Consider the following 72,089-nt stretch of genomic DNA (forward strand, 5'->3'; position numbering starts at 1 on the left):
AATGTTAAGGAACTGCCAAAGAAGAGGAGCACTGGTTATCTGACTGTGGTGTTCCTTATGGCATTAATCTTAGTGATGGTTGGTCCAGAAAAATACAAAGCAGTTTTATAATTAATACTAATAAAACATTGTCCATTATCTGTTTTGTTTCTAATGTTTTTTAATAGTGATTCAGCTCCTGTTAGGCCACATTTCATACCTTCACATCTAAAATCTGACTGGGTATCACACTAAGAATAGAGAATCAAATTCTAACAAATATTCTGTGTAAACTGATTTTCAACTGGGTAAACTCAGATACTCAAGTGCAAGTGAATGCAGCATGTAATGTACTTCTTGTTGCTCTATATGATGTTCTAACACTACTATGTTCTTGATCATAATACAGCATTTGTATCCCATCATCTTACCAACTGCTTACATGGGTGACAGTAATGTATCACCCATGACTTTTACATGGAAATGATGTACAAGTCCTAAAACCACCAGATGTCTGTGCAAAATTAAATGGCCAATAATGCTGAAGAAACACTGATAAAACTTGTTTGCCTTGTAGAAAGCTTTCCCCCATCAGTAAATTAAAAAAGTTTGTGCAGTAGTAATAAAAGCCACACAACACAGGATCATTCTAAATAAACAATTGTTAAGTAAAAGCATTTATTTGGTTAATTACTTCCAAAAATTTAGACTCTCTTTAAAAGGTCTCACTTACGTGTGCCACCCTTTTCACAGTCTTAAATGACTGTAAATAGGTCTAGATGTTTAAAAATATATTGTTGGATTTAAAAAATATAGACTGCTAAATTTTATACTCGTTTTTTCTGTTACATGATGTAATAATACAAATGTCTAAATAAAATATACCTTAAAACATTTAAGGGTGGATTTTGAAACTGTATTGTATATATGGAAAAACGTCCCTATTTTACATTTTCTAGTGAGATTGGGTTGCAATTGCAAGTATATGAAGTATATTCTTTACTGTAATCAGACCACAATTGAAATTATAATTGAAAACAGGAAAAAATACCAAAGTAAGTTGCATATATAGAACACCAGGATCAGACTTAGAAAAATTTAGAAACTGTATGGCAAAGATGTACACAACTGCTGTTTTTTTTCAGTATCAATTATGGGAATAATTAATAAGAGTAGAAAAAAAGCATGTAAAACAACCATCTATAAGCATTATGTACTGAGGATGCTATCAATGCATTAAAAATTACTTTATGCTGCAACACTGGGATATTGTCTATAGGGAAAAAGAAGTGGGCATGGCATACAACAAATTTATATATTTAAATGATCATATAATAAAAAATTACCCACTTGTTATCATCATTAAGTTATAGATATAAAAATTTCCCATGGCTAACCAAGGGACTACAAAATGCTTGTAAAAAGAAAAAAATATCTTTATAGAAAGTTTATTAGATTAAGAACTGAAGAATCTGAAAAGAGATATAAAAGATATAAAAACAAGTGAACTAACATAATAAGAACAAGTAAAAAATTATATTACAGAAAAAGCTGAATGAGACTAAGAATGACATAAAAGGTAACTGGGAAATATTAAATAAACTAAGAGGAAGTTGGATAAAAAAAATACATATGCAGAGTATTTTATTGATAGAATTAATCATATTTATGTATTTATTTTTCTTATTAATAATGTTGGACCAGAGTTGGCAGCAAATATTCCAGATCATGGAAAAGTCACTGTGAGTGGAACATTGATAGGAAATAATCCTCCCTCATCTTCCTCTCAGTGGAGGATGAGTTGGAGGTTAAATCTGGTGTTATGACCTGTAAAAACAAACTTTCTACTGATTGTGTAAAACTATTCTACAGTACCTATCTTAAGTAAATCAACATATAATATGTCAACATGAACCACTCTTAAAACACTACAATTACATGGATGGTTGGACAACTCTGGCCCCGCCCTCCAAGCGCAGACTCCTAGCAACGAGTTCGTCTGTCCTCCTCTCATTGGTCGATTTTTGGATTTCCGCCATATTCAAAAATAGTCACGAGCCAAATGTATTGTTAAAACCTTGTAACGTGGAATTTAAAACCCCCGTTCATGATAGTTCAAATGGGTGAAACCGGAGATGTCCAAACTCTCGTTTCGATCTTAGAGAAAAACGAAAAACAAACGATCTCTATTTACTTTAAAACGCCTAAAGCTGATGAGGAAGAGTCTCCGCTGCAGAACAACAGGAAGAGCCTGAGACGGTGAGTCATTTTCCCCTGTGTTTATATTAGGAGCCGAACTGTAATTCCATGTTAATAAAACTACTACTACTACTATTACTACTACTACTACTACTACTACTACTACTACTACTAATAATAATAATAATAATAATAATAATAATAATAAAAATAATAAACAAACGGAAATAAAACGTCAGAAGTACCGTCTGCGACAGTGCAGTGGTTGCACTCAACGCGGATGAATATTGCAAGTTATCTGATGAGCGTAATGAGAAAATATTTTAAAAATGTCTTTAATCGAACACTTAATTGCAAGTTTAAAAATACCTGAGCGATTTTATTTATCAACAAATGTAATACTTAAATCACAGACATTGCAATTATTCAAGTAGTTTTAAAACGCAGAGTATTTACAGCTGTGTCCTACCGCCACATGATGGCAGCAACGGGCCACTGTGGGAGCCCGGAATTATGTATTATGTCTTTCCATTTTTATACAGTTTTGGGGATTTTATATTTATTTGTTCATTTCTAGAGTTAAAATTTTTTGTCGTAACATTTTAAGTATTATTGGACTCTAATAATAAACCATCTAGTTAAGAATGGGCGGAAAACAGATTTTTTTTTTAATTTTTAGTTATTTATTTTTTAATTATATTTATTTAAATTCATCCTAAGTTTTCACTTTTCATGATTTTAAAGTATTTAAAAAAATACGTTTTCCTTTTTAAGCTGCTATAATCCCATATAAAGTATATATATATAATATATATCTATATATATATATATACTTTATATATTATATACTATATATATACTTGTTTATATTATATATATATAATATATATATATATATTTCACTCACTTAATTAATTAAGGAAATACCTTACATTGTTTTTTTCCTATCAAACCTTTAAGATTATATGTTTATTTTGTTTTAAGTATTCTATTCTACAGTCATTTAGCAGAAGCTTTTCTCCAAAGCGACTTGCATCAGAAGGTGGTTAGGCAGTAGCATTAAGGGTCTTACCTTAGGACCCCACTGGAAGATGTTAGTATTCGTCTCCTTTGGGACTTGAAATTGGGTATTCCACATGGGAGATAGATGCCCTGTTAACTTGAGCTATCCAGCCAGTTAACAGGGCAATTAGTAAATACATAGTAAATAATTAATAAGTACGTAAATAGTTAGTAAATAAGTATTAAAAATGAAATAGGGAAAAGTGTTAGTCTCACAAACACACACACACACACAAGTTTAACCAGATTAACAAATCTTAAACACACCCTTACAAGAACCTGCTCTTTGTTAGTATTAATCTATGTTGGCATGTTTTGGGATGCTAACTTTCTGGGAGTGTTTATGTTGTACTCTTTTGAAGGCCTTTCCATGTTGTGTGCCAGGATTTTTTTGAGCCTGCACAATGCCCTCCTCCATCTGCACACAAACATGGAAAAACATCACCCGATGTCTGACTTCACTAACAAAGTTTGTGGAAAAAAAATATATAAATGTTGAGTGAGAGAAAATAGAGTTTGATTTCCCAAGTGAGATAGGCACTGAATGTTTGCCTGGCGATGGCTGTTTTCTTTTTTCAACATTCCTGTTGCCAAGCTTGAGCAGAATTCAGTCAACATTGATGAAGTCTAGGTTAAAAGTTTGTGACCTCAACACTGAGGTAAAGTGCAACGTGTATTTGGGAGGAAATATATACCTCAGAAGCTGAAGAATTTCTTAAAACTGAAGCACAACCATTCGCCCTATACCTGCCTGGGTAATGAGAAAAACTGTGGAGTCACTGAAAAACATGGAAACTGGTAGGGTCAGCACAGGGTCAGTTTAGTTTCAGGGTTGAACAAACAAAGGCAGGGCTGATGCTAAGCCATTGACTCATGATCCGGGCGTCCCTTGAAACATGTGAGCAGGTAAAGGAAGTGAAAGAACTTTTGTCCCCTGGCTGGTGGCAGTGACAAATGTGATTTCAATCGCGTATCCACAACAAAGACACACACAAACAGCACTATCAGGTTTTTTTAAAAAAAAAAAGCTTTTCACAAGAAAACGTGATACTTGATAAATCTATGTCCTTTGAGTCACAATCTGTAGAGACTTTTTGAGACCTGGCATCTTGATAAAGATATTCACAAACAGTATGTTTATTTAAACCTCAGGTTCTCGTTGATTCACATGTTTAGTTTTTACTCATCTACCCACAGTTTCTTTCACAAAAACACCTTGGAAAGATGTAAAACTGGTGACGTACACAGTTAAACTTGACCTGCAGGATTATGAGATTATGTCACAAACAACTTGGCTCTGCAGTCACTTTCTAATCGTACAATCCTGTACTTCGTAAAGTACATATAATGCTGGACTTGAAGTACATTTTTACAAAAAAAAGGTGCACATGGCAAAAAAAAAAAAAAAAAAAAAATTACATGCACCAAAAAATAATTATAATAATTCACACCCAAAATAGTTAAATATTAACCTTAAATCTAATCTTACACAATCTTTTAAAATCTGATACTAGTTACTAGAGGGGTCTGAATACTACTAATATAGTAAGGATGCACCGATACCACCTTTTTAAAAACAAGTACAAGTACTTATATTGGAGTACTTGCCAATACCAAGTACCAATATGACTAATAAATCCTATTGCAGTTCACTAGTATGGTGTGGACCAGAATGTCAGATGCAAGGACTGAGAGGTTAATTATGTGGCATATCAAAGGGGTTTTCCGAGTACAAGTATACAGGTATGGGACCGATTGATACCCGACACTGGTATCAGTGCATATCTGTGATATAGCCAAAAAATTAGCTAAGTTGACAACACTGCAGATTACCGGCTTTTTCCATATTTGCACAGGTGCACATACGGTCACAAATTCGGTGCTCCCCTGCAATTTGACAAACACAAACAAGCACTACACTGAACACCAACCAAACATCGTGATAAACGTAAACTTCCTGCTTTTTAAAGTTGTAGAGTCCCAGGATGTTTTTCTAGCAGTTGGTCGACCTGAGGCCAGATGAAAACATATTTATGTCTGGAAGAATCCTAACTCATTAAATTCTTTAATATAGCGATCATTACCAGTTCAATAAGTTATGAAAAGCGCACTTCACTCTAAGGACCCTTTTAAAGTTAAGTTAAAAGCTCAGCTCCTCTTGTGGTCACAGAAACAGAAACAATAACTACAGAAATAATGCAACTGAGAAATTCTCTGGGTTATGCTTTACTTCTAAGAGTGAAGCAAGGTAACTGTCAGTGATGAGTACTTCATCATTCCTCTGGTATTACCAACATCTTTGTCTCCTTTTACAAGAATTGCTACCACTTGTTTAGATTGCATGGTGATGGGTTAATAGCTGCAGCACCTTTGATTCCCAGCAGTGCTTCTATTGCAATGTAAGAACTGGCCACCTCATTCGCTTTTTATTATGCAACTCTCACGGTGTGGCTGTCTGTGTGTGTCCAAACTTGGCACAGAAATTAATATTTGTCATTTTTCTTAAACATGTCATGTGTAGTACATCTTCTTTGGAAGCAGAGCCTCTGCTTTACCGTCAGAGAAAAGACACACAGTCCTTTTCTCTCAAACTTAATAAGCATCCATGCATATTTCTATGTGCCTGCCATGATTCACTTACAACTAATGTCTAAAGGCAACACCTGAATGACGTGCAGCAAATGGCCTGACACTGATGTTGTTCTCAAACCGGCTGCAGTGTTCAGCCTCGGTTTAGGACGAATGTGCTCTGTAAGGTGGTTCTTCCGATAATATTTTGATGAAGAAACAGTCATATTTCTCACATTTAAGACTTTTATTAATTCTTAATAAAGAATATCCTCATTGTAATTACATAAAAACGTATGTTTGTAAGCCGTTTGAAGTGGTTTACAGATTCATTTACTTAACATCTCCTTTTAAAGTGGTAGTTACATATAAACTACTCATTTATTTAGTCAGTTGTCAGCATTGAATTCCATGCAGGCTTCCTCAATAGCTATGTTTACATGGATGAATGTTCCTTCTATCCAACTGAAATCAATCTGTCGTGTGTTGACATGATGGAAACATTTAATCTGACCGTAATGCTTTTCACATGTGCAGTGTGTACTAATTTGTATAAAGAAGAAGACATAGACAGAGAAGATTTGATCCAATATCTGCATGAACAACTCGTTTCTAGCTTTTTGACCCTCGAGATGCTCAATAATCCTTAACTATAGTTTCCAACAAAACGTATCCACCACAGTCCTCTTCTGTTTTGCTGCTGCTATTTTTCCAAGTCTTTCCTGAAACTCTTTACATCACCTAATCTGCTGATCAGATTGTGAAAAGGTTTAAACCACCCCTCTCGATCGGATTGAGAAATGTTTGCTAGCTTTTAGAGCACTGACCCACAAAGAATTGCATGCTTTTCCAGGGCTCCTATACAACAACGAAATAACTTCCGATTAATGACCAGGATGTACAATTTATGCTTGGTCAAAAAGACATTGGTTTCCAGTAAAGAAGTAGGTAGGTTGTAGTACCGGGCTTAGACAATAAAGGGGAAACCAGACGATTGTAGTCACTGATATCTTTCATTCGAGACTGATACAGTACCACTGTGTGCTCACAATGCACCCATTCAGTTTGAATGGTATGCATGTGGGCAGGTGTTGTAATTGCTACAACATTTAAAAGACAAACCACATTGACGCTGACTGGTTCTCTCACATATTTCAAATACATCTCTACAGATCTCTACTGGATGGGCAGGCGGGCGGGCAGGTCTGCCCATCTCTGTTTCTGAGATCGATCGATTAATCGATCTCAGAAAAATCAAAAACCGTCTTCAGTTTGGAGTCAAAATCAGTCTCCACATCATCATGATAGCAGCAGATTAGTTAATCATTGATTGATCAATATTTGTGGTACTTTAATATTGATTTAATTGTGTCATTTAACATGTTTATTAGCTTAAAACATTAATGCAGTTTAAGGCACTTTATGCCACTGTACTTTAAGCTAAGTTAAACTGTTTTGGTAATTCAATTCTCAGCTCCTCATGAGGACACAGAAGCTGTTGTATGTGTTGTAAAACAGTGACTGTGGTTGGGAAGACAAACTTCTACACCTCAAACTGTCTTGGAGTTATCTGGGAACAGATTTGACAAGTAAAGTCAGAGCAACACTTGCAGCAACCTCTGACCCCACACTCACCACCCAGATAGCTTCTCATTTGCCTTCTTTCTGTAGCTATTGTTATTGCCCAGCACATGTTGTTTATCCAAAACACCTTACACTGCTCAACATGGGTGGCCCCAAAAGGAACTTTAGATGTAAACTTGTGCAAGTTGGAGTTCCACACAATCTTCTAGTATATATGCTGCTGCTTCTGTTATTATTCCTTCATTGTTTCATGTGTACAGTTCTAATTATCATTGATGTGACTTTTATTGACTTTACAACCAACAGCAGATGAATGTTACTCAGCTCTTGTGTGTAATTGTTGCCTTTTTTCTCAGTAGTAATTCACCAACTAGTAACTCCTTTTTATCCTAACTAAAGGTTTGCAAACCACTTTTCTGATGTTCTTTCATAAAATTGCAGAGATCACGGTTTTTAAGGCCGGTAATAGATCATATCTTCATTAGTCAGTGTCCCCCTGGAATGAATATTGATATTGAGAATAGAATAGAAATACTTTATTAATCCCTTCAGAGAGCCCTCAGGGAAAGAGTTAGTGGAGCTGCACTAACTACCACCAATCATTACTGTTTATCCACTAAATGTAAACCAGTTGCGTTCAGGAGTCAAACCTGCCTCTTCTGAATGATGGTTGAGATTAGGGCACAACTTTTATCAGCATCTGTCTGTAACATTTAGCAGGGACATATCCTTTTTCACCACAGTGAAATAATTTAAAATATAACCTGGTCTTTAAGAATTAAACAGATTGCTTCTCAGATGTTAAACCAACGTCATTAGCTGAAAGTGCTGCATGTCTTTTAAGGAGCTTAACTCAGGAGATGTGAAAGACCATAAAGTAGCGCTGCAGCTGCCAGCACTGCTGACTGTAGGACAGTTGGGGTGTGTGCAGCATGACTGGAATGACTCACTCTTATGAGAAGCACTCGTTGGACACACACACACATAGAACAAATGTTTCTGAGCAGCTTAGCATTTTCAGGATGCTGATGTCTTCTTCAGTCCCCCCCTAAAAGTCTTATTCTCCACATCATAAACTCTTCTGACTCCATTTATGATCATGCTAACGATCCATGATGGTGCAGCACAGTTAGTTTTGATTCACCACGTTGTCATTGATGTCTGATGATGCATTTTTAAACAGACTCCACGCTGTCTTAACATCCCAGTTTTAATAGTCACACTAAACTAATTTTAAAAGTATATTTTGTATGGGTTACCAATTTAAATATTTTATAGAAAACAATATTCCTTTTCATTATAATTTATATTTTTAAAGCAAAGCAGAGAACATCTACAGTCATCAGCAAAGCTGAATAAAACAATTACTTCTAAGTTGTTGGGCCTTGTTGTGCCTCTGCTAAAAGCTTCTTGCAAAGCTGTCCTTTACTTTTTGAGAAAGCCTGCAAAAAAATAAACAAACCAAATGATACACAAAGAATATTAAATCTATGGAGATTATTTAAAAAATGGAGGAATAGTCTGACCTGTCTGGGTTCAGTTTGTAAAGATCTGAACTGTGTTATGCTGTTAAAGTTCCACAGTTGTAGGATGATTACCCTTCTTTTGTTTTTCTCTGTTTTCCTGCTCTGGTCAGCTTCAATCTGGCTGATGGTTCTGTTTCCTTGTGCTCCAATCAGCTTTGTCAGTGAGCAGACATGCAAGACTGATTTAATTCTATGAGGTTTTTTTTGTAATAGCTCTGTACCACAAATGTTTTTGTGGTGATCAAAGTATTTGTGAATTCACTTGGAAGAGTTAGTGCTGCTAAACATACATCCCAAAATCCCCTAAAAGTCGGGATGCTGTGTAAAATGTAAATTCAAAAAGGATATTTAATGATTTGCAAATGTGATGTGAGGTCCATAATTTTCAAAAAGAATTTTGTATTTTATTCAGTTTGTCCCAGAACAGCTTTCCATTTAAATTAGCTTTGGCCCAAAGAGGACAATTTAGTTTCGGGATCATTACATATGGCTTCTTCTTTGCATGGTAGAGCTTTCATTTACATCTGTGGATGACAAAGTGAACTGTGTTTGCAGGCAATTATCTCTGGAAGTCGTTATGGCTGATAAACTGACTATAACAAATCATTTCAGCCCTGTGTTTTTCTTTTTGTTTGTTGTTTTTTTTGTTTGTTTTGTTTTTATTTAGCAGATTGTTAAATTCCTGCTCATCTTTACTTCTGAGAGACTCTTCCTCCCTAAAGTGCTCTTTTTAGTCATGTTACTAACATTAACCCAGTTAGCTGCAGCATGTTTCTCCAGCTAATTCGTTTTGATACCAGGTACTTCTCTAGCCCTTTGGGACCTGTCCCGGTTTTTTATTTCCAGATTTACTGCTACCATTAAATTTAAAATGAGCCAATATTTTGCATTTAAATTATTTTATTTGGCATGGTAGAAACAACTAAAAAAATATATTAAGAAATTTAGAAACAGATCTAATAAACTAAATTTGTGCATTAGGTTCTCTGTCAGTAATGCTCATAAAAAGGTTGAAACTGCTATTTAATCAAAAGAAAACATCTAATAAAAAGTTCTACAACAGCATTGTGTTTGCTCTTTCTAAGGAAAGCAGCACAGTTTTTCTAATCCATTTAGTTGGTTTCATAAGTTGTGAGGTAACTTGGCCTTGTACAGCAGACTGAGTCACACAGCTCATACAAAGTATTCCAATGTGAAATAGTGTTTCAATAAAAATACAATTTATTATTGGTCCAGAACAGAGCTTAAGCTGAATGTTTGCTTTTCTTCTAGATGTGAAACCATCCATTAACTGAGCATGATGTGTTGCAATAATTCTTTAATAATCACAGGTTTAAGATGAGTTTTCTTTTTTCTTGTTTATTGTGGGGTCCCCAAATAGGGGAAAAAAAGCCACCCCTTGTCAGAAGGACCATTGAGTGCTCCGTTTTTTTCTTGTGAGAGTGTCATGTGTGAGATAAATGACTCCTCCTTCAAATGTCACAGCAGTCTTGGGTCTAAAGGCAGCCTTGTGGTTGAGGAGACTTCTTTGAAGAAGTGCACTGTGATCATGCTCTGTTCTCTGACTGAGTGGATCTCCATTTATCAGAGTCGGTCTGAGCTGCAGCTGCATCATAATGAGGCTGTGGTAGGTATCAACATGGAAATGTTTTCTCAGGTCACCAACATTCTGAGAAACAAAGCTCCATATCGCCTGATGAATGCTTTCAACTCTGCTTTACTCACTTTTTGGCTCAAACTGAAGGTCAGGGTGAACTCTGCTGGTGGTTTAAGTCTGTGTTTTCTGGAGTTTTGCCAGGGGAGTAAAGAGATCATAGCTAGAGCTGCACAGATGAGCCATGATGCATGAGTGTTTTTCTTGTCTGATCTTTTTTTTACATTTTTTTTGTCTCCCTCTTTTGTGATCATACAGGTCACTGCGAAGACGAAGCTCCTTCACCTTTCTCACCCCTGGACCTCAATGGGACTTCAGTTTGGTGAGTACGGTCTGAAATTACAGCCTAGTGATGCATGTGAAAGGAGTAAAAGTCAATTACAGCAAAACACAAAGAATGAAAAGTAGCAAATGGTATACCCTCTTAAATTAGTCTAAATATGTGTGCATACGGTTTGCATTACTCTATATTTTGTCACACGCTGACCCTGCACACATCTTCCAACACTGGCTTTTGGCTGACCTTTGCCATGTCGTGTAAACCTGGAGTCCAGTTGAGCACCACTTTCCATCATTACGATATGTTTTGACTTTCAAGCTGGGTTTTCAACAAGGTTTCGGAAACAGTAGCACTGCTCATTGTTACAGCAATGAAAGGCAGCTCCCCGCTGGACCGCAGCCAATAAACCAACATCAACCATCCACCAAGGGACTGTATTCTTCTAAATACAGCGAGCAATGAAAAATACAAGGCAAGCCAGCGTGTCCATGAGCACATTATTCATTATGGAATTACATCACTTCCAGTCTCTTTTTCTTTTATGCTTGCAGCTTTGTTTAGTTATGTGTCACTGAAGATAAAATTTGTAACTTCTTAACTTTCTCTTCCATCCCAGCGCAGCATTTACAGCAGCATTTCACTTTATGGCACTGTGTCACACACTAGCAACTGCACATCAACACACTGGTCGTTTTGAACAGGCACAGTAGCCGATTCAGCAAAGAAACCCAAGAGGAAAAAAAAGAGAAAAGGGCAAGAGATAAGACGAGAGTCAACATCAAACTAAATTTTGCTGGCTGAAGAGAGCTTGGAGAAGAAACCAAATGCAAGACAGATGCCAAATTAGCCGCCATTAGGGGGTACCTCACTGAGAAAATCTATCAAAGTTCTGTTGTGGGGCTTTAAAATGCATTGTTTTGCAAAACACTTGATATTTCTCCATTTTTATCAGTACCTCATTAAGTCATTTTGTCTTTTTTTATCTAAATATTTTGTGTCTTAAAGCCTGTTACACACATAACGATATTTGGGCTGTTTTTGTCCCGATTTTGCCTCTTCCCAAACTTGGACGGCAAACAATTAATTATCATTTGGTCTGTGGTGTGTTACGAGCCGATTTGTCCCGATAATCCGCTCCGAAACGGGTCGTAGCCAACAGTTGGACAACATTGAACATGTTTAATATTTCAGTGTTGATTTCTGAGGAACGCTGACGACTCATGCATTGTGACTGCGTTGGTGGTGATGTGGCACGAAATCAGAGAGCGAGCTGACTGGGGAGCAAGGAAGTAAATAAAGTCCATGCAGTTTTTCTGTCTGTAATGCTGTCTTGTTGTAGTGACTGATTCAGCCAATGTGCCTCCAGTTTTTATAAAAATAACAAACTATGACTTCATGGTCTTCATGTTGGATCTTCAGTGCAAACACCAGCCTAGATTCCCATGTCTTGGTCTTCAAGTACTAAGAGTGGAGTTGAATTTATCAAAGTTGCTTACATTCCAGGCCAGCTTTCACCTAAATTTGTCTCCATCATCATACTTCGCTGAAGGACTGTGAGGTCTGCCGTAATGCGGCTGCAGCTTGATTGAAGCTTGTACAGCCAGAGACAAAATGGCTGGATAAAAAGTCTTATCCCCCTATACTAAAGGAACATTACAGCCCACAGAACTTTGCCATCTCCGAAAAGACTGACCCACATGCGATTGACAGTCGGCTTCAAATGAAAATGGGATGATTAGAAACATAAAACAACAAGCAGATTAGATGGCAGGCAAAAGCAGTATGAAGGCATTCCAAGGTTTACATCTGCCTGAAACCCAATCCATCGCTCATCTGAAGGCGGAGGAGGAGAAATAAAAGCAGAGGGAGAGAAGGCCAGTGGCTCTTTATCTCATGCCAGCCTCATGCCTTTGATTTTTACAAACATGGCATACTTAGCTCATCTCCCAGACCATGTGGAACTTGTTAGCTCTCTTTCCATTTAATTCCCCTCTCCTCATTTTTTTTCTGTTATTTATAAATTTCACAAATAGTTGGCAAATCCTAGAAGTGTCTTTGTCTGAATGCCTCTTTTATCTCAACCCTAACATTTAAGCTTGATGGGTTTAAATAAAGTTTAGCCTGCTTTGAAGTGGTTGGGGCTATTTTTTCTTTACCTCTGGAAGGGGAAGGGTTGGGAATAGGTTAGTGTCTTTGCCACAGAGGCTTCCAGCAGGTGAGGCAAGCATTCCCGGAGTGCTTCCATTCTTCTCTCAGACTACATTAGACATGAGCCCTCCAGGGCTTTTTTCTTATGAAGAAAATATGAGTAAGGTTTCCAACCAAACACCTAGGTGAAGGAGATCAAACCAGGCTTTTGTTCAGTGGAATGCGGAGATAATTAACAATGGTGAGAATTAGACTATGGACATTTTGTCTTTTCATGGGACAAGTTCAGGCAGCCCGAGACGACCTGTCAAATAAGCAGCGTTCCAGCTTTGATATGATTTTTTTCTTGTTCCCAAATGAAACTGGTCTGGCAAACAATTATAATTATTACACATATATACATTGTCTTTAATAATATATCATAATATAAGCATTAGTTTTCAGTATTATCTATCATTATCAAATTGCAGCCTTATTAATGCTCTATGTACGTATGTAAATAGGTACATCCATTTTAGTTGTCAGACGTAACTGCCAGCATACTCTTATGCGTGAGTTATGTTGGCATGGTTGTTGGGCAATAAATCCACTTGAGGGCAGTGTAGAGTTACAACCTAAATTTAAGACAATATTGAAGAAACATGGCAATGGCCTCATAAAAAGACATAAAAAGAGGTCGTGCAGTAGACGGTGGTGGTCTATGCAACCATTAAATACACTGAAGCTTCTTTTTCTTTGTTCCTTTTGCTGGTCGCATGTGAGCTAAATGGTGCAACACTGCCCCCACTGTTTCTAGTGGTACTGTTCCATCGACTATGTCCAAATACACATCTGCAAACTCACCAAAATATGCACGTAAAGGACTCAGAAGATGAGTAGAAAGCTTAACGACAAGCATACATGAAGCATTACTGTTACTGTAGTTGCTTGCCTGCAACAGTATAAACTGCTCAGCTGGGAGCTGTAGGATACAATAAGATAAAGTTTGTTTAGTTAAACATTAAACAGTAGACTGAAAGGCTCTGTTCCGTCCTAGTCTTTTGTTGTGTATGGGGAACAGCTAACAAATTCTGAACCTCTAAACAAACACAGTGAGCAGCAGTGTATTATGTAACAATCTGAGACATAAACTGGCCATTTAGTGTTCTGTATGCTAATACAAGAATTTTAAAACAAATCCTAAAATGTATTGAGAGTCATTGTATAGAGTCTGAAATAGAACCGATGTTCACTCTCTCGCTAGAACATGTTAATAGTCTGGTTGCAGCATTTTGTATAGCTGGGAGAAGTAAAATGGGGGATTTTTTTTCGAAACATGGCATTACAAAAATCTAAATTTGATTACAAAAATGTATTAATATTTTTCCAGTTCAGCCAAGGAGACTATATATTTCAACTGCAAAATTTTAAATGCTGGACTTGAACAAAAAGAAGCCAGAGCCTGTTTTTTTATGTAGTTCAGGAGGCGCTTTAATCATTGTCTCAATCTTGTTGGTGTTTAAGACAAGATAATTGCTAAAAAAGCCAATCTCTAACCTGGGTTTGTTGACTAGGATGGGCAGTCTATCCACCCGATGAGACTAAAAATACATGTACAACTGAATGTCACCAGCATACAAAATCATAATAAATGTTCTTCAAACGATTGAATGATGCCAGCTTAAGGAAGCACATAGAAAGAAAATGATAATGGACCCAGGACTGAACCTTGTGGAACCCCACAGGTTAGGGAGACAGTGTTAGAGTTTGTTGTAATATAGAAAGTCCTGTAACAAAAGTGCTGGATAGGTGAGACATACACTAATTGCTGGGTTGGGAGTTTGGTCCACTGCATTGTAAAATACCTGAAGTTGGTCCTCATGGCACCAAAGCCACTAGCAGGTCAGCCCAGCCATCACTGGTGTCTAAATGGATAAACAGGAGAAACCTGAGTTTCCTTAAGCCTCTTGCACTGCTCTCATGACATCTGGCTTTTCATTGCATTAGGGTAGTGTTTAATTTGCTTTTAGTCCTGTGTCAAATGACTCTGCAGTAGTTGCTGGTGTTTATTGGCATTAATGAAAACCAAATGCTCATGTTCACACAAATTTTCAATAACAATGTTATAAGGAGAAGAGCAAGATGAAGTGAAGCTCACTTTTTCCTAACAGAAAGACACTTTTACCATCCACATTTCACACAGAAGATCTGTAACTTACAGCAATGACTTGTGGCATAATTAGACAAGATTTATAAACTACCCTTAAAAGACGATTTATGGGTATTAAACAGTGGCTATTAAACAGCTTCCAGCAACTTAACTGAAGCGGAAGTCATTATCATAGGCCCAGACATGTCATATTTCTTGAAAACTACCTTCATTCTGCAATAATATGACCTCCAGCTGTAGAAACCGTCACAAAAGGTTGACTGTTGAAAGGCATGCCCAGTCTTGCTTTATTCAGTTATGAAGAACCTGAAAATTGTCTGCCAAAAACCAAAAGATAGTTTGCTGTACATTGATTACATCAAGCCTTAAATTATTCAATTCATTTCACTTGCATTTTTATATTTCTTTTTCAGATTTTATTTCATTCAGTGTGTATCTGCCACAAACTGCAACAGAGGAGCACACTTGAGCGTGATTTTAGTTAACATCACTGGTTGCTGGTGTGTTTTCAGAGCTAATTTTATTAATCTAGTTATTTTAAAAGCAAGTTTGGGACGAATCCCTCAATAGGTGTCTAACTCCAAATGAACCTCAGTAGTCATATGGAGTTTCTTGACATTACACCAGTTTTAATGTGTTGTTTTTTTTTGTTTGTTTTTTTTTCATGCATGACTGAGAAGAATTACTGCAGTGAATTGGCTAAGAACACTGGCTAATCCAGTGTTTCTCAATTCCAGTCTTCAAGTATCCCAATCCTGCATGTTTTAGATGTTTTCCTACTCCAGCACATCTGATTCAGATTAATGAACCTTCTCATCGAGCTCTTTGTAAGTCTGTTAATGAGTCATTCTTTGCAGCCAGGTGTGTTAAAGTGTTGAAACATCTAAAAACATACAGGACAGTGGTACTTGAGGATTTGAGGAATTTTCTAGTTTATTGCCATGAAAACTCTACATTGTAAATGCGTTTCCTGACGGAGCAAATGGAGCAGTACCACTGGGAACTGCAGGGGCAGTGTTGAGCAATGTAGCTGATGTGCAAACCGCGAAAGGAACAAAGAAGAAGAAGCCACAATGGTTTTAATGGCGGCACAAACGACCACCATTTACTTGGCTGCTTTCTTTTATATCTTTAAATATGTACATTATCGTTATCTCTCTATTTTCAACAAATGTAATTCTGTTATGTTGAACATCAACATCTGCTACAGCTTTACTTTCTATCTTTGTTAATTTTCACCTCTCAACATCTCAAATAACACAGATGCTCTGCTGTAATCATGCTTAAGGCGGATTTATACTCGCGCGGCATCTGCGTGCGGTCGGTTATGGCGTAGCTGACGCTGATGAGTTTGCTGTTGTACTCGAGCGTAGGGGGTGCACGTTGTTTTGGTGTTGTGTTGCAGTTTCTCCTCCTAACCTGAAGGTGGCAGCAGGGGTGGTATCGGCCAGTAAACTCAGCAGGTCAAAGTTCTTTTGATAGTTCACTTAGGTTTGGTAGGTATTTTCTGTTTTAAAACTACAATGGCATTCAGTATGGTTCAGTGGTGTTGATTTTAAAAACGGTGGTTACCACACAAATTCAGCGAGAAGATTCAGATATCCAGCAACACGTGATCCCAAACAGACCAATCACAAGGGAGTATCTCCGCATAACCGTCTGCGTAGCAGGGGTGCACGTCAGGTATGGAAGAGGTGCGCGTCGAGCCTTTGCGGAGGTACGCCACGCCGACGGCACAGACGCAGGCGACACGGTGCATCAGTGAAAAAGGTCCCCCTTTAGTTTCTCACTGCACCACATTGCACATGTTCTTCAGGCTGTTTAAACCATTGTTGTGTATGAGACAAATTCATATGAATAACAACAATTTAACCAGTTTTTGGAAATGATGATGTCACCAGTAGTTTGCGTAATGACCAACATGTGACAAACATAATTGCAGATTTAGTCCTGCTGTGTGGGACAGACTTTCAAAAATAATAAACTAGTCATATTATCCCGTAAAGTAGTCTTTATTACAAACTACAAACTTCTCGGTGCTGTTACATCATTGCAGAGCAGTCAGACCTGCTGATTGAAGAGAGGTGTGTCCTTTGTCAGCAGGCCAACTCATAGTGTTACTGTCATTTACATAGCTTGCTGCAATGCCCCCACCCTTTTAAAAACATGCATCTTTCCCTCAGAGCTACAGAAAAGCCAAAGCTTTTGGCTATGATGGTTTTAGATTTCTATCTTTTTATGCCATTTTCTCACTGATTCTCTTCCTGTCTGTTCAGTAAATACTTAAATTCCTGTTCTCCGATCCTTTAGATTTTATGAGCTTTCATTGTTTGGCCAGATTGTTTCAAACTTAACCCACACTCGGGTCCGTGTGAGTAGTTTGTTAGGTTAGATGAATATGCTTTTCTGTTTAAACCTGTGAGGTAATGGTAACATTAGACTGTTGCGTTATTTGGAGCATGACAGTTAAAAAAAATAAATAAATAAAAAAATAATCTCCCAGAAGAGACACTCCTCGTTTTTTGTGTCTGAACCTGTTGAAATTTTTGGGTAGTATTAGCAGTTGTGCATTATGGCTGTTTCTTTGTTTTCTATGCACATTATTCTCTTTATGTAACTTACAAATCTGTCAGTCTTTCTGTTTGTCAGCATTAGAGTAACCTACACCAGTTTCCGATAAAAATGTACGTGATGAAAAGAGAGAGGGGGAGTTGTGTGTGTATCATTTACTTAGTATTTACTTTGAACCCAGCCCACCTTTTGAGCATGTTACTGCATGGACTGGAGTTTCTGATGCAAGCTGCTGACGGAGGGATTTGCAGGGGTGGCAGGAACAGTGTTACTAATTTTCTCCATTGCCGCCGCTGTGTCTGTTTTTGCACAGAGATTACTCTTGTCATTTTTATCTCATGTGTAAGACCTGAGCTTAAGCCAATATTTAACTTGGAAGAGGTTTTCATGCTTCACACACACAAAAACACCACGAACATGGAGCTGCTGATTTCAGCTGACTTCTGATCTGCACCCTAAGACCAATACAGAGTTGTTTTTTAGTCTTTAGCTAAACACAAACTTACAAGCACACACCACTGATCAGTAGTGTGTGTGAATAGTAGATGTCATACTTTTTGGTCACTCATGAAAATCTTATACTTAGAAGATGTTGGCAAGGTGTTGCATTTGCTGGATAAATCAAAGCAATCATTCTTATCTGGTTATTTTATCCATTAGAGTTTCACTAAATGTGAAGATAATGATTGTGTGTAATTATGTGACATTACTGTGCAAAACGTTTGGCAGTAATGGTAGTAATGTGGAAATATATTTATAATCAATTAACTTAAGCGTAAAGAAGTAAAACTGATTCCAATCCATCTTTGCTCTGTGTACCTTTTGTCTTAAAGAGAACAAGATCCTCTGTGTATTTTGTCTGTCACAGTCAGCACATTTACATAAAACTCTTTTAAAAAACAGAAAAGAAGAACTAATTATTGCACTAATCTGACCAATCCCAGACTTAAAATATGCATGTAAAAGTTTTAGTCTGACCAAAATCATATGATACCGAATCTCATAAAAATCAACACACCTTGCTAAAGTACTTGATGGTCAGCTTGTACACTCTCAACTAGGCTCAAATGGACCTGCACAAATTTCAGTGTCCTATATTTTTGCGTGTTGGTGTGTTTTTGTAAAACAGTAAGAGCCTTGGTGTGTATTTGCGTTTTTAAAACCAAAGGTTCCCCATTTTGGGGATTTTGAGAACAGCCATTTTGGAAACTTCACCTAAAGTGTTTGACCTAAAACCTTTTTTTTTTTTTATCTAAGTTGGCCTTTGCAGAGATAATGTTCACATATTATACTGGGATTTGATAAAGGTTTAGAGCAACAGTGACATCATTTCACATAGATTCATCCTGAAATTGTTTGTTTTAGGCAAGCCTGAAACTTTTTAAATTTGAGCCACCTTCATTTATTCTTCACTAGTAACACATACACTGATATGTGTTCCCTTTAATATGACTCCAAAAGTATTAAAATAGACCGTGTGGTTGTAGAGATACACTCATTTCATTATGGGTATGCAATTTTCAAGCAGAGGCCTAAAATATAGGCAAATTTTTAAAAAGGGCTAATACAGCTAAATTCCCAATAAAGCTGCTTCATTCACATCTTTTTTCTGAACTAACAAACTAAATGACATGAAATGAATGAAAAATACTTTATTTATCCCAGAGGGAAATTGCAATGTTGTAGTTGACTCCATGTAAATGGTTACATAAAACCTTTCCACCCTGTCGCTCTGATCTAATAAAATCCTGGTTTTATTACCACTGTATTGTTAACCAAGTCGCTATTAAAACAAGTTGAAGATGACGTCTGTGCAGTGAATTTGGCTAAGCCTATGCATACAATGATCTAATCTGAACAAAAAGCTAGAAGCAGCACTTTCCTTATGTTAATACCTTGATTCTCAGTTAAATGGCCGAATTTAACCCTAACTACTGATGACTGTTTCCACTCTTGTTTTTCCAGACTGACTCCATGCTGCTTAGATTATTGCTTTGTGTAGATAGTACACCTTCCACAACACTCCTTGTTACTCTCATAGCTGAAGATAAGGAAGGTGACACCTTAAGATAAAAACCAATTAAAGTGTCAAATATTTTCACACATGAACACCTACAATGTTTATGTGCTTCACTGCAGGGGATTCAACTTATGAGACACATTTCCACGTTCCAAGTAAATACCTATTGAGGGGAAAAATGTAAACCTGAACTAAGGCTGGTCAATAAGATTTTCAAATATATTGAGACTTTATTAGACAAAGCCAGGATATATGAGGGAATATCGTTGTATCAGCTGTATTTTTGTTATCGTCATTGAAAAGTATTTTTCATTAATTTTGTTTTAGGAGCATTTAATTTAACATAAAGCTACTTTAATTTCAGTCAACTGTTTTAATGCACGTGCTGCTGATCCTTAATGAAAGTGTATTTAGCACTGAAGTCTGTAAATTAGAACTGTCTCTTTGGTTACTTGACAAAAAAAATATATTGAGATATATATCGTATATCGTGATTCAGGTAAAAAATATTGAGATATAAAATTTGGCTCTTATCGCCCAGCCCTAAGCTGAACCCATTTATCTGGTCTTTGGATATATGTCTGTTGGATTTAGTGGATTTACATTTCCTAAATTTGATATTTATCAATATATAAGTTGATGACATGTGTTGGAGAAATAACTGTCACTCACAGCGATGAACTACATGTTTTCGTTCACCTCACGTCGTGGCTTTCAAGCCCCTTTAATGACGTTTGTGCTTTTCAAATAGCACATAGTGAAAAATGTAACAGCAACTAATTACCATCCCCTATGGTGATGTAGAAAATGTCAAAATCACAAATCAAAAAGTTTTTTTTTTTTGTGTGTTCACACCTCTGACAACCTCACCTGGCTCATCAATGCCAACTCAAATGCATACTGGCATAGTGAGGGCAGCCTAATCATTGATATTTCACCCTTCCAACCATGGCATCCCAGAGGCACACTGCATTTAGCCTCTGCTATTGTCAGAGTCTTCTCATTGCTTCTTGTTGTTCCCAATTAATGCTTGACTTTCTACCACCAGACAAGAGGTTCTGCAGCATCTGGACTGCAAGGCTCTGCTTCTTGCCCCAAACTGTCAGTCCTGACTTCCCTGGTGCTACGCAGCGTTAAGCATCATAATCACCCACACAGAACAGAAATGGACATCACAACTATAAGAACTGAAAATGTAATGCAAAAAGTCCTTTTAAACTTATGCTCTGACTTCTCCTTTATCCCACCTTCCAGTTTGAATTCATTTGCACCGTTTTATTTTGTGCTGTTTTATTTAATATGATTTATTGTTTCACTGTCCGTGCACTTTGGTCCATAGAAACAACACTTTGTTCCTGTGTGGTTTGTACACTATGTAGGAAATTAGTTAGTAATAGAGCATTTCTCTCCCTTAGAAGGCAAATTTCAGAGCTGATGTCTATTTGTTTAAATGTCGGGTGTCAACATGCAGCCATAACGGCTTCATTCTTCCAAGAGAGAGAAGACCATATTCGTTCAGATATTTTGATGGTAGCAGTGTCCAATATGTTGATCTAAACTCTTGCATAATACTTGCTTCGTAATTTCCATACTTGAACAAATCAACACTGTATTTCTGAGCTAATCTGAATATGTAGTTTATTAAGTGATTTGAATAAAGTCCTTCCAGTTGTGGTTGGATCACTCAGTTTTGGCCGGGGAACCCATGAAAAGCACCACAGTGCAGAGGGCCTGTTGGAATTGAAATAAAAATGGGATTAGGATCTGTTTCATTAGGCTCAGCAGTTCTTCGTTATCTTTTGCTCAGTCATTCCTGCTGCTTGTCTAAAGAAAATTGCTCATGGAAAATATGTAATTCATTCTTGCATAACAGAAACTTTATACACCTCATGTATTTGTTAATAACAAAGATCACGTCATCTCAGTTGGCCAGAATCTTTTGATAATAATCTTAAAGACATGTCTTGTTTTATTTTTGTCATTTAATATCTTGACAGCATAATTAGTTTGATCTAATTCCTGTTTTTATTTCGAGCTTCCAGTGAAAGTCCTCTGCTGTGTTCAGCTGCGGCTCAGAATGAAAGTCTGCTGACTAGAAATGAGTTACACAGTCTTTTGTTGTTTGCAGCTCTGTTCGCAGCCTCCCATTGAGATGCAACCAGCGCTGAACCAGCCTTAACATACATTGTTACGTTAAGCTAACTGACAACAATAACTGAAATGCATGTGGGGGGGGGGGGGGGGGGGGGGGGCATTGGAAGTGTTTAGTTGAAGCTGTTGACCAAATAGCACTTGCATTTTCAGGGATGTGGGAAAACAAACAGGTCAACCCCAGCAGGGAGGAAATCTCCCACACAACACCGCAACTCAGCTTCAACACACACATTGTCAAAGGCACAGCTCACTCACTGTCTATTATATGTCCATTTTGGTCCTCCTCACCTCGCTGGTCAATCAGGTCTTCATGTCCAGCCAGAAGCACTCAGGCCTCTGTGGTTAATGGAGCGCAGTAACAGAGCCCCAGGGGGTCCTACAGGCCACCAATGCTCCCTAATGCTTTTATAACAGCCTAGACTTCTGTTCTCACCTGCTAACTTATTCTTCCTCCCTGACTGACTGAGCTGCATGCAGGTGTTAAAGTGCCCTGCTGTCTAATTAACCCTTTCCTGTTCCTGGGTTGGTCCTCCAGCAGTCCATTGTAGCTTCACAAAGGAGCCACAGGGGCAATAAGCATGGCTGGTCTACAGTATCAACAACAATCTGAGTTGCTGTAAATTTCACATTTTTGCATTCAGACAGGGATGTAACCTCGGGTTCTAACTCCGTTTCAGCCTCTAACAATTTATGCTGTTAACTAAGAGGCCCAGAAGGTCACAATCTGGATTAAATGTAGGCTTAAAAAACCTGCTTATGTCTCCAGGCGTGTTGCTTTTGAATCCACAAAACGGATTTCATCTCTATACAGTCTTGTGTCAAAGAATTTTGCAATACTTATGTGTATTTATTGGCGCCGAATGGAATTAATAGAAACACTACACTCGAGTGGACATCCTAATTTTCAATAAAGGTGCTGCACTTAGTTCTGCATGAGTATCTGTCATCACATCATTAAAAGTAATGTTTAGTGAAAAAACTTCCAGTGTCTGTGATACATGCTGAACATTCCTGCTAATGTCTCGTCTGTCCATCTGTCCTCAGAAGCGGAAACAAAGAGAGAAGGATGAAAGTGACGCAGTCAGCCTCTGCAGCTTCGACTTTAAGGTAAAACTTATCATCAGACATCAGGAAGTTAACTCGTCCATGTTGGACGAAGTTAGTTCACACAATGAAGGAGAAAAAAAAGAAACAGTAATAGTGATTTTATTAGACAGAAGGAAGTCTAAACCTAAAACAGACCAACAAAAGACAAAAATTAAAAGCATCAACATGCTAGGTTAATTTCTAAAGATCCTAATCTGGTAAAAGCTTAAATGTTTTTTTTTAAGCATTATAACTTAATAACATGTGTTTAGGACCCCATTAAAAACTATTAATGAATAAAATTGCATTTTAAAACAATTATGCCGTATTTTTTTCCTACATTTAATTCTAGCGTTTTACTAATATGCACAAACTAATTGAACAAAACGAGGGGAAAATAATCACCAAATCCTCAACAGGTCTTAAAATGAGGTTAATACAACCTTAGATGAACAACAATACATGAAATATTACTCCCTGATTCACCACTAATAACTAAATAACTAAGAGATGCTGTAACCAGTTTATTATTTTAGTTTATTATTAGTTCATTTAAAACACTTTTTATAATAAAAGTACTATAAATCTTCATGTTTAAATGTGGAAACAAGACAGTATTTCATTAGATATGCACTGATCTGTGTTAAGTGGCAAAGTGCAGTAAAAACAAATTGTTTTTCTTCACCGTTGCATGATGTAATGAAAGAAAAATAGACCAAAACCCAAATTTACAGTGTAAAAAAATGGTTCCCTATAGGAAGCTTTGGCTCAAATGCAGCTACAGAACTCACAAAAAAGATGATTTCTCCTAAATTGTACTTGCACTTTAGAGTCAGTTCATTAATATCTTGTCAAAAATGAAATATAAATTTTGAATTTCTATCATATTGAATTTCTTACAACAAAAGCAAAATCATTGTTGTTGTTTTTTCCCATAAAAAGATCAATTTTAAGATTTTGTGTCATTTTGCTGCCATAAAGCAGCATCATAACCTTATAAGCATGAACTTACACTGACATTCACTGACAGGCTGAAAGCTGCAAACTGTGTCCATGTCACATTCCCAACAACCACGATTAAATGACTTTTGCTACGTTCAATTTGAAGGGGATAAAACCAAAGTAACTAGAAGATGCAGGAGAGAGACAACGCTATCAGAGGAACTAAGGAAAAGAGACAAAGTGTCCGAGCAAGACACATGACACGATAAAGATGAAATGATTAGCATGATGAAAACACTACGATCATTTCCTACTCCGGTCTGCATGCGTTGTAAATAAGAGGGAATTAAATGTGTTTATTCCTGTAATTAAACTAATTAAACAAATTAATTCAATTGAGACAATCTACTTCAGTGTTCAGGGCAAACAGGAAATACACATTACAACAGGAGCAGGAGATAAACACATTTAATAAGGAAAAAAATTCTCCAGTTTGCGCTCCTCTGCATCATTGTCATTAAATAGAAGTAGAAGTAGGAACGATGTGTAAACCGGATCCTTTATCGGACCCCTTCGATTATCTCAAACCTTCATATCTCATGTTTACTCGAAGCATACTATCAAAATGACGAAGGCTGTCACAGGAAGTCATCTAGATTGAAATCTTGTTTGTTTTGTGAAGAGCCTGGTTGAGTCTCCTGAGTTGCACCAAACCAGGTCTTTAACACATTTTGGCTTAAAGGTTGGTTCTCAGATGCTGACTGGGATTTTCTGGAAAACCGGTCATTAAAACCTCTAATTTTCCAGGTTCCGAAGAAAATAAATACAGGAAATATAAACCACCTGAGTGGTTAAAATGTTCATTTTTAAGTGATAGATTGTGCCTTTATGTTTATAAGCTTTCTTTTTTCTTTCTTTTTTTATAAAGATAAGAAGAAAATGATAGCACAACGTACATGCTGCATCATAGAAACACCCACATGTTGAATCAAAGCTGAGCTGGTTGGAACATATCCCTCATTTTCAGTGTAAAAAACAATGCACACCTACTCATATCCGCAGACATTTCAGTGGTACTAAAACTAAAAACTCTTTAGCTTCAGGCACATTCCCGTTCGCTACCCTAGTGGGGTTACCTGAATGGAAGTTTACAATATGTGCAGCTCTGGGTGTTATCTCTGAGATGAAACAATTCACTAAAGTGTTTACGATCTTCTCATTGTCTCGCCATTGTGTCTCCATACACCAACATGAGAGGGACGACCTGCACACCCTGAGCATCTGTAACCAGTCTGATGAGTTGATTTAGCGACAACAAAAGTGACAGTGTTCCTGAGAGACCCAGGGGCCACTCCTTGATTTAAAGCTTTATTTTCTGTTCAACACACTGGCATTTATAGGAGAAATCTTATTAACTTTTTCATGCAGTTTATAAAAGATATTACAAAGAAACTATCACCTCATATATGATGTGCTCTTGCAACATAAAATCAGTAGAAAAGACAAATCAGGACAATTTAGGACACTAACCTTGATCTGCTTGAGTGAGGACATTATTACCCCCATAACAGCATTTAATGTAACTGCAGGACGTTGTCCAGGTAGCTTGATCCACTTGAGTAAAGTGCGCCATTTCTGGGCATCCCTCAAACTATCCTGGTGTGAATGCGCTCTTAAACATGCATGCATGCATCTCATTTGGATGAAGAATGATGTGTTGGTTATCTCAGGTCAGATGCATCATGTTTACAGCATTTCATGCACAAGGTTGGGATCTTACTTTGCAACATCTGAGTTCCTTTTTTTAATCATTGTTTAGTATTTAAAAGGATCAATACCATGCAAATAGTTGTGATTAACAGCAATTTCATCGTTTAAAAAAAAAAGGTTATTTCTCTTTGCTTTTTATGTTTTATAAGCTAACTTTGTACGAGACTTACATCATACATGTGTTACGATGTATGATACAAATCTAGATGCAAAAGGAGTCTGATAACATGGAAAATAATAAGAGTTGTTGATTTATGTAGTCATGTTACCTAACTATGTTCACCTGTCTGATCATATTTCCAAGTATTTTACTGGTAGACATTGTGACAATAAGACTTTATTAAATGACACAGAGCAATGAGATTTTCCTAAAAATGCTCAGAAGCAAGCAAATTCAAGCCTTCCCAACTTTAATCACAGAAGAAAAATACTAACGCTGGTAGTTGGTGTTGGAAATATAGCTTCATAAAATGTGCCTCACCAAGCTCGTCCCTCTTTAACAAAGCGCTGGTTTGTCTATTGATGTTTATCAGTGCGTTGGTATGCTCTCTCTCTCTAAAGCGGAGGAGGCTTCCACATGAGTCTTGGTTACCTCTCCCATGTTTGCTAGCAACCAGGACTGCTCAGGGTGTGAGCATTAAGAAAACAAAACCAACCTGAAAATGGTTTCAGAGTTATGGTTTTTCTGGTTTTTACAGGCTTCTGACTTGATAAGATCACCGTCTGCATCCTGTCTAGAATTGAACCTGTCGCATTACTTTGAACAAGTCAAATTTTCCCACTGCTGTACACACGTCCGTCCATCCTAACAAGATTTCCATCTCAGAATATGACAGAAAAAGCACCAGGGTGGTAAATCAGACGGGTGGAAATGATAACGATCAATGTTTTCATTCAGTCGATGCTGCTGGATTCATTATCTTTTAATCAGAGCTAAAACTAACATGTTCCTTTGCCACCAGTTTAGTGGAAGGTACATGAGTGACACACAGAAAACCCCTGGTAATTTAACCACTTTGCTTTCCTGGTTTTTGAGAAGCAGTTTCATTTTATGCTTCTCTGTCTACCAAGTCTGTCGTCGTGATGCAGGCCAGACACTTTTAAGAGACTTTAGTGTTCTTACCAACATTGGCTACGTTTACATGAGAGTTTTACTTCTGATTTAATTTAATAAAACTTAAATCCTCTTTAAAATGACCTCATAAACACAGAATTCTCAATAAAAATGGCCATTCCGAATTAAACCTAAATCTGAAGTAAGTGGCTGGTTTATTCTGATTTTAAATCCGAATTGAATAATTACTCAGTTATGTTCATTCTGCTTTAAATTAATTCTGGTCGTTCTGCACATGCTCGTTCCCTTGTCCTGTCACGATGACGGTACGGTACTCTACCTCCCTCCTCCTCCTCAGCTGACCAAAGTAAAGTAGTATGCTAGTGTCGAGCTGCTGCTTCAAAACTATAATTAAACTCAAAAATGGTTCTTATTCAGTGGTCTTCCATGTTGTAGATGAGAAGAAAAGAACAGGAAGTAGTTTATTTACTTCTGGTAAAGACCAATCAGAACCCTTCCTAACACTCAGATCTTCAGCAAAATTGAATAAAGGCGCTTAAACGTGTTTTCCATGTAAATCTCAGTTCAGAATTACTATTTCCATGTAAACATGAAGAAGAATACTTAAATTCCAAATTATTTCATTCTCAATATGTAACTGTAGCCAGTCAGCCATATTCTCCTCTGTTCCCTGTTTTCGTGCAAGACTTTTTTTTTTTTTTACTTTTTTCTCTCAGGATTCCCGCTCCCATGTTTACCAATCCCATCCACTGCGTTCTTATCTATAGTTGAATCTTTACAGTCACTCAGTCAACACCTCCTCCCTCCCGATTCCTGCTGGAACAGGCTGGATATTTGGTCAGACTGGGACCTTTCTACAGGCTTCCCAAATTAGCAGCTTTGTCTGCATGAAAATCAGGCATTAAAGTGATTTGCAGTGATAATCTGGGGAAACTGGATTCAGCTGCTAAATAAATTTACCCCAGTTGTAGCCTGTGAAACAACAATCACCACTCTGTCCTGGTTTGGGTACATTTACAGACTAAAAAGTGTGGAAATGCTTTGCAAAGCATGGTGCAGACATGGTTCCTAATATAAATAATACTGATGGGTCTTTTTTAGATTTTAAAGCTAAAATGTTGTCTCTCTCTTCCTCCATCAGCAGAGGGCAGCAGCACGTCCACTGTTTTCTTCTGCTTCACCTCAGTTTACACTCAGCAGTGCTTCTTGCCGGGAGCTCTCTCCTTACAGCCTTCTCCAGAGCTGTAATTAAGCTCTGAAAGCATCCTGCAGTCACTGCTGCTGAAATAGATGTGAGCTCAGCCTCATCAGGCCTCGGGGCCTGGTCTGTACCTGGCACGACATGGGTTATACGGCGGTGAAGATCCACCTCACCTCTCGTTGTGTTACTCACTCTATGTGAGCACTTAGCATCAGACAGAACGTGTCCGCGTGCTCTGGGGAGGCGTAAATCACTACTGAGCTCCAGCTGCAGCTTCGTGTCACGAGAGGCGAAGAGGGCAGGCAGGCCTAGCCATGTTATGTTTAGTTTTTATAGCGTCGGGGCCAGACGTACAGCTGATTCAGCCCGAGGTCTCCCCATGCAGCGTGAGTAACGGCAGGACTGCACAAAGTGTCTTCTTCAGTCACTCAGACTACACACAGACATATTTATCCTTTACTAGATCCTGTCTAACTCCTCACTCTGCATATTTTTTCACTCTGCTGTCCTACTTCTCACACAAACCCAAACCGTTATCACTTTTTGTTTGGGAAAAGTGCAAAAAATCACATGATTCATGTTCTCATCCCATTCAAGACTTGTGGGCTGATACAGTCCAGACTCAGGTTCCTGTAGGTCTGCAAACAAATGACGGCTCCAGCAAGCCAAAGAACAAGGCGTTAACATCCATACACCTCAGTAAGCATCTGTTGAGTCACCATAGACATGCACATGTGTGGAGCAGCAGCAGGAAGACTGCATCTCATTTGGCACCTCCATGTTGACCCAGGAGGATGAGGTATAGCTCTGAACAGGCATGTCCATTTGCCCATAACACACATTTTGACACCCTGCCTTGCAGCACCTCTCCATCAGGTCAACACTTCACTCTTTATTGTGCATTTGTGCAGCAGCTGTTTGGGTGTGTAGGCCTCAGGTGTGGTTGTCCTTTAGCCATGTGTGCATTCTTTCTATTTCATTTTCTCCTTTGAGCACAAAAACAGAGCCAAAACTTTGATTTTCTCCTTCAGCTCAGCCCATTGTCCTGACTGAAACTGGTAAATATGTCAGTCTCCCACCTTCTGTTGGGTCAATCAACATATGTGCTCCCTCCCCCTCTAGTGGTACTCAATACACAGGTTTCAGTTTAAACACCTGGCTGAGTATGCTATAGTGCCCCTACTATTGATATTCTAATTTATAACCACCCCCAGTCAACTGATGACTCTTTTATAAGCTTTGTTTCAAACAATGAGCGAAATGCTTTGATTAACTAACTAATAATTCATAATTATTCTTTGTTCATTTTAAGTATATTAACAGCAATGAGTCATTAAACTAAATCTTTCTGGTAACTTGATTAACTTGATTTTTTATTTATGTATTGCAGTTTTGACTTTATCTGGTCAGAAACTTTAAAGCATCAAGAAAATGTGCTTTACTGCTCAGTAATAATCACAGAAATGTGGTCACAAAAAACCAGATGCTTCCCTTTTTTGTGGTTTAAATGATTTTATCTCACATGTTAGGCTGTCTTAAACTAAAAGGTCAATATCTAAAGGTCAATTATCTATGTCCTGATAGGTGTAGATGCATCACACATGATATAACTGTCTTAGGTTATGTGCATAAAGGTAGATTTTTACAGCGAAAAATAATATGGGCTGCATATTATCTTGGTTTTGAATACATGTCTGTGTAAACTGTTAATTTCTCTATTAATGATATGTTCGATGACCCATGAAATGTCAGGAAAAGCAAGAAACAAGTAAAAAATCCAACAAAACTGGAGCTGCCTGACATATGTATATATACATATATGTATATATATATATATATATATATATATATATAGAGAGAGAGAGAGAGAGAGAGAGAGATATTTATGTCAGGCAGCTCCAGTTTTCATGTGCCTGTATTCCTGTATTTACTGTTTTTATTCAGACCATGCTTAGCAGTAAGATCTGCTCTTGATCTTTAAAATTCTCACTACTGTTGTCACTAATGAGTGGATGGATCAGCAGAGGCTGTGGGCAGCTTCTCCTGCCTTCCGACAACTCTATCTTTCCTCATCTGTAGCCAGTAGAGCTGAGCGAGAGCCCGGCTCCTCCCCCCCCAGCCTGGACTACTAAATATAAAAGGCTTCCTCCCTCAGTCTGTCTCAGACCAAAGTTTAGAAAGTGTGTGTCAGGGCTGTTACAGAGAGCCCTGTCCTCAATAGGAAGATGATAGATAGGGGAGGAGAGGTTTATTTATTTATTTAGATATTTAGCTCTTAAACAACTCGTGATTACCATCTGGTTTTTATTTTTCTTCTTCTCGTGTGGATTACTTGGAGCTAACTCGCCAGGATTAAAAGGATACTGTGTTTTTACTGAAAGCTATGGTGGCTTACGATGAATTGGGTAGCTTGGTGCCTATCAAACGGACTCTGCAAGTGATAGACAACCAGAACCAAGCGAACAAAGAGTCAGAGGTGAGACACAAAAAACAAACATTAATGTTGAATATTGTAGACTCTTAGTAAATGTTTGACTGGAAGTCCTTCCAGTGAAGTCATATCTTAGTATCACGTGTCAGATTGTGAGTGAATCAGCACCTAACCCTGCTTTTATCACACTTGGGAACACATTGTTTCAGTTGAAACTTTAACCTTTGTGTTTGTACATTAAAAGTAATGCTTGATTTTCTGTCTGACATGGAAAAATTAATCACAGCTTTTTTTGAAGTTGTAAACTTTGTGTATTCTCAGTCTTTTTTTAAACATGCATCCCAGCAGGCAGCTCAGCCTCAGTGGGATATAGAGCAATAGGGAGAGTCTGCACACTCAAAAGACCCCAAACATAGAAACAGTGGGGGGTCAGTAACCCCTGCATCCAGAAGTAATTCTTAGCTTTTTCTGCCTTTTGACAATTGAAGGTAAAAGCATGTTATCTCTGCTGGAAATCTAGCTAAGCAACCTGAAAGCATTCCCCCCACCCATTTACAGGAACACAGGTGATGAAACCCTGGTCTTCCCTCAAAACTCGTTTCACTGACAGTAAACTGCTTTGCAAAGGGGAAGTTTAACAATTCAAGAAGTGAATCTTCTACTCCCAGAATTGCTCAAAAGTTTAATTTCAAAGATCCTCCCAGCTCCTTGAATTACGACATTAGTTCTGTTTTCCTGATGAAATCACAGGGACACATCTGGGATTTTAGCTCATAATGCAAAAAAAAAGCACAAGAACAGACTTTTTGGAAAGTTTGAAAAAAAAAATGCGGTTGTAATTGTAGGTAGGAAGTTTAAAAAGGGATGCATGAGCGCTTTGTCTGACTGGAGTGTCATTCTTCCACTGATAGTTAATCTGCGTGGCTTCCGGATCCAGTCCAACTCACTAAAACTCCAGAGTGAGACTGACAGGAATAGCAACTTCTCTCTGCCTATCTGCACTGTTTCACTTTACAGCTGATAAACAAAGAGCAGGACTAGTGACCCTTTGTTATTCTGGGGCCGCTCCCCAAAGCACAGGAAGGGCATAATGGCCTGTGTGCTTTTCCAATATTTACTTTAGGACACCCCTCCAGCCTTCCATCACTGTTTTTACTGTTTCTTTTTCTGGTATCCACTTTTTTATTTTATTTTATTTTATTTTTCTTTTTTTGTCAGATTTCAGAGTCTAGTCCTAACGGACAAAAAATAAATAAATAAAACTGTAATCAGATGTAGACCACAGCCAAAGCAGTTGACACATGGCGTCTCTCTGAGAGGGCTCGCTGAGTCCTCAAGGCTGTCTGTGGAGATCCTGACCGCAGTGGCCCGGGAATCAACCGCAGCCGGATCTGTTCCACAGCTGTGTCTGCACTGCCCGGAGTCTCAATGGCTGCACTGTTTCCCACATTCGCTGAGCCAGGGTGAAAAATCCCACTTGGCCTGAGTCAGGAGAAAAAACACAGCGGCTTGCAGCGGCGCTGTGCTCCATCAAACTCAGCGAGCCATCATAAATATCAAGTCCATAAGAAATGTGCTAATTGCACCTGCATTTTTCCGGTTTTGTCATGTTTTTTTGACTGCACATCTTCAGCTCTTTGATTCCTTCAGCCTGTTGATGTTGGAGCAGAGCCAGGCATTTTTTTTCTCTCAGCCTTAGGGCTGGGTGAGGAGGTGGAGGCTGGAGGTGTGGAGGAAGAGGGGGGGGGGGGGGGGGGGGGGGGTCACCTGGCCCAGATGTAGCGCTGCTCTCACGCGAGCCTTGTTGAAGAGCCTGTCTCATCTCGCAGCCATAAACTCAAGCGTGCACCCCCTGCAACACTGCACTGAGTAAACACTCGAGATAGAGTAGGTCCACTGTGTTTGCAACTGCTGCTCATTCTCGTGACCCCTCAGTGGTGGTCTGTTTCGCTGACACACTGCTGCTCTGTCCCATATTGGGAAGAACGGGGCCAATCAGGAAGCATTGATCTCGCTTTGAGTGATGTGACAGAGCCACTTTGGACTGGAGATGTAGCTGTTGTCGGGCTCAGATAGTAGAGTGTGAGCAGGGAGGGGCACTGAACAGCTGAGACCCATGGTCCTGAGCATTCCTGGCATTCCTCCAGACCCCCTTCCCCACCAGATCAGCAGTCAGAGAGAGTCTTTGTGCTTAGTGGGCTGGCTCAGATCAAGACTCCTCACATGATGGAGCCAACAGCTGCTGGAGCTGCTTCCTCTACAGTATCTATGTCCACTGTTCCGCCAGTCTGTCTGGCTGCAGTTCGACCTCAGCTCCAGCTACTTCTCGCTGGGAGTGGAGTACATTATGAAGAGTTATGGCTTGACTTGATGTGTTTTGTCACTAGGGAGTGCCTGGACTTACATAGGTCATACAGTTGGTTTTACTGATTGATTCATTCTGACCCGGTTCCCTGAATGAAATTAGTCTCGGCTTCGACTCGAGCTGTAAAACATTCCCTTTGTTTCCTTCTTTTTCAGGAACCCAGCAACAAGCGTGTCCGACCTCTCGGCAGGGTGACGTCGCTAGCAAACCTCATCTCTCCGGTTAAGAATGGGGCCGTCCGGCGCTTTGGCCAAACCATCCAGGTAAGCTTTCTGGACTTCCTACAAGGCGACAAGTAGCTGGGCAGTGGGATGTTTGGCTAAAAGTGTCTTTTTTCTGCATGCAGGCCTCTTTCCGGGGTGATGCCAAGTCGCCGGGCGTGCCCCAGAAGCCTTGCAGCAAGGCAGCGGCCCCAACACCGCCTAAAAGGAGGAACAGCACCCTGTGGTCGGAGACGTTAGACATCCACCAGAAGGGAACTTTCTCCACCAAAGAGATCAAGCGGCAAGAGGTGAGTTTCACCAGCCTGAACAGCAGCTGCCAAATGACTGTGTACAGAAATCCAGACAGTAAAGTTCATTCAGTATTTGTGTCAAACTGATTAAACTGGGCTAACCGCCATCCAGGGTTCGTTCCCTCGTCTATGTAAACTCACATAAATCTGACAAGCCAGCGAATGTATCCCTGCTTGCTCTGCATATGTTGGACAGCTCAGCCAGCTGTCTAAATCATTCAACTTTGAGAGGTTTAAAGCACAAAGAGCAAGCCAAAGGTCTCTAAGTTGACATCAGTCATTTGGTTCCTCTGCAGTTTTAGATTAAGTCTAACAGCTAATGCTGGCAATAATGTTAATGGCAACCATGATTTATATGTTTTTTCTAAAAAAAGCATCTTTCTGTCCTCCCTCCCCCCCCTTCTTCTTCAGGCCATATTTGAGCTGTCTCGTGGAGAACAGGACCTGATTGAGGACCTCCAGCTTGCACGCAAGGTTTGTACTTTTAAAAGCACTACAGCAGAGGGGAGTACTTCTAAAAGCAAACAGATTAAATCAAAGTCTGGCAGGCCTTCCCTGCAGCTCAGCCAATAGCTATAAAAAGACAGGAATTGTTCTTCTTTCTTTGGTACCCCTAAAGCACTTCATCGAGCTGTTTGTAGCAAGCCGGCACTCTCAGCCTTCCTGGGTGTTATTTGACCATTTGGGTTTTGCTCTCCTCCACAGGCGTACCACGACCCTATGCTGAAGCTTTCCATCATGTCTGAGGAGGAGCTCACCCACATCTTCGGCAACCTGGATGCTTACATCCCTCTGCATGAAGACCTGCTGGCCCAGCTCTCCAAAGCCACAGGACCAGATGGGACTGTGGGCCAGATAGGGCAGATTGTTGTAAGCTGGGTAAGTGTCCCCTAAATGTTGCAGAGGACTGGGGATATTTTTAAAAGCTATTATGTTTGATTAGAGAGTACAACAGGTTAAAGTATCTGCCCTTCTCCTACAGCTGCCCAGGCTTAATGCATACAAGGACTACTGCAGCAACCAGCTGGCAGCCAAGGCTTTGCTGGACCAGAAGAAGCAGGACAGGCGGGTGCAAGACTTCCTGCAGCGTTGCCTCGAATCCCCCTTCAGCCGCAAGCTGGACCTGTGGAGTTTCTTGGACATCCCACGCTCTCGGTTGGTCAAGTACCCACTGCTGCTCAAAGAGATCCTGAGACACACTCCGCCAGAGCATCCTGATGCTGGCAGCCTGGAGGAAGCGGTGAGTGCAGAACATAAACAGCGTCGTGTAACTGATCTGCTGTCATAGCGTCTTGTTAAAATGCTAATTAGCATGTTTGTGTGTTCAGATCACCATCATCCAAGGAGTTCTGTCTGACATCAATATGAAGAAGGGCGAGTCTGAGTGCCAGTACTACATCGAGAAGCTGGAGTATCTTGATGACAGGCAGAAGGACCCTCGATTCGAACAGTGCAAGAGCCTGCTGTGCCACGGGGAGCTTCGAAACAAGAGCGGCACGGTGCGCAAACGCTTCTTTTTTATCAGCACACGTCATTAATAAGGCAGTTGGATTAGAATTTATCTATATTATCAGTTTGAATGTTAATGAAACCAAACATCTTCCTCTGAACTCTTTTGATGGTTGAGTAAGATGGTTTTAATAATTTTCTTTTCATTTGCAGAAGCTGCATGTGTTCTTGTTCACCGAGCTGCTGGTCCTGACCCGCCCAGTCACCAGAAATGAGCGCCAGTGTTTCCAAGTTTACCGCCAGCCAATCCCAGTAGAGGATCTGGTGTTGGAGGACCTGCAGGATGGAGATGTCAGGATGGGCGGCTCCTTCAGAGGAGCCTTCAGCAACGCAGACAAAGGTGAGAATTGTGGTGCTTAGTTTTTAGCTGCAGGTTTTCGTTTATTATTATTTTCCTCTTCTCTAATTCCATTTTTCCTTCTTCATCTGCAGCCAAGAACATTTTCCGCGTTCGTTCCCAAGACCCGAGTCAGGCGCAGTCCCACACGCTGCAGGTCAATGACGTCTTCCACAAGCAGCAGTGGCTCAACTGCCTCCGCAGCGCCATTTCCGTCCACCGGCCTCTCAACGAGTCCTCCACCCCGAGCCCACCCACAAGCGACGCCTGCCATAAGCGCCGCCCCTCCTCCGCCTCCGCCATCATCCACCTGGAGGAACCAGACGAGAACTACCCACAACCGGCTTCCCAGTCCGCTCCCAGCTCACCGTGCAACAGCATGAGCCCGAGCCCCACCTCAGTGTCCCCTTCATCATCGTCGTCATCATCGTCGTCAACACTTTTCTCCCCAACGTCACACAAAACAAAAAAGGACAAGAAGTCTTTGTGTTCTCTAGGAAAGAGAAAAGAGACGATGGTGTGAAGGGATGGCTGGAGGAAACGGACTCCTAAATAGACTTAAAAAGAGAATTGTACATAAAAACCACCAGGAAACATGTGGGATTTGTATTTATATGTGTCTGCGTGAGTGCGAATTATTACAACAGTGTTCTGTATTACTGTCCTCTTCGGCAGCTATCCACCTAAAACCCTCCTCACTAGTGCATCCCACAGAGACGCAGCAGTCTGGAGAACGTGCACAACTTCCACGGGATCCATAAGGGACACACAGCGAGAATCACTTTGATTTCTCCCAGAATGAGGCAGTGCATCAAATCCTGTTTACTATTCATTTGATATTTAAACTTTTTTTTTTTCCTTTCTCAGACCTTTTTGGGAGCTAATGAAATTTTACATTTTTATATTCTAAATTTGTATTGTATTTTTTTTTTATTATTATAAAGCAGCACTGTTTAAGCTTTTAGGGCAAGTTTCTTATTTTATTAATTTTAGTTTAAAAAAAAAAAGTACCCCCCCCCCTTCCCAGATGGTGCGCTGAACCACACAAAGCTATTAATGAATCAGAGGACAGGTCTTATTTCCATACATTCCTTAAATGACAGATAATGAACCTGGACACTTGTATTTACTGCAAAGGCATTAATTTAAAACTCTGAACAGACGAGAAGTCATATTCTCACTGAAAACAATTCAGCAGATGTTAAAATCATATCAGACATAAGTTTTATTTTAAGACAAAATTTTGAACTGAGCCATGTTTGTTTTTTCTTTGTTTTTTTTCCAAAGCCGACTTTTCAGAATGAAATTGATCACTTTTCAGTGTATCGTCTTGCATGGAGCTTTAGTTGTGGACACTCCTCACAGCAGTAGAGGCAGCGTGATGTCTGCATTTGTCCTCTGGGACAGGACGGTGAAAATGTTTGAAGGACTGGTTTTTACCAAGAGAATGTCGTAGAATGATGAAGAGAAGAGAGATGATGGGTGAAGATGTGTTTTGGAACGGCGAACAGATCGTCAGGGTGAGATGCGCATCGGCTGGATAGGCTGATGGAAAATCTCACTCTAGGGTTAAAGATGTTAAAATGTTGGAACTGATGGAAGAAAGTAAGTAGGGAAAGGTAGAAGATGATGGTTTCTGTACGTGTATACAAAGATGTTGAGAAGGAAAAAAGGAAAGGAGCAACTTGGTTGCATTGAACTTTATGTAATTACAACAATAAAGATCTTTGTAAGATTTACAACTGAACTCTTGATGTGATGTTTTTATTTATTCTGATTTTCACACGTTAACCATTTAAAACCTGAGGTTGCCTAACTGGGTGAATAGATGATACCAAACTGAACTGTCACAAAGCACAGCTGTCTTTATTAAAGCCTCTTGAATTTTGTTTTAACCTCAGCAGAGAAAATGTTCACATACTGAGCTATGATTGGATGGAAGTTCAGAAGTACAGAGTCTAATGAAAGCCCACAACTTTTTTCATTTTTGTTATGTGCCATCTTCATTTATTCTTCACCAGTAACACATATAGGCCTACTTATATTTGCACATCTTAACAAATATCATGTGGTACCTTTACTATGACTTTAAAAGGTATTCAAATGGACCTTGTGGTTCCAGAGATAAACTCTTCATTACAGGTTTGCTGTCAAACAACAGATGACTAAAACAAGGCACAGGGTTCAAATGACTAAACTAGAGCATCAATTTTTGAGGACATTTTGCCAAGCTGAATATGAGGACAGATTCATGTTTATATGCTAAATGTCAACCAATGTCAGCAGCTTGTTAGCTTAGCATAGCTTAGCTTAGCTTAGCTTAGCTTAGCTTAGCTTAGCTTAGCTTAGCTTACAGGGAGATGTGAAGGAAGCAGGATTTGTTCTGCCTGAAGCAAATTCATTTACATATGTAGTCTACAGAAAATAGAGAAAAAAACCTCTACAAAACAAAGCAGTTAGTAAGTGAAGTGTCCACTTTCTGTAAGTTTTGCAGAGATAATGCTTAAATGGGCTGTTAGCTTTGACTTGAGCACTTCTAGCAGAACCAGGTCTCTCCATTTCCCATATCTGTAAAAAAAAAAAATAAACAAAGCAAATAAAAAAAAAAAAAAATACAAGACAATTTTGAAAAACTTGCAGCTAACTAGTTATGGGATATAGCTTTATGGCTACATAACTGTCATTGACCAAAGTTGCCTTTTTTTGAAAGCACAGCCAAAGTAAATAAAGGCTTACAATAAATTAAAAAAATGTTTTTGGTGAATTATGCTTCATGGAAAAAAAGAATCTTATACGCTTGGAAATCGCTGTTAATTTACCCTTTAAAAATGGGGGCCACATTTGTAAGGAATATGCATTTGTGGGATGAGAAGCAAAATTGAGTATGTGGGATTTGTTCATAAAAGAACTTGCTTCTCTTCCACTAACAACCTATTCTACTGTTGACCATTGTTTGGTATTGTTTACTGGATTAGATGATTGAAGTCTGAAGAAACAAGACATATTTGCAATTTAACAACTTCTTCATTCAGCAAACAGAGGCCTCAAGATCCTCCGGTCCTCGAGATCTACCATCCTGCAACTTTTAAATGCAACCCTTCTCCAACACACCTGAATCAAATGACTGGCTAGTTACCAGGCCTCTGCAGAGCTGAATGACATGCAGATGACATCTGATTCAAGTGTGCTGGAGAAGGGTTGCATCTAAAAGTTGCAGGATGGTAGATCTCGGGGACCGAACTTGGGCACCCCTGATGTAGGAGAAGCATTCACTTCCACAAAAGCCTGAAAACTCCTCATGCTGGTCACACATTGCTGTGGGATGGCTGTGGGGTTGTGTCGATTACTCTGGAGTGAACAGCATGCCCAAGCTGTTCCAGGTGTTCAGTAGGGTTGAGGTCAGGACTGCAGACAGGTCATTTATCTCTCCACTCCCAAATTATGGAGGTTGTTTCTTATAAACCATGATCTATGGGGGAGGAGTGTTGTCATCTTGAAGAATAGAGTTTGTTCTAGACCCGGGGTGTCCAAAGTCGGTCCTCGAGGGCCGCTGTCCTGCAGGTTTTCAGTGTTTCCTGCTTCAACACACCTGACTCAAATTAAAGAGATCCAACAGCCTATTAGGTTTTGCACAATGACTCAGTAATTTGAGTCAGGTGGTTTTGGAGCAGGGACACATCGAAAACCTGTAGGATTGTGGCCCTCGAGGACCGGAGCTGGACACCCCTGTTCTAGACTGTAGACATATGTGATTGCTACTGGTTGCAGAATCCCATCTCAATATCTCTCTGTATTGAGATTTCCTCCAGTGATGAAGAGCCTTTTCCAGTGAGGCAGATGCTGCCACACACCATCATACCACCTCCACCAAAAGCTGTTATGGCATCAGTGCAGCAATCAGTGTTGGTAGAAAAGATTTTTCATGGGTACAACCCGCATACTCTACTCTGCTGCTCATCCTACAAATGCATTTTCCTCACACATGTGGCACCACTTAAACAGGAAAAAATCAGGCTTTGCAGCAGCAGAAGATTCATTGCCAAGAAGTATTGTTACAAAGAAATAATCCACCAAAACAAATTTCCTGACTTTTTGTACATTTACAAACTAAAAGATTGAACTCTCACACCAAATTAAAAGCCAAGGAAAAACACCACAGGTTAAAATGAGACTTAAAACAAAGTGTTGAAGCTTGTAATACACAAACACATGAGCGTAAAGAGAAGTAAAAACCTTTTAAACCAGCCCCAAAACAAGTTTATCTGGGTCAGATACCATGTTTGCTTATGAGTATTTATAATCAATTTATGTCTCAACTAGACAAAAAAGAAAAGAGAAATTTTTTAAAAGTCTTAAACTATTTCCTTCAAAGAAATTGTAATCAGAAAGGAATTTATGTGACTGATGTAGAGGATATCCTCTTGTGTATGAAGATGCTTCACTCTTAAACACACAATCACTTCTATGTAGATGCCAAAAAACATTTCTGGTATAAAAAATAGATTTTTACACCAATATTCCTGCCTTCTGCATGAGAGGACTGACTTGTTTATGAGGAGTCTTTGGGGGAAACATCTCTCCATCAGGTCTGTAGTTTCCTCTTTTGAGAAATAAATGGTCCTGTAGATCTTCCTAAACATTTTAACAAAACCTCATTTTGGCCATCGCTGTACGATGCAGAAGTCTTTCTTGGAGTGAGAAGGTTTTCTTCTCTTTAATTTGTCTGCTTGGCAGAATCACCATTCTGTTCACATTTTTATTAAGTTATGGCCTCATGTCTGCCTCTCGCAGAGCATTCTCCAAACATTCGCTCATGCTCTCCACGCAGTCGGCCATTTACTTTAATGGAAGTTGAACACGTACCAACACTTAGTGAGTGAATTCTGGAGGCTGTTAAGTTTCTGGGCAGTGAGGAAGGTGAGTGCATGATGAAGACCAACAGCAGCAAGTAAGTAGTGAAGCTGTGAAAAAGTGCTAAAACATGTGTGCTGTATGCCATTTAATGACATGTTCAAATTTACATCACATATAAATGCTATATCCTCACCTTTGACTTTTCAACAAAGCCCATTTAACAAAAGGTTAAAATGCAAACAATAAACCAGAATTATCTTACAGGTCCAAATAAGTCTTGGAGGCAGAATTAATTTAATGTAATTAATCTTAATCTAACTATAATCTTTAAAACAATCAGTGGTAACTGTGTTAGTTTTCCTACACATTACTGTACAAAGTGTTCTGGTTTTTAACTTTAACTGGTTTTAAACTTTCCACTGAATTAATCCTACCTTATTATAAAGAAGAAAAACAGTTTATCCAAATGGAAAAATAAAATAGAAATACAAACACACACACACACACACACACACACACACACATATATATATATATATATATATATATATATATGAAAGAAAGAAATCCATCAATTAGGTCTGTCAGGAACATTTCAGTTTGTAGTTTACAGGTCTGTTTTTACCATCTACACTATACAACTTCCTACATCCTACCATGTGCTGTTGTTTAATAGGGATTATTTGCTCTGTGGGTGATTTGAATATTTTGACCCAACATCAAAAATAGGGCAAATTCTCTCCTTGTTTGTACACCGTATACCACATCTGTGGAGATGCATCCTGAACCACAACAAGCAAATAAAGTAGCTGAAGTTTAATTTGAGGTCAGGTTGGACATAGCAGACCTTTTATGGATGTTGGAGCAAGTAATAACCAGAACCATGACTCTCTCCTTCAATAACAAAATAAACAAGCTGGGAAGCAGCTGATTCAAATGCATCAGCTTCTTTCTCCATCGTAGCATAAGAGCATCTCTCAGCAGCTCATCGGTGCTACTGACACAACTGTGGTTCAGATTATGGACAGAAACAGACAGCTGATCCTCCTGTCAGTAATCTGTCACATCCCATCTTTTGACACTCCTCTCCCTCGACTAAAACAAACTCCCCTAAACACACCCTGACAAGCTACAAACAGCTTTCATCTTTATGAGCTGTCCAATGGTTCACAGCCAGGCTAAAGAGGCTCCCCACGAAGGATCAGATAAACTTGGAGGCAGAAACCTCCCTGAGTAGTCTGACTCAGATAAACCAGTTTTGACTTTTGCCACAAAGTGGAAGTGACGATCAAATTCTGGACAATTCTTTGAGCTTAGAAGAACATCTCTAACAAACAGAAGATGAACATGGTAAAATATGTTCTCATGGACAACAGGTTTTTGTTATTTTCTGGTCCTGTTTTGGTGCTACCTTGTTATTCTAAGTCCATGATTATGATCCACATTTCCTATGTTACACTTTGTTAAATCCATCAAGAGTTTTATGGTTAATTTGCTTTTTTTTGTCTCAAATCCTGTTTTCTACCAACATGTCCTTATTTTTTTCTTAGTTTATTTGTTTGTTCCCCACAAACCAGGTCCCAGTTTACCAGTTTAAGTACTGCACCTGTGTTATTAATTACGTCCCTCAATATTTCGGTCAGGGGTGGGCAAATTTGGTCCTCGAGAGACACACTACTTCTGCTTTTCACTGTTTCCCTGTTTCAACACACCTGATTCAAATGAATGAGTTATTGAACAGAACTTGATAACATGTTGGATCCATTTCATTTGAATCAGATGTGTTGAAACACACCGCTGATTAGCCCATGCCTTTTCATTCTTCTGCACATTTATATGCAAACATGTAAAAAGTCCTGCTAACAAGATTAGCTCCAACACAGTCACTGCATCATCTACATGTTGTAATAAAAGCTGCACAATCTTACACTGCAAGTCAAAAACGTTGACTATCCCGTCCACATATACAACAATCTGGACAGCAGGATTATCTAAAAACAAGAAAAGTTTTCCCAAAAGTTTATTTTTAGTGTCTAAAAACTACTTTGGCAAATGGACAAAAGGTGCAAACACACACAAAAAATGTGTATGAATTGTTGTTTTCTGAATCCTCTGCTTCTCCAGTATTTTTTTTTTTAGATATAAATTTACCAGTTTCTGTTACCTCCCTGGCTTTTACCAGGTTCTCATTCTGCAGCTGGGTCCTTATCTCCAACAGAAGTGATTATACATTAACTGTGCACTGATAAGATGAACATAAACAATTGTAATGTTGAGCTATTTTTCTGGATGTGTACTAATGCAGCAGTTTGCATACTTGCCATATTATATTTTAGCTAATTCGGTAAGAAGTATTTCAACTTGGAGAACATTAGCTGTTATGCAGAATCTGACATATTTTTATTGTTTTATAATAATGTGAGTAAAAACATTTATTCCCATTTTCCACAGGTATTTAAACTTTTTAAGGATGGGATTTAGCAAATATAATACATATGCATTTGGTTTTAATGCTAAAATAAGCTAAGAGAGCACCTGGTAGCTTCATATAAACATACAGACAAGATGGTGGAATCCATCTTTTTGGAAAGTTGACATTTATACGATATTCAGTATTAATCTGGTTTGTTTGAAAGGTCTGAAGCTTAAAAACATTTCAGTCTTGTTGCCTTGTCATAGAACTTTCAGTGCTTGGAGAAATTATTAAAGAGCTGATTTATCTGGGACAAAAGCCAGTCTAAACTTTTAGAGAATTTATGGCTTTGCCAGTAAAGGAAATTGTCGACTAACATCCAAATAGTTCTGTGACAAAAATAGTCTGGTTAAACAACAGAGGAGAGACTTGTTCATGATTGAAAGCCAACAAACCAAGCAACAACATGTTCCATGGAGCTCAACAAGGCTTGATGAAGGTCTGCTGTCAGTGCTGGTGGACCACGTGGGCGAGGAATTCATTTATTTGTGTTTCATGCATGGTAAAAAGGCCACACAATCCTACACAGTGGAAACAAAACAGAGCAACAGTGAGATTAAGATGCAGCCACACAACAACCTTCTGTATGTCTTCTTAGATCTCTGCATCATAAAAACACAGAATCTCTTTCAGAAATGTTTCAGAGGGGATTTCAGATCATTTCACCACAAACTCAGGACAAAATCTGATGGGCCTGAGGGCTGGCCTTGATAGACTGCAGGTCACAAGGGTTCATATCATCCCTCCATCAAAACCTAAACTCCATGTTTATGTCAAAATATACTCTGTTCAGCTTGTCCTGACAGACCAGGAGCTTGTTTAGTCATCACTCAAACGCTGCTGAAAGGAGCTGTCTGCTCAATGTGCTGCTGTCTTTGACAAATATCACCTTGTGTCAGGGATTTCCTGTCGCTTCAGGACAACACGAGAGAAGATGAGGAAGAAAAAGAACCTGGAGCAACAATTAATGGCTCATTAGACAAATCTGTTATTAGGCAAGAAATAAACCAACCACTGTCCCCTTTTATTAATCCACACATGCTAAAAGAGGAGGCTCAGAGCCACATCAGTGTGTGCTTTTATCAGCTGAGTGATGACAGGAGTGTTGGTTCAAACATTGCCTCTCTCACCTTCATTTTATTACAAGACCTCAACAGGAAACCAACAATACATAAAAACACATGTACCATTCAAACAGTCTAACCATATGGTGTAGTCGGTTTAACACCTTAAAATGAACGTCAGTGTCTGGGATTCATTGAAGAAACACTGACACTTTCCAAACGTTCCTTCCAAGTTTCCTCTGGAATGGGCATCCCCAGCTCCTGTTCCCACTTATTCTTAATTTTGCTTGTTGAAACTGGATCCATATCCAGCAATGCTAAATATAAAAATGACACCGCATGGCTAACGCCGCCAAACAGAAGTCTAAATTATCTGGCACAGATGAATCTTCACAAGAGCAAACAAGATTGTTTGCTTTTGAAACAGACGTAGAAAGTCAGAAGTGAGCTCTGCACTGCCCCCTAGTGGAAGTATAGCATAACAACAAAGCCAACATAAAGCATGTGTAAGGTGGTGTTTAGTAATGTTTGCGGTGGACGTACCTATTTGCTTACGTTAAGGAGGCATAAATGTTTTTAATGCACTTTTAATCAGCTTTCATCCAGTCCTCCATAAACCATTCATTAATTGGATATTAAATATGCTAATGCTATGATTCTTTCAGCAAAAACCTAAGAAAACGTAAACATCAGTTCCCCTGTAATTTAGCAGCTTCAAAAAGCTTCATGAAACAGTTTCATTATTACACACAGACCAAAAGCATCAACAGAAACAGCTTTAAAACAGACCTGATAAGATGATGTAAATTTAAAAAAAGCATGTGTCAGCTAACAGCCTCAGGACTTCGAGCTAACAAACTCACCTTTGTGTGAGCAGAATGGACCACTGTTCCCGTTGAAAGTAAATGTGGAACACATGTTTACAAGTGTGTGTGTGTGATGTTCAGTGAAATGGTATTTATCCTTCAAGATATTGCCTTTTGTGTCACAGGGAGAATCTAGCTATTTTAAATTTCCTTTAAAGAGGCCCAAGGCTTTAGAGATATGAGTTAACTGGAGTTCTACTTGAAGTCGGTAATGCCCAACTTTCCCTGGCTTTTTCATGTTCTGAGTCTGGGGGAGTGAGTAATCACTCTTTATACGCTGACGATGGCTGAGGTAAAGTGCAACGGACAGCAGAAATGCTTTGAAGTCACACGGCCTGCCAAAAGTGGTAGAATACCTTACAAACATGATGGTTATCAAACAACTTGACATGCTTTCTTTATATTGTTTTGAAAGAAAACAGAGTTATTTGGTAGGAATGTGTCTCCTGTTATTAAGCTTTCCCCTCGGTCACGAGAGCTGTCATCCAGAAATCCGTTCCAAATATCAGTAATTTACTGATTAGGCAAATCCAGAAATAACAGCTTGGCCAATTCCTTTATTTGCATCAACCTCCTGACTCCCTTCCTCAGGTATGAAAACTCCTTGGGTGTACGTTTGTTTTAAAAGCTGTCACTAGATTGTTTACTGAACTCTTTTCCTATCCAAGCTTCTGATCATTCAAAGGGATAATCAAAAACAATAGTTGGGTCTGAGGAAACATGAGAATGTCTGATCATTTCAGATTGTTGTAAGTTTCTTGTTATTCTGCTGCCAGTTTCTCACTGCTCCACTAGCCATAAATGGGCCTGCGATTTTCCATGTCTGCATCAGTTAATTTTCCATGAGAGACGCTTTGGCAACTTCCTGGCTCAGGACCTAGTACAGTATGAGCTCCATAAATGTGCTTTTAGGATTCTTCTGAGAATAAAGCAGCAACGTTCCCAGGTACCGGCTATGGAAATGAAGCTTTATGGACTGATTAAGTGTCAGAGATGTCAATGAGGTTTTTCTGCTGTGCTTATTTCTTTTTAAATCAAATTCAGTAAAGCCACTGGAAGATCAGTAACAGCATATCACCAACATGCTAACAAATAGAAAGAAAGAAAAGTAGCGATAGTTTATAGCAAAAAAGATCTGCTAAAGGGATTTACAGCTGGTAAAAGAAAACTAATCAAATTCCTACACAGCTGTGCCTTGAGCTACTGCTTGTGCTTTCTTTTGAATTTACTGTGATTTAAGATAGACTCAACAAGGTGTTAGAAACATTCCTAAGTGATTTTCCTCCATATTGACATGACAGCATCACAGTTGCTGCACATCCATGAAGAGAATCTCCTGTTCCACCACATGTCAAAGCTGCTCTATTAGATTGAGATCTGGTGACTGTGGAGGCCGTTGGAGTCCAGTGAACAAGAAACCAGTTTGAAATGGTTTGAGTTTTGTGACATGGTGCATTATCCTGCTGGACGTAGCCATCAGAAGATGCTACACTGTGGTTATAAATGGTTGGACCCGGTCAGGAATAATATTCAGGTAGGCTGTGGGGGTTAAATGATGCTCAGGTGGTTCTATATCCCCACTCTATTACACCACCGGGCAGTACCATTGATCCACGGCAGGATGGATCCATGCTGTAATGTTTCCACTAAATTCTGACCCTACCATCTGAATATGGAGTTGAAATGGAGACTCATCATACCAGGCAACATTTTTCCATCTTTTGTTGTTCATGTTTGGTGAACCTGTGTGAATTGTAGCCTCAGTTTCCAGTTCCTAGCCGACAGGAGTGAGAAACCTCAAATTTAGAGGTCAGAGTGGAGGATGGATAATGCTACACACCTGACTTCCAGGTAGAGGAACCTACATTCGGTGTAGTGCATTCAAGGAGTTTTACTTTGAGGTGTCATTTTTTAATTCAGTCTTTGGTTCTTTAAACTTTTACTCTGTTTTGTCACTATTTTAAACATCAAACTTCTTGGTTAAGAATAAGTATTAAAAATGAAATAGTTAAAGTTGGGAAAACATCCTCGGCTTAAACATAAGCACACAAAAACATCCTATGGGAATATAGGCTGGATGTCATAAAAAGAGATACAGTTATCTTCATTTGTGTGAATATAAACTTTTTGTTTCCTGACTGTTTTATATTTTATGTGACATTAGAAAAGAAAAGTGTTGTAATAAAGTCATGCCTGTTGGGTTAGGTAAACAGGTCTCTCTCTTTTTTAAATGAGACTGTTTGTCTCAATGGGACTACCTGCATAAATAAAGGTTAATAAAATAAAATTTACGTGTAAATAATGTCAGTCCAACTGTATTCATATTAAACTGTATTTTTCAATTTCTGACTTAATTACAGAAAATGAAGTTGAGAGCTGAATGACCCCTTTATGGATGCATTTGATGTCATTTAAAGTGGCCTGGTTTATGTGCTTCCGTCAACATAAGTTTGACTCAAAAACCACTGAAGATGAATTAGTAAGTATCCACAGTGCATAGCTTTGCATCTCTTTAGTAAGTTAAAGTAAAAATGTGGCACATGGAAGGAACAGCTGCATGCTGTCCAGTTCACCTCTTTAAATCGTACTAATTTGCCCAAAACTGTTTGTTTTTGTTTTTTTTAGTTGTTTTAGCAAAGCCCAAAACTAACAGGCTAGAAGAAGTATCTCCACCTTTATCCAAAAACTTTTAAAATAACCTTTCCCCTTTATGTAAGTTCAAATTTAGTGGCACTGGTAATAACCTGCCAAAGTTATGCATGCAAACACTTGGAAATGCTCAAAGGCATGGCATGCAACCACGACTCTGAATGTGAATTGACTGTTTGAACTTAACCCAATTATATTTGACCGATATTTTTCTATTACACAACTGAGTTGTTATAAAATCAAACTAATTACAGGTCTCAGTTTACAGCAGTTGTTGGGGCATCTTTGATAGAGCCTGCCAACTCTCAACACACCTTTTGCCACAGCCACAATATATTATGCAAGGATAACGCTGTGCGTGTGTATTCTTATGTCAGAAATCTGTGTTTATAAGAGAAGACAAATATGAGGATACTGCCTCATAAAAGATGGATTTGGAAAGTGATTTATGAGTGTTTTGACTGACAGTTACATCTGTATACAGAGAATCTTGGGTCTGAAACATTGTTTTGGCAGGGAGTTCTTATCTGATAAAACCAGGTCTCATCTTTCCTGAAGTTTACACCACTGTATGACTGTAATAAACTGACCCTACCTTGTATATCTTTTAATATTTTTAGATTTTTTCCACATGCTATTCTTTGCAAAACCAAATATAACATGTATCATAAGGTTTATGCTTCTATTTCAGGATATTAGCTGTTCTAACTTACACAGATTGCAGCTGCAGAAGAGTCCATTTATAGATCAAAACCTGTAAAAAGGACAAGTTTTGGACTGACAGCGCTCTAAGAAAAGAAAATTTGATGTTAGAGCTGTAAAATTAACTCAACATTCAGTCTAAAAGAGTTTGAGAGGGAAAAAGGAATTGTTTAAAATACTTTTACTGGAGAAAAAATATCCCATCTTTCCTAAATTCCACAGACAGAATAATAAGAAGTACCAGGAAATGAATTTTAAGATGTCTCAGGGCGTTTACTGTGTGTCTCTGTCAAGACCACACAGTTCAGCATCCAAGTGCTTTGACCCAGGAGCAAATCTGTGAGAGAAATGCTGGCTCCATGCTGTGTGGTCCTCCGAACAACCAGGTGCCAATGATCATAATTACAAGCACAGCTCAGGAATGATCCTTCACTCTGTGTTTTCCAGCATGGATAACTATAGTTTCAAATTCAGGTAACAGGGATGCAACACTGACTCCAGACAGATGTGATCCGTGTCGGCTAAATCCTGCCCTGCAGGGTTTATGCTGCCGTTTTAATACCTCTGTGGAATTTATGCATTTAGTTTTTAAAAAATAACAAAGAAGAAACACATCAGTGAGTAGACGTGTTTTGTTTTCATTCAGGCAGCTCTGCAAGAGTAGGACTGATTTTAGTGTATTTTACATTTTGTTTTACCGTTGAACAGCCATTCTAGGACCTAGCCACCTGCAAACCAAGATGAACATTGGAAGTTATTTCATGGACTGAGAACAGTAATAAAAGCCACTGCCAATAAACGATTCATCACTGTATCCTCAAATGCCAGTAAAAACTCAACCACAGGAGAAATTTATCCCATAATTCTCCAAGTTATTCCCTCTCATCTCGTCCTAAACCCCACTACAAGTGTGCGGTGGTGTATTTTCTCTGGAAAAAAAAAAACAATCTCTTAACCTCTGCTGGTATTTCTATTGTTTGTTAATTTTTTCAGTGTATTCAGGATGGTTTGGGGCTTTTGGAGAAGGATGTGTAGAAACAAGCCAATGACAGCGTAGGTGTGTTAAGCTTTTGCCTCATAGCAACATAAATCATCTAAAGTTATCTTTCATAACAGACTAACCTAACAATTCAGCAGTCAGGCAATAAAAACATTTAATTCAAATCTGCATCTCCTTTTTCTATCCTGTTTTCTCAAGCACACCAGGCATTTTCAGGCCTCATCGTTAAAGCTGGGACTTTCTTGGAAAAAATGATGATATTGCAGCGTCTAACAGGGTTGTGTGTAGGTATCCGAGTATGGGTGAGTTTATTTGAGTTTTAGAACATGGCAGCAGTAAACCAGGTGCTATTTCTATTTTATTTCTTTTCTTTCTGAGCACCACTGCTATTCTCCAAAGCAAAGAACAAGTTGCTAAGTTAAAATCCTGCTATCACATTAACCACTTGATATACTGCAATAAATGTCTCACAGCCACCAGAAGGCCTTTAAAGGCTTCATATCACCCTATAATGTAATTAATCTATAGGAATTACGCCTCAGATATGGATCTACATACAGGACCCTCTGACACGTTCCTGCAGTTGTGTTTTCCATGGGGGCAGTGTTGAATATATGGGAACAAATTACATACAAATTCAGGTACAACCAAGCTTGTTCGGGTAGGTGCTTCTTAAAACAGTCCATGTGGACAAGGTTGTGTATTGAACTCCTACTGGTCTTCTTTATATTTTTGTTCATCTGTGTCAAAAGATGCTCCATTTCTTCAATCTTCAGGCGCTAAGAGTTACACGTATGAGAGGAAATAAAACCCAACGTCAAACCATAGATGTTATAAGAGCTAGCAGCATTGTCAAATTAGCTAACTTGTGCATCCAATGGAATTCAAAAGGATAAAAAAACCATTCTTTATTACAATTAAATTGCAATATAGTTCTACCAAGAAATCGCAATCAAATGGTTAAAGCACATCAAAGTGAAAAATGCATACAGAAAAAAAAAACATCACTTTTGTCATCCATTAACAATGACCCCGTCAGAATCCACAGTAAAAACAAAAACATGGAGAGAGTGTGTTGGAGGTCCAGTCTCCCCACTCTCCCACTCCTCAGTAGTACATAACAGTGCACTTGTTAGACAAAACAGTGGAGCAGCAGTGGTGAACCAGGGGGACATTGTTGTGCAGCAGTCCTATACAACTCTGCTCTCCACCCACAATGTGTCTGCTCACACTGGTTCTCTCTGTACAGACTGGGAAACATATAAACATATATTATCCCTTTAATGTTCGCACTAAGAAAAATTTGTAATGGAAAATTTTGTTTGCATTTTTTCATTTCCCCGGGACAATAATAAGAATCCATGTTTTTTATTTAACAAATGAGACTGAGATAAAAGTTATTAATGTAGTAACAATAGTTAAAATCATCCAGACTTTGGCATTACATACCCAAACCAAATGGTAGAGCAGTTAAAGGGTTAAGACCAGATTCAATGTGCTGGACCACTGATAAGCGAAGTTTGGTTTATTTGTATGAGTCAAAGTAAAAGTATTTATTGTCAATTCTGCAGCATGTACAGGACAAATAGAGAGTTCATTATTGTGGTTCTCTCAAACCTGCATGGAATACAAGAATGTAAGCAAATAAACATAAACAAAACAGGTACTATCACTAAGTAAATAAAACATGATGATAAATAGACAAGACAAATTACAATCAGTGCACTAAATGTTTATGGTTATAGTGCAAGAAAAGAAGATTGAGTTAGCTTATGGTCTGATTAAAGTGATTACGTGGCTGTGTGCGTGTTCCTGAGGGTGTCAACCTGAGGGTGTAAAACACATTTCATGTATAAGACAATTCAAAGTACTTTAAACATTAAAAGCATTACAGTGGGCTACAGATGAAATCATTAAAATATAGATTATAAACAAACTTTAAAAATTAATTACTGAAAAAGCTAAAGTAAAAGATAAGATGCAAGAAATAAAAAGTTACAGTGTGAGGAATCAATTGTTTTGACTAAAGATGGCAAACAGAAAAGTTTTTTTTTCCAGTTCCAGGAAACCTGCAGTTGTGAGGAGCTGAAAACCTGAAGCTGCCTCTCCATAGCTGCGTTTCTACTACGCCAAGAATTCCGAAAAACCTAATTATTGCAATAAAATTGGTAATGGAAACATCTAAATGTGAAAAGCCTCTGAAATATCACAAAAAAAAAAAATTACACTCTCATGAGGTGGTTTTCAGATGTGTAGATATACAAGTATATTGCAAAAGTGTAATTTACATGTCACTGGGCATGACATAGGGAGTCACGTGACCAGTTCAATTCTAGTAAAGATGCCGTGGTATGTATGGACGGGGGAGGAGACGGAAATTTTACAAATTATTTTTATAAATAATTAGAGAGAAAAATAAAACCATCATCCTTGATAGCAAATGACAGTGAAATGCAGAGATTTAGGGGAAGAGATTTTCCAAGAATTCCAGCCAATCAGTGCCCAATTAGTTGTCAAAGTTTTAGAAGACTGTAATGGACCTACAGCTCATGTTAGGTTCTGAATCTGGAAACAGAAAGAAGACTTGACTCTGATGACTTAAGGGGTCTGGTTGGTTCATAAAGAACCTGAAGAGCCTGAATTTATCTTAAATTATTCACTGGTTGTTTTATTTTGTATCTCATGATTCAGTTCAGTTCAGTTCAGTTGGTGGAAGGTCTGAACTGCAGGCAGGTCAGTCCAGCACACAGACTTGTACAAAGCCATGGTGATGTAAGAGGTGAGGTTTAACACTGTCTCACTGAAACATGATGAAGTCTTTCCAGAAGTGCAAGTTGTCAGTTCCATACACTTTAATGCTACCCCGTACTATCGGAGATGCATCATTTCAAACCGAGAGCTGATAACAAGGTAGATTGTCCCTCTCCTCTTTAGCAGTGGTTCTCCAACTTTTTGACCCACAAGCTCCATCCAAGATAACATATGTTGGTGTTCTCTTCTGAGAGACTCTACCTCTCTAAGGTGCTCTTTTAATACCTAATTACTTACGGAAGTCCAACCATAACATTCAGAAATTTTCTATGATAAACATTTTACATGCAATTTAAGCTAAAAAGAGGACAAAAGAAAAGAAAAACTCTTAACTGATGCCGACTGCTTCTGTAAATCTGTAATTATAATTGCCAACAAGGTAAACTATTGCTTTTTCATGCATCTCTACACATCCAAGTTTCCATACCAAGTCCTACATAAAAGCAAAACAGCCTAAACAAAAACCATCTGGGATAAAAGTCAGAGAGGTATTTAAATCTATGTCAAACAACTGGCTGTCATCACCTCCTGCTTCAACCTCCGGTTTTATTTCTATTTAACATCCCTATAAAAAGTAAATTGAGGTAAGTGAGGCTTGCATAAAGTCTGTGATATGCTCTCAAACATTAAAGTGGCAAGTGTCTCACCAGACAATACGTCCAGCTCACTGATGACCACAGATCCTCCACTAAGCTTATAGGAGACAATGTCTTTGAAGGCGTCCCAGCGAGCTGAACTAATCCTCCATTTGTCTCTGTACTGTCTGGATGGGGCCTTCTTTTCTCGTCCAGACTATTTTGCTTTCATTATGGAAGATTTCCAAGCACAATTATGTTGTCCAGATCAGATAAGAGGAGGCCATGTCAAGGCCAAGAAGCAACAATGCTAATGCACATTTAGCATCTAGACATTTAAGAAATTTCCACATTTTTAAAAGTTAAAGTACAAATGGTGCAAAGAATTTAACTGAAATACAAACCACAGGTTGAGCTTGTGATTACCCCCCAACTACCAACTCTAACATATTGGCCACAACATTTTGGACTCATCATCTACATGCAAGTGCTGTTTCTGGACACCAAAACTACAACTTTTTCAATAAACAGTGAGAGTAACAGGGTTTTTGTGTTCAATAACAAACTGTGCACCGCTTTCTGGTTGGTTTGACATCACAACCTTGTTTCCATGTCAAAAACAAACTTAGCCATAGTGCTGGTGCTAACCTTGCTAACATAATTTTTTAAAATGTTTGTACATAAACACACAGCTACACACTTATCTGTTGAGGAACAAAAGTATAATAACAAGTTATACACACACAGAACCCAATTGTTTTAAATTAGACCTGTTTGGAGCTTGAATTCATGGGACGAGACACTGATGAACAGTGAGAGAATTTCCATATGTCCAACACATTGATGTTGTGCATTGTAGGGCAGGAAGTCATGAGATTAACTGTCAAATGAAATTACATGCTCATCGTGTCTGTGCACTTTCATGTGCAGGCAGATTTTCTTTGGCTTGAATGGACAGAATTTATTTATTTTGCAAAGGAAAGTGGGAAAAGCCACAATCTTTGAACATACCCATGTTTGTTTGTGTACATATCAGATTAAAACAGCAAAGACAAAGTCAACAAAAACATCAGGAAATATCAAAATGAGAAAACAGAAATCAAAACTCAGACCGTGACAGGTCCAAATTAGATTTCTGGAAAAATAGTTTTCCAAAAACACCGACTTTTGACTGGTACTAAATCAATGGGTAATATTGATTACCCTGAACCAAGTTAACCCAGCAGAACCAAAACCTTGTTGCATATCCTTTTGCTGCCACAGGCCAAGATACCTGAGACACAGAGTAGATATTTACACTTAACTAAAGTAAAAGGTGTTTCCCATGCAAACTTGTCATTGTAAAGTCAGATACACCTTAACTAGTAGTACACTGACAGCATTTCCAGGAGCGTGGGAAAACTGCTGTAACCAGTGTGCACATGCCTGAAATGCTGATGTAAAATACCACCTGTCCATCAGCAGCTTATGAAAGCACTGATCTAGAAGTGAGGCCTGTCCCACAAACCTGCCTCTCATGTCGGAGTGAAAACGCACCTGCAGAGGCAGTCGTAACTTATTCAGTCACTTAGAAGTGACTGAATTCACTTGCCAGGAGAGTGTTGAGTCTGTTTGCTCGCTTTCTACTAGAAGAGAAGCCTCAGCAAAGCGGCTTAAAACTGAAATCCATATTTCTTTTTTTTCTTTTTTTTTTGGGTGAAAACCAACCAATAACCAAGCAGATGTTAAATCACTCAGTAAGGAACCTAAAATCACCTGTGCTTGTAAAATCTGCCTGTTAGTGACACAGATGCCGTAAAGAGGTTTTTTACAAGGTTAGGCTGAGCTGCATCTGCAAAGGTCAGAGGTCAACAAGGGAGAATTTTGTGACTCTGCTTAAGGTACATTGAGCATACAGAAGGGCAGGTGCTAAACTTTTCCATTTGTTCACTTATCTGAGTGAAATTATTGATTTTAGGACAGTTTTGTCATGCCCTGCATGTTTTAGTTCTGTCCAACTCCAGCACACCTGATTCAGAATAACTGAACTGCTTGTCAAGTTCTTTGCTGCTAACGAGCCATCCATTTGAGTTAGGTGTGTTAAAGATGGACACCTCTAAAACATGCAGGGCAGTGGTCCCTGAGGACCAGGATTGAGAAATACTGTTTTAGAGGAATGCATTGGAGTAAGGGAAAATATCTGTCATATGCAGATGCATCATACCATGTTTACTGTTTTGTCCTCAGGTATCACCACATTTATTGCTTCATTCATGAAAATACCAGAACTGACAGCAATAGTTCTCCCATCTGTTGGATTATGGATAAGAACTACTGATAACAGAATCCAGACCATGACCCGCTCACCTTATTAAAATATGTGGTTGCATCTTCTGCTGTCATCATATGTCTGGATGACTGATTGGATGTGTGACTGTGGGGTGTGTGGAAAAACAAAAAGCATCAGTTATGTTGGTCAGCAGTTCGGTCTGTGGTTGAAAGGAGTAAGTGTGACGTCTGTGCTATGAGCACTCTGCATCCGTCACACCCACACCTTCATTTGCTTTGAGTAGAAAGACACAATATATGCTATGCCTGCTCTGCTTAAATGTTCTAATTTTCCAACAGTGAACACTTTGTAAAATGGTTCTTTGGAGTTTTTGTAGGTAGATTTATGAACCTGTTGTCTTTTCTCTGATTAGTTTGGAACATGTGGGCTTTTTTTGACACACTAGAAAATACATTGAAAATGGGAGGCCCAGACTTTCTTCAATGTGAAGTTTACACATACAGAGCATGCAAAGTCTCAAACCACCTCCAAATGTGTTATATGTTGCCATGAAAATAGGAAATGCAAGCAACAATTTGAGAAAACATGTAAGCATAGCAAGAAATACAGAATAAAAGACAAAAACAGAGTTTGTCCAGGTCTAAACAACCTTAAAGTCAATATTCAGCAGACAGCCTGAGCCTCTTAAACCTTGTTTATGCTCTCTTTATGTATGTAAATCAGTTTCAAATGTCAAGTGTCAATGCCCTCATACTCCAATGCCTCCTTTAAGTTGGTATGGTTGTTAAGCAATAAATCAAGTAAAAGGCAGAGTTCACTTCCGACATCAATTTCAGGCAGTTGCAAACACCGTGACGATGGAGGATATTGTGATAACAAAGATTCTCAGAAAGAGACATAAAAGAGGCAGTGAAGTAGACAGCAGTGGACTGTGCAACCATTAAATACTTCCCAGCTTTTTTGTTCCATTGGCTCGTCACATGTAAACCACACAGAAGATGAGCAGAAGGATCAGTCTGTATTTGTATTTAACAAAGAGCGTAAAAATGAGGCTTAAAACAAGCCGATTTCTTTAGTCTTTAGGAATAGTTTTCCAGGCTTCTTGAAGGACTTTCCAAAACTCTTCTTTGGATCTTGGCTGCTTATTGTTCCGTTCTCTGTAAAGATGATCCCACACCGTTTCACTAGGCTCTGCACTCTATTAGACCTGTTGCCACTGATTTTCAGTCCCATTCTTGTGTCATTTGGCAAAGTTTAGCCATTTCTTCATGTTTTGTTGCTCAAAAACAGCTTCTCAACGGCTACCCTTCCATGGAGACCATTTCAGATGAGACTTCAGTTAAGGTTCATCTGCATTTTCAATGTTAAGCACATGGCCTTCGCTGGATTTTTTTTTCCTATTTTTTAGGGACTTTACTGTCAGATACCTTCATCTACTACAGGTAGGTTTTTGTTTTTAGGCCTGAGACTTATTTTAATCCTGCATTTGTCCAGTTTTCTTGCATTTTTAATAGGACACACTGCACAACATTGAGAGAGATGTCACATTTTCAGCTCTTTAGGAATCACCTTGTTGGTACAAAATATTGTATTCCTGTCAAACTTGTCTTTGTTATCTTTCATATATTCAACTAAATAGGAACAATATTCCTGTAACAAAATGCCATTTATGCATTGCATCTTTAGTTATGTAAGCTTGTAAGAACTAGTGCAGTTTAGTGCCACAAAAGGCTCTAAATGCTATTTTTCTCAATCTGATAAACCAAACTAAGGGATAACTCTATCTGAGCATGTCTTGACATATCAGTGCCGTGATAGGAGGCAGTCATCTTCATTATCAGCGCGGTCACGACCGTCTCCATAACTCTGGCCCAACCTGAGTCGGACGCTTTCTTCCAGCCTGTTGCGTGTAAACTTTCTGCAAACCACCTGGATGTCCTCTACCTCCTCAGTATTTTTCAGACTATTATTCATACTGGATTACTCATACCTTCACTCCCTCGCTCTTATAACATACTCTAAAACATCTTTGTTTCAGACAAGCCTCACCATCACAACCACCCCCGGCATGGCAGCAGAAACAGATCCCTGCCTGTAAACACACCTTTCGCCTGGAGGGATGAGCATAAACAAAGCCAGACTCTCTCATCCCTTCAGTGACACAGACTGCACTTGAATGAAATGCATCAACAGCAATTCAACATGAAAACCAGTTATGTAACTCTAAAAAAGATAAGCCATGCAAAGAAACAAAAAGCGCTGCCACATCAAAATGTTAAGCCAAAAGCCAAGATATCAAATTCCCAAAAGCCTCACACACAGACTTGCTGATAATGACAGATAATAACAAGCATGTCTGTCAGATCTCTCAGGTTTCTCTGCATTTGACCTACATTATATAACCTGGAATGCTGTTTTTTTCTCCCTTAGATTGACATGCTGTCTCCCCTCAAAGGTTTTTTTGTCATTGCAATAAAAAGATTGGGCTATTATCTCTGTCACATTAATGATTTTATGCAACCAGATTGGACATGCAGGTATTTTCCCTTCACTGTGAGATGCAGTTGGCATGTCTGCTTCGTGTTTGTAACAACAAGTGTTGCATACTTTAGACACCCTGACACAGTGACATGAGTAGATCAAACATCAGGGGTCAGCCTGTGTCACTTTAACCTCTTCAATGATTCTCCTGACCCGTTGTCTTAAGTTTCTTTCAATTGACTGGAAGGTTCATAGTCTAGAACTGGAAGGAATCTACTTATGTCCAATATTTAGAGAACAAAATGTCCACTGCAGGGACAAAAACATCCAACTCAATATTTTCTACCTTATTTCACTGGACATCATCTTGTATCCTTCTCCTATACAATAATTGAACCGCCTGTGTCTACTTTAATTTTAAGCCTCTGCACAAAATTACAAACATAATGAAGATCTCTCTGCAACCACAAGGCTTGTTTGAATACTTTGAGTCATAGTAAAGGAGAAAAAAGGGAAGCAGAACAGGATTAGAAGAGTTTTCTTACAGACAGTTCAGGTTAGGTCTCAAAACTGGCCATTTTACTACTAAATGTTCAAAAAGTTGATGTTCCCGATTAGAAATTAGTACCACAGCAAACTACTAATGAAGTTTATGCATAAATTTAATAAGGAATATATCCCCCTTCAATTATTTTTAGTTTTGTCATCCCAATTCTGGTCAAATGTTTCTCTGGCCTCTTGTTTTTCCGAGACAATCACCGGTCAATCAACCTCAGAGTCTAATCACCAGGCAAAATTGTCTCAAAGTCTCACTTTTCAACTTTTGATCTGCTTTTGGATGGAAATGCTGCTGGTGGTCAGAAATCAAACTATGTCAGGTACACACAGAAAGAGCTAGAAACCAAATTCAAAGATGGTGCCGGTTCACCAGAACTTGGTTTGTAGCTTTGTGCACATGCCGAGCTTCTCACTCAACACATAACATTTATATTGTCATTATTTTTTTCCATCATTGCTAAGACCCCCTTAAGTTTAAAACAAAATGCATGAAGAACATGTTGGCGTTGTGTAGGCATAATGCTTTCTGCTAGCACACTTTGTATTGTTTGTCTCCATTTGTTGCTGTTGTTGAAGGCAGGCAGGAAAAAGCAAAAAGAACAGTTTCACAGATAATCAGTGTGGTGATAAATCTTGTTGTTGAGACAGATCCATAGCTGCAGGTTCATAGTGTGGATTGAAACTCAGATAAATCAATTTGTAACTGCTAGACTTTGGAACATCAGCTATGATTGTAAACAATTTCTTAAACTTAATTCTTGCCTATATAATTAAAATTAGGGAACGCCATGATGGGTTTAAATTAGGATGATAAAGCAGGTCAATGTTTGAATGTATATTAATGAAATACTAATGTATTGTTAAATTCACACTTTTCCTTTCTTTTTCCACCCCTCATATCTTCGATCCATCTGGTGCACCACATGATACCCAATTTCCTTTCAAGCTAATCTCCAGCTTTTCATCTTCCTCCTGGTACTTACCTCGTCACCTGCTCTGTCACTTCAGAGAGGTAAAAGGACCGGGTGAGCCTGAATGTAAGACAAAGGAGACTTTGTTGAAACTCGTCCCAGAAACATCCAGCGACACAAAAAGGGGCTTTCTGGCTGTCATCCAGGGAACATCAGATCTAAGATGCAACACAAGCCAGGTGTGGAGGTAGAGTAAGTGCAGGTTGGTGAGTTCATCTCACTCATGCTTTGAACTTCAGTGATGTCAGCCTCTGAAGCCCGAGAAGAAAATAAACAAAAAAAGGCTGCTTGGATTTAAACACATACCTCATATCTCTGTTGATGTTTTGCAGGGCAGATCATGTCTTTTTATAGGCTTAAGTGAACCACAGTAAAGGTTTCAGTTGTAAAAAGGTTTTATGTATAAGGACAAGAAAAAAGAAAAAGAAAAAGAACAAAACATCTGGTCTTAACATGATCTTTATCTTATTAGAAGCACTTGGCTGCTACTTACCCTGTTACTTCCTGTGCAGTGATAGTGGATTTTTTCCCCCCTTTGACAGATGTGTCACTTAAAACACATCTGATGTTATTTCCTTTATTTTAATTTATGCCCTGCAATGGACTGGCGACCTGTCCAGGGTGCACCCTGCCTCTCGACTGCTAATTGTTGGGATAAGCTCCAGCTTCCCCACGACCCTGCACTGGACTAAGTGGTAACGAAAATTATTGTATGAATGAATGAGTTATAAAACAATGCATTCAGCATCATAAGCCATGGTAAATTATTTCATTTATGCACATCACCACCAACGGCAACATCACTACCACATTTAAGTAATTCCTTAGGGTCACCATGCTTAAGTTATAAGTCACATCACCTCTCAGAGTTCGACTCTTGTCAAAACTGTATACTTAAAAACTGTATACTTGTATTTACTGATGTTGTCAGATATAGTAAGCAGGATGTGGACTATCGCAAAATCTCAGTATGCTAAAAATACCTGAATGATGCACTACTTTGGAAAAAAATTGGAAATCTTCTGTCTAATCTTTTGCTCTGTTTTTTCTCTCTTCTTCAGATAACGTCTTATGTTATTTCATTGAATCAGTCACAATGTGTGTTCATTTCGGCCGGTGTGTTTGTATCTGCCTGCTAGCGTGTGACAGAGTGTGTAAAGCAAAACTTGGCTGCGTCGTTACACGGCATCCCAGAAGAAAAGGTTGGCTTGGTGTTTGGACAACATATTAACTAGCATGTTAGTACTGAAATGCACATAGTGTAATAACAGAAAAGCTGTTATATTAGCAATGATGACTTAACAACTTGATACAGCTCATATCACTTAAACACTCGAAGTAGTAACTTAATGAATTCTCTGTGTAGTTCAAGACCTAACAGAGTTGTTCCATTGTTCAGCAACAAGCGAACCAGGATGTTGTTAATGAAATGCTGAACTAGCATGTTGCAATGTGATACACTATAAAAAAAAAAACGAGTTCCACTGTTTCTGCAACAGACAGCAGTGCCTTCCTTAAAGCCACACACTCTCACCATTTGGTAGCTCGTGGCTACTGCCTGCTGGCTTCTACCACTAGGCAAGAATCTAACCGTAACCGCTAGTTTCTTGTGTGTTGTTAATGGTGTGTTGTGGGTATTTTGGTGAACCTTATGCGGTACAACATAATAAGCCAGATCATCAAATCTACTTGTAGACATTCTGAAATAGGTGAAGTGCATCTCTTCATCCATATCTCAAAACGACTGGACAAGATTTGCATACTGCCGATCGGTGGATCTGTTTTCATTAAGCGGTCGCACGTACCATCTTCTACGTTTCCATCTTCTTCTCATTTGTTTGTGCTATGAAATATTTAACAGATAAATTATTTCTTTCTTTGCTTCCATGAGCTCGTGAAGACACAGCTCCACGTCAGCCGCCTGTGTTGTTCTAAAACAGGACATGCCTACCGGAACCATCGAAAGAACTCCCTCCTGTTGAGTTAACCAGCTGATAGCAGCCCTGCTGCCACCTTTAGGTTAGGAAGAGAGACTGCAACATGACGCTGTGGTCAGGCCCCTCAGTATATTGCTAACTTGCCATGTCCCTACTTTTCAGGCCGCACCCTTTGGTCTTCAGGCCAGAGCCTGCTGAAGGTCCGAAAGATCCATTTTAGAACCCGAGGAGGCCTGGCTTTTCAGGCTGTAGCCCCCAGACTCTGGAATGACTTGACCCTGTCCCTCCATGTGGTCGACTTCGCGGACTCTTTTAAAAAGCAGTTGAAAACAATTTTAATCAGAAAAGCTTTTGGTTGATGGTTGTCATTTATTTTATGAAATTATTATGTTTTATTGCACTCATTTTATGTACAGCACTTTGTGATCTGTTTCTGTGAAAAGCGCTTTATAAAAACACTTTACTTACTGCCATACCCGTCCACTGGAGCACATTTCACCAGTGTTGTAATGCCATAACCGACCTTACGTAGACGCTGCCTGAGTATAAATCCAACTTAACTGTGCCATTCGGGTCTATTGCCTCTACTATCGATGAAAACTCCTACAGAAACAGCTGGTAAACTTTCTGCCTCCACACTGAGGTCGGGAGGCGGAGCCGAGATTAAAACTCCTGGGTGAAGCTGCAGCTAGCTTTGGGGTTAACTCCCCTCACTTTTCCCAGCAGTGGTGAAGCAGACATGGAACTCTGCTGTAACTAGAAGAGCTGTGTGGAAGTTTCTCACAGCTAACTTTCTCTGCTCCGAGGTTCCCCCCTCCCCTACCCTTTCTACCCCCCCATGCTGTACGCAGTATATTGCATACTAGCTAGTATGTAGCAGGTGGTTCAGAAAACAACCGGCGTCTCTTGTCCCACTGTTTAAAAGACTGAATCCACCTCAAAAGCAGCTCTTTTAAGAAGATAAAGTAGGCACGCTCTCAATTTTAACTGGATAATGAATGGGATTTTTAAAAAAAAAGGTAAAACTAGCAAAGAAATGTACAAAGAAAATTTATGTTTCAGTGTTTTTATATCAGGACTGTTTGTTAATGAGCTGAGAAACTGAGTTGGAAATAGTTTAAATGTAAAACGTAATCTGTAAACTACAAGGTGGTGTCCTATGCTACAAGTACTGCACTAAAGCTTAAGGGTTTTTGGCCTAAACTGACAAAAACACAATCATTTTCTCTAAACTGTTTTGTCTGCTGATCTTGGACATTGAAGAGTAACTGGGTTTGTTTTGTTTGTTTATTTTTTTATTTCATTTATTATTATTATTTATTTATTTGTTTGTTTTGCTTACTCGTGCCAGCATAATATTTTATACTTCCTATGCTTATACTGAATCTTGCAACACACTCATTTCCATTTTTATGTTCCTGTAGTTTTGAATATGCAAATAAATGTTAGATCAAAACTTGCTTTACTGACAAATCAAGTAAAGTTTTCTGACTTTTACAGTCATCTCAGGATCAGTCAAGGGGAATCTACTAAAGCTGTTAGAATTACAATTTAAAGTGCATTGTACAAGTAATTTCATTCACTTTCCCCCTTTCTAGCATTGGTTTACTGTGTTAAAGTAGGATGCCAGGACAGAGACCTGAAGCCTCTTTGGTGCCACAGCATCCCTGTTGTATTTAGGCATAAATCCACAACATGTAGCTGAATCAAATCCATCCCCCTCAGTTGATAGCACTCTGCAGGAATTCATGAGAGCGAGCCAACTTGGCAAATATCAAGCATACATACAGTTAGCAATGAAAATTTCTCATCAGACTAATGACAATGACCTCCAATCTACCTTAAACATCAGCACGGAGTCATTAATAAAGTGTTCAGTGGGGGTAAACTATTTTCATTGGAGCCTGAAGGATTCACATAAAAATGAGGAAAAAGCAGCAATAAAAAGTTGGAGATCCTCATTCCTCTAGTTACAGATAAGTTATATACACGCTCTGCTGTTTTTCATTAAATGGTCATTAGATGAAGTCATAGCTAATGCCAGTTATGTATAATTATTAAAAAGGAAGTCATTGTTCATTTCCTCTGTGTTTTAAACAGCATATAAAGAAAATTGGCTGCCCGGATTTGGTTGTTTGGAAGAGAGGGGTTAGAAAAAAATGGGTGGGCTCTTGTAAGTAGGACAAGCCTGAATGATTGGATGTTGCTAGTAAGGTTAAAAAAAAGGCTTTAATTGAGGCCTCTTGCCTGGTAACTGCTGGGATAGCAGCTCCCCCGCAACCCTAAATTGTTACAGAAAATGGATGTATGGCTTAAATGAGGTTTTTGCACACTGGTTTCTATCATGGTAAACTGAGCAAATGTAGGCTCTGTGGGCAGCAGTCAGGCTGATGGATTAAAAATATTACAATACAAAAAAAAAAAAAGCTCATTGGGGAAAAGACCTCCAAAGGAGGAGCAAAAGAAAGAAGTATTTATGCAGAGGGGTTAATTACAAATGAGGTGCAAGTTTGGTAATTAACAAACAGAAACCAGCTGCGACAGAGGACCAAGAATTAAACTTAACTGAATCCACAAGGAGATCCGAGGGTGCCCAAGTCCAGTCCTCAAGAACTATTATTCTGCAACTTTTCGGTTCATCTCCTCTCCACCTCACCTGAATCAGAAGACTGACTTGTTACCAGGCCTCTGCAGAGCTGAATGACATGCAGATCAGGGAATTCAGCCATTTGATTCAGGTGTGTTGGGGAAGGGTTGTATCTTAAACTTGCTGAATAGTAGCTCTTGAGGACTGGACTTGGCCACCCCTGGATAGACTCTTATACATTTTACAGGAATTAGCTAAAATAGCAGGATACACAATTAACTAGAATATGAATTAAACCAGATCAAGGAATTTTTCCACAAAAAATTACACACCAATATGATAAAATCTAATAAAATCTGAACCAAAACCAGAACTAAATCCCAGAGAATCCTATACAAAAAAAAGCAAACTAAAACCTAAGAAGACAGAAGGACCATTTATGTTAAATGAAGGAAGGAAATGCATATATTGTATATTTTTATTTATTTATTTATTTGAGCGGGACAGTGCATGTTAATGAACAGACAGGCTTATACAGCACGAATGTAAACATACCGGATTATAGCAAATGCTAATTATAGCACCATTCACAGATATTAACCATGAAGTACTTCACAATAGAAATACTATGCTATATTTTTAAAAAAAGAAATACTATAAATAAATATTAATAAAAAGACAAAACACATAAGAACACAGACACAGTCATCAAACCCCTCATTTAACTAAAAAGCTTGAATAAAAATGTTTTCATCTGTTTTTTAAAAGAATTGACACACTCTAAACTTCTCAAAGAAAGACGCAGCGCTTTCCACAGTTTGGGTGCCACTCTGAAAGCATGTACATAAAATTACCAGTAATCTGAGATGTGATATGCGTTCTTGTCTGAGAGCGAGTTAAAAGCCATGCAGCAGCATTCTGTACATCCTGTAGGCGGCTGAGCTTTTTCTTATTTAAGCAAGCAAAATGTCTGTTATAGTCTAAACAAGAAGAAATAAAAGCATGAATCACCATTTCAAGTTTAGTTTTTGACACCAAAGTTCTCAACTTTGTGATGTTTCTCAGTTGAAAGAAGCAATTTCTGGATAGATGTCTGGAATGATGTTCCTGGGACATTTCTGGATCAAAAGTGACCCCAACAATTCCTGAGGCTTGGCTGGACAAATGGGCTTAAAGCTGCAATATATTAATAAACTGATATCTTCAAAATATTAAAGAAAACTTGATAAAACTGTATGAAGAGAAAAGTTTAATGAAAAAAGTGCTTGACTTGTGTAACAGTAAAGTGGCCCTTTGAGGCTGATTTTGCTCTCCACCATTAATGATGTCATCAGACCAGCAGATTAAGATGTGTCTTCATGGATGAACGTTTTCAGAGCTTGTTGTGGTTATCTATTTTCAACTTGTGGAGCTCTGGTTTTGTTCATGTGTGATAAGAAATAAATCACATCTAAGAAATCACATGTGGCCAAGTTATAGAAAAAAAAAAAAAAACATGTTAAATATTGTATTTTGTAGGAAACCCTCCATTAAAGGACAAAAATAAAAAATAACTTCCAAAATAAAAAGGTTGCATTTACAAAACAGATCAGACTTTTACTAAAAATGTCCAAACAGCTGGAATAAGTTGCAGAACTTGGCTTGTGATGTGTGTAACTGCTCTCATGGTAAAGTTTAGAAAACTGTCATAATCCATAAAGAGCAAACATGAAGCATCCAAACCAGGCGGACATGGGATTTGAGATTCTATTTAACTGAAAACAAAAAGAGCTGCAAAGTCAGGATGAACTACAAGCTATACTTGAATGAACCAAAAATAAATCTGAAGACAAACATTTCCTAACAAGGAATAGGCAGAGAATTAAGGAAGCCGTGAAGATGCTATACTGCAAGACCAATGACAAAGATGCAGCAGGTGTAATCAGCAACTACCAGGTGTAACAGAGAAACAGAAAGTAAATATAACAGAACAAAGCAAGAGGTAGATTGTACAAAATTAAACATGACATAAAAATTAACTAGAATCTGTCCAGTATGAGCAGCAAGAGAAATAGAGAGTTATCCAACATGTTGGACTACGATGTGTCCTATATCACTTCCTGGCTTTCGTATACCGTATGGTCTGTTTGCTCTCACTTCAAAATAAATAAAAAATAAAAGCAAAGCTCTGAAAAGCCAAGCGTGTCCTCAATGGTTAACTTATTAGCAGTGTTGGTGTGTGTTTCTCCTTGAAACATTAGCCAAAGAGCACTACCTGAACCTACAGCTGCTACTCTGGGTGTGTCATTGTTCTATTGTCTCCTCTGTTTTTCCCTTATCTTTCCCCCCAAGTGTGGCTGTTGTTGTACTTTTCTTTGACCCCCATCTGTGAGCTGATTTTGCCCTCTTTTCTCATGAACTGCTTGAAGTTGAGCAGCGACTGATGGGTCTCACTGTGGTGGTGGATCACTGTAAACTTATCCTCTGTCCTGTAGATATGACCGGCGTGAGAAAATTGAGGCGTAAACTCCCTTTTTTCTCTCATCTTTACCCTCAGCAATGGGAACTGTGTTGGGAGCAGGTTGTTTCAGCCCTGCAGCTGAGGTAAAAAGGGAGAGTGGAGGTCTATTGTTGAGCTGATAAGGAGCTCTTGCTTAAATGTTGGCTAGCTGAGATGGGATATTGTGTCACTACTGTAACAATAGTTGATTCAGCTGTGGCACAGCTTCAGTCAGTCCAAGAGATATTAAGGTGTCTGCTTCACAACCTTATCTCTTTCAAGTGTTGTGTAAGTCTTATCCGCTATCTTGTTTAACACAATATGACCCCAATATCTTTTCAGTCTGAGTGCATGTCACCAGTTGTTCTGCTGTTTTGACATTCTACATGCATAAAGCGGATGCTAATTTTTTCAAAAGGTTAATGGTTTGTAATCAAATCCTAAATGCCTCTTCTGTAACATCTGAAATGCAAACTGATACCCTGTGGTGAATACCGCTCCAAGTCAAATGAATGCCAACTGGGTCAGAATGATGCCAGAACGCCGCCTACAAGGTCAAACAAAAACAGTGCATGTAGCCCAGTAGTATTTTTCCATGCTGGTTATGGATATTCTCAAAATAGATGGACTTTTAATATCACTGAAGAAGGTGGCTCACTTTGGTATATCTTACCTGGCAACCCTGGTAAATTTACCCTGAAATCTTTCAGTAGTCTTTCAACAAAGTTCAAGCTAAAAATATTTACTTGAATTATTTAAAAATAACTTGTCAGAACAAACCAACCTATTTGTGAGCCATAGTAGCTTTGCTCTCCTTCTTGTTCTTTTATATCTTAAAGTTTACACGAAATGGCTAGATGGTTGAGTTTCTCATTACGTACATATAAGATGTAGATCCAGACACAGTTGATTGTTGCTGTTTCGAAGCCTTAAAGAGCATCCCCCAAACCCACTTGAAGTCATTTAAAGCAAACTTATTGATCATGATCCATGCTAACATCTGGAGCATCAGTGAACCTGTGTCTCTTGTATTTTTTGTGTGAAACACACTGTCATTGTAATACACACTGGGTGGCAGTTGGATGCCATCTGTGCAGTCTTTTAAAGCTACTTTGTTAGCCCAGATGCTGATCACATGAGGTGACAACTCTTCTTTGCATTTGATTGGTCCAAGAGCCCATAGGAGACAAAATTTTAAGACATTTTTCAATGAATGCAAAATCTCCATGTAACTCAAAGAGTGTTGTTAAAAAGGTCATGCAAACTTGAATATGAATGCTGTAAATTATACTGAATGACTGCTGGGATGCAGCCTGGGAAGATATGATTCTCCACTATAATCCTGTTAATGTTGCAAAGCATTCTCTTCTATGTGCCCATATATGTCATTTGTTCTTACCCAAAATATGAACCATATGGATGTCCTTTAATCAAGCTCCTCTAAGAGTTGTTGCTCAAAAGATATGTCTTACTCCCTGAAATATGTCTCATGTGAGCTCACAAGTGTTTTCCTCTAAGAAACTGCTTAGTCCTCGGGGTGGATGCATCATTGTCTAGGAGCAATAGGACACCAGTTTGAAACAAATTTAACAACAAATACTTTCAGGTAGGTTTCTGCTTGGATATGCATTGATGCACGGAAAGTAATTTACTTGTTTAAACTAATCTTAATGGATAGCATAGTAACAGAGGCTACTTGTGGGGCTACATTTTTAAAGGCTTTTGTGGGAGTGTTAGAAATGTTATTTGATGTTTTGGTTGATGAAAGGTAAGTACTTGCCTTTTTTGTTACAAGCAATAAATATGCCAATTGTACAAAACAGAAATGGTGACAGCTTTAGCTTCAAAATGCCTAGCGAAAATATTAAGCAGGCGAATGCTAGCATAGCTAGATGCTAAAGCTAGACTATATGAGTTAAGTCAAATCAAGCACCTGCAACCACTACATGCAAAATTGTATATCTGCTGCTCCCAACTTTGTCACTAGATTCAGTATGTTTAAATTTTTCTTTACTAAGCTCAACAGAAAATGTAGCTAGTCTTTCACTAGCATCATTTTAATTCACTCAGGTTACCTTAGTTCACATAACACCTGCTGGGAGTTGTGAAATCCAGGTCAGCAGGATTTTCGTCTAATATGTGAATCAGCTGTGCAACCAGAGAGCCAATGATATCCAACAGATCAGCTGACTGCACAAAAAATGTTTTATGAAACATAATCCTGCATGTAAATAACAATGAGATGAATGTTAGCCTTGAAAATGTAACTTTTACACACATTTCTTCATTCTATCTGCTTTTCATGGTAGACATCTTTATTACGAGCTATTCTTTTTTTTCTTTTCTTTTTGTTTCTTTTTTTTTTTTTAGCTCCTTCCACTTCCACTTAAATCAGTAATTTACTGGAAGAAAATCCAAGATGGGAGGATAAACGGCAGTGTTTACAGTTAAATGTGCAGCAGAACATTTAACAACAATAACTTTCATGTAGGTTTCTGCTTGGAAATGCACTGATGCATGGAAAGTAATTCACTGGTATTTAATATGAACTGTTACCAATGCTTAGAGAATATAAAAGGAAATTTAATGATGTTTATTGTTTGTGTTTCTCATGTCACACAGCCCAGCATTCAGGGGAGAGAAATATTAAAAGAAGAATTATAGGAAATAAGGTAGCTTTAGATCACCCTTTTGCAAATTCAGAAAGCCAAAACTTAGAACTGTTTAAAAAGTCTTGTGTTTTTATTTTATGCAAATAAAACCCCATGAGCAACATAATCACTGGGCATAAAATTTCAGTATTTAGTATTACAGTGTGTGTGAGTGTTAGATGTGGAAAAATCTGTGGTTTTAATTATAACTTTATTAAGAATGACATATCTACAAATGATTAAACTAATAAAAAGAACTGACCCCCCCAAAAAAATCAAAACTTCCTATCTTTTAGCTGCAATTAAACACATTTGCAGCTGCAAACCTGTGATCTTATATCCTACAAAATAAAATCAATAAGTACATGTGGCTACTTGTTGGAGGAACGTTGTGCATCTTTGGGGTATTTTGATTTTTATATTGACTTCTGAAATGATAAAGAAACAAATAAATTTTTCAAAGCAGTTGTGCAGATTATCATGGCTGCTCATATTTCAAAATGCTGTGAATGCAGCGTCGTAGATGTCATAGATCATCCAGACGATACCTGCATGGTCAGTGATGTGTCAACAACGTCATGGTGGCCTGATATTTGTATTCTCCTGATTTCTGGGAATGCAGCTTCTTAATGCTGTGGGAACCTTTCTCAGAAAACAAAAGGTTATCGACTGTTTAGAGATAAACAGTGAAATTACAAACTTTCACCATGAAATATCCAATGGAAAGTTCCCACATGTGACGTAAACATGTGCGTCACTAACAGCAAATGTTAACATGGAAAACAGAGGCTATGTAACCTGTCATCATAGGAGAGGTAAACATGTTGATGGTGAGATTCCTCACAGCTTTGCAGGTGAGATTTGTTACGCAGAACTTCAGTTTTAAATAATCACTTGATACAGCGGCAGGTCAGCCCTGATAGGATATTTTCAGGTATACCAGCCATTTACAGCTGTTTGTTTCTGCTTTACAAGATGATTATTGTTGATTACAAAAAACATTAGATGAAAAAAATAAACATCCGGCCATGTAAAGATGCTGCACGTTTAATATTTTCTCCTAAAGGGCAAAAAATGTCCTCAAAATAAACCTGAAAGATTTCAGTTTTCCTCAAATGCTATATCTTTTTATAATCCGTACAGTCTGGTTGTAATTATGTCCACATTTTTTCCATTTAGAATTTTATTTTCTGTATTTTCTGTATTTGCTAGTCTGACTTTTTTTATTATGAGTTTTCATTTTTATGCCAATATTTTTTTCCAAAATCAACCAACTTCAGATTTTTAAATATGACATAAACAGTAACTTTGCTGTTTAATGCGTTAAAAAATAACACTTTAATTCCAGACTTTATGTTACTTTACTTGACTTTGCTAACAGACACACAGAAAAACGTATGCTGCCGAAAACATAACCTTGACCTTGGTCAGGTAAAGCATTGTTTCCAATGAAACACACACAACATCACATAAGTCTAACAATAAGAAATCTAACTTTCTGATTGTTATCAAAAGCAATAAATGACCAAATGCTTTCAAATTAATGAGTCTATAAAACAAATTCCTTATTAGGCTACATCCGCTAAAGGCTATTGACACACACGGTGTCTATATCACATAAATCTCTATGAGCTATAATGTATGAGTGATGTGACTCACTGATACACTGACTCACACTGATGCAAGAAGCATGAAGACATAACAAGACAACCAGATAAAAGGTTAGACATTAATACCATGACCTCCATGTCGCCAATCATGATAAATATATCCCAGTAGATTTTATTATATCCCCCAGAAGTGACGATTCTCAAACTCAGTCCACACAAAAGCGATCCTTTCACAGCATTTCTCTTAAACTATAAAAACTATAAACTATCAATGTGAATATTTTATAAAGAAAAAAAAAAGAAATGTGCAGCTTTCTAAAAATGGATATTTCCTGCAACGTCTTCGTACCTTATAGCTTTGGTGTTTTACACAGAGGAGGGATACTAAAACAGATTTTTTATTTATTTATTTATTTTTTATTTTTTATTTTTTGAGTGCAGCCAAATGTGTGCAAAACATCAGTGTAGATCTGCTGCACAACCATATTTAGGCCCTTGTCTGGTCCAAGTTATTTGTTCATAAGCTAGCACTACTGAGTAGCGTTGTGTTGTCTATGTTTATTAATGCAGTTGTTGCATCACTTACTATTGCGGAAGGTTAATTATTATTTTATGTATTGATAAATTGCAAGATAATTATTTGATCAGTTTTCAGCCAGTATATAAGAAGATTAAACCACTTTCCTGAAGCTGAAAAATCATTGAATGTCTTCAGTTTGTGTAAGTTTTTGAGCAAGTTTGTCCAAACATTTCCCAGCAATTGTGTGTATACATATTAAAGAAAAAAAACACATCAGTGTCAGTCAAGCTATGGTACTCTTCCCACTCATTCCAGTGCTTTGAAACCTCAATAAGCTGTTGGTGGGTTTTTTAAAAAAAGAAATAGTGACATCTCCATCCTTATTCAGGATGTACAAAACCATTAACCACACTATAAAACCTCCTATGTAGGAGAATATAATGGAGAATGGCTGTTTGGTTTTGTGAAAGTTATAAGTCCTAACTTTGTGTGCGTCACATTTGCAAGCCTGAGTCCACATTTCAACCACAGCTGTCTGGCTGCTTCAGGAGAGGGGGATTATCCGGAGAGAGTAGCTGCTCGTTGGCTGGTTTTATGTTGATTAGACATTCTATGGATACAGATGTATTTTGGTCAGGGACAAAATGAGTGTAGTTAGGGTTTAAAAGCAAAAGCTGAGTTGACTTCTTCAAACACATTTTGAGCATTGCTGAGCTCAGCTGGATTTCTTGGGTGAACACATGTAACATTTGAATAAACCCTACTGTTTCTAAGTCAAATAACATGAACTTTTTGTCTCAAAATGCTCTTTGAGCAACTTCGTTGTCTAAAAACGGAGGTGTGTGTGCAGCTTGGTGGATGACAAAGAAGCACACAGTAGCTTTTATCTCACTGGTTTCTAACAGATCTTTATCTATGATGAAACTCAAACCTGCAACTTTTTAGTTTTTTACATGTGATGGCCATAAAAGCAGTCGTTGTAATGCCCTCAGGAAATATGCAGGAAAACCGGTTCATGTGTCAGAAAACCGGTTTATGCATTAAAAAAAAAGTCTCTGTTGGTGAGCTCATGTCTCAGTCGACAGTGTGTCTATTGTTAAGTTTGTCTTGCTGCATGAGTTGATGTGCTTACAACTCATAAGCTGATAATAAGTTTCCTGTTTAACTGCAGTAAAGCAAATAGAATTTAACACACAAATTAAATATTTCATTCATAATGAGCTGCAGAGAATATGTCAAATGTTCCAAATGAGAAATTTGACTATTTCTTGTCTCATCTTAAAATGAATGGCAGCAACATTCCTCAAACGTTGGCAGCAAAGGACTGGAAAAGTAAGCAGTGCTAAAAAGAAACATGTTTAAACTAATTAGGTTGATTTGAAACAGGAACAGTATGATTGGGAACAAAAAGAGCACCTTAGAGAGTCTTTTTGAAAGATGTGCAGAAATTAGTAATGTGTAAAACACTGCCTACTAATAGTTGAGCAATTTCAGAATAATGTTATTGTAAATGTATGTACAATACACATTATCTGGAGACGTCTCTGTGCGCATGGGAAATGCACATATGGTATACACGTGATCTTTGGGTCTTTAGGCAGCACTGCTTTAAAAACAGGCATGATTCTGTCGTGGAAGTCAGTGAACACAGTTCATCGTACCTTTGCAAACGCAGGTTAAAACTAAGCCATATGTGAACATGAACTTAAACACTGCTGTCCTCTCTGAGCCAGTGCTTATCTAAAATGGACTTTTGGAAAGCATGGACACAACACCCTCTACACTAAAGAGGCAATTTAACAGCCTAAATCTATAATGGTATGGAACTGGAAAGTTACACATCAGGAAAAAACTCCATCAATGCTGTAAAGCAGGGATCAGCAACTCCAGTCCTTGAGGGACGGTGTC

The 72,089-nt window shown here is 38.5% G+C and overlaps 1 protein-coding gene across 3 annotated transcripts; it reads left to right on the forward strand.

The window, feature by feature from the left end:
- Nucleotides 1-2,083: 2,083 nt before the first annotated feature.
- Nucleotides 2,084-36,871, forward strand: net1 (neuroepithelial cell transforming 1). 3 transcript variants are annotated; one of them, XM_041977934.1, is made up of 11 exons: nt 2,084-2,238; nt 10,831-10,894; nt 22,939-23,001; nt 32,920-33,027; nt 33,111-33,275; nt 33,690-33,752; nt 33,984-34,157; nt 34,261-34,518; nt 34,607-34,777; nt 34,941-35,127; nt 35,220-36,871. In XM_041977934.1, the coding sequence occupies exons 1-11, from the start codon at nt 2,087-2,089 to the stop codon at nt 35,645-35,647; spliced, it is 1,833 nt and encodes a 610-aa protein (XP_041833868.1). In that variant the 5' UTR covers nt 2,084-2,086; the 3' UTR covers nt 35,648-36,871. The 3 variants fall into 3 exon arrangements, with proteins under 3 accessions (XP_041833868.1, XP_041833869.1, XP_041833870.1); XM_041977935.1 differs by lacking the exon at nt 2,084-2,238 and adding an exon at nt 10,520-10,545; XM_041977936.1 differs by lacking the exons at nt 2,084-2,238; nt 10,831-10,894; nt 22,939-23,001 and adding an exon at nt 30,146-30,444.
- The last annotated feature ends 35,218 nt before the right edge of the window (nt 36,872-72,089 follow it).

Source organism: Melanotaenia boesemani, chromosome 23 (assembly GCF_017639745.1).
Source record: "Melanotaenia boesemani isolate fMelBoe1 chromosome 23, fMelBoe1.pri, whole genome shotgun sequence".
Lineage (NCBI taxonomy): Eukaryota > Metazoa > Chordata > Actinopteri > Atheriniformes > Melanotaeniidae > Melanotaenia > Melanotaenia boesemani.

What these genes read in the sequence shown, in the direction of transcription:
- net1 (XM_041977934.1), top strand. Translation starts at nt 2,087, where the DNA reads ATGATAGTTCAAATGGGTGAAACCGGAGATGTCCAAACTCTCGTTTCG. An exon ending in GCTTTGGCCAAACCATCCAG is followed by an intron (nt 33,028 to 33,110) that starts GTAAGCTTTCTG and finishes TTCTGCATGCAG; the next exon opens with GCCTCTTTCCGGGGTGATGC. An exon ending in TTCGAAACAAGAGCGGCACG is followed by an intron (nt 34,778 to 34,940) that starts GTGCGCAAACGC and finishes TTTCATTTGCAG; the next exon opens with AAGCTGCATGTGTTCTTGTT.